This window comes from Ictidomys tridecemlineatus, chromosome 7, assembly GCF_052094955.1.
Source record: "Ictidomys tridecemlineatus isolate mIctTri1 chromosome 7, mIctTri1.hap1, whole genome shotgun sequence".
NCBI lineage: Eukaryota > Metazoa > Chordata > Mammalia > Rodentia > Sciuridae > Ictidomys > Ictidomys tridecemlineatus.
In genome coordinates, this window is record NC_135483.1 from 121,237,352 (window position 1) to 121,309,440 (window position 72,089).

General features: G+C 37.2%; 1 long non-coding RNA gene across 1 annotated transcript; it reads left to right on the plus strand.

Annotated features, from left to right (window-relative positions):
• The first annotated feature begins 10,525 nt into the window (after positions 1–10,525).
• LOC144365540 (uncharacterized) lies at positions 10,526–31,004 on the plus strand. Its single transcript, XR_013424082.1, has 3 exons — positions 10,526–20,038; positions 22,617–22,740; positions 30,536–31,004. It is a non-coding gene; the product is annotated as an uncharacterized LOC144365540 (long non-coding RNA).
• The last annotated feature ends 41,085 nt before the right edge of the window (positions 31,005–72,089 follow it).

Genomic DNA, 72,089 nt, shown 5'->3' on the forward strand with positions numbered 1-72,089 from the left:
AAACCCACTAAATCTCAATAACTCTTTCATTGTTGTTTTTCTAAGATTACATTTCAAAATATCCCCACCTATGCACAAAACTACGTATGAAAAGCAACAGTCTGTACATGGGATTTAAAGTATATGAAATTAATTAAAATGCAGAGAAACACTGTTTTGCCCAATCATTGCAAAAACCATTAAATTTCCCAACTCCAGCAACTGAGAACCCACATTCCATACAGGTAGTTTTATGCAAATTAATGATATTGTGCACATTCCTTTTAATTGAAAATGGTAAAGTCTTTGTTGTAAGGTTAAACTTTAAAATGGATCATGTGTTAAATGTTCAAGAAAAATTCTTTTCAAAGTGAATAATCGTGCTTTTCCCAGATGGTGGATTTCTAACCCCAGCAGACTCTTGGCATGATCTATTGTTTTTCTCCACTCAGTTTCCCATCTTCTCGAAATGGCTCTTCTTGGAAATTGTCATGACCCCATCTTGAGGCCCTTAAAAGTTTGAGTATTCATGGCCATCTTTTCTGAATGGAGAACCTTCTCAGAAACATATCTCTTTCCATATTTACATCTATAGCTCAATCTCAGTGCAGTGCACATCTGACCCTCAACATTACCTCAAGCTTCCAGAGCTTCGTGACATCTAGAGGTGGTTGACTGTGTTCTGTCATGTAACAAATCTGAGCAATTTTGCCTTGACATCCCCCTTTGCAGCAGCTAGAAGGAACTTCCACATTTTAAGATAAAATTTTAAAGGTGGCAGCCTGGGTGTGCTAGCAAGTTTCTCTTGCTTACAGAAATCTGGGCTTGCCTGAGCCAGAACCACTAACAGTAATGCAAATGCCACAGATTCCAAGGCCTTTCCTGTTCCCGGGCTTTGGATTGTGCAATTGCTGCCTAAGTTTGGTCTCAGCCCATCTGCTTCAGCGTGGGAGTGCTGCTCATTGTCCTTTGAGCAGCCACATGCTTTATTACCTCCATCTCCACTTTTGGTCACATTGTCACTTGAACTGAAATGGCTCTCCCAAACTGCTACATACTCACATTCCATTGCCCACCTCCCCCCAGCCAAGCCCCAATATCAACTCTGCTTTCTTTGTGAGTCCTTTCCTGAAAACACCACACATAGGTATCTCACCACCTTTTGGGGACCTCAGTGTGCAGTTCTCTAAGTTCTCAATATGCTTGATTTCTTTAAAAAAAAAAATTTGGTTTTTATGTAACTCTTCAGTGTTTGGAAAGTACCTTAAAATCTCATTTTACAGATCAGAGTACTCAGTATGAAATTAGCACCAAAGTTGCAGTGACTGAACATAATGTGAATGGCAGCCTCTGGATTTCACACCACTGGGTTAGAACAGTTCCAAATGCTCCTTCTGTGAAAGTTTTTCATTTCTCAGAATTAACTGTTGCTTCAATATCATGTGATAAAAATGGAACAATGTCTAACTTAGTAATTAATTTCTCCAGTAATGTGCCAAGTATGTTATTGCTGCCGTGCAGAGTATGAACTGTGGGTCCTATAGACTTGGTTTCCCAGTTTTTACGTCTTTTAATCACAGACAAATTGCTTAACTTTTTTGAACCACAGTGTTTTACAACTCTTTTCTTTCTTTGTGTTCATTAAGAAATTTAAATGATGCAATATAAATTATAGGATTTTAAAAATAGCATCTTATAAATGGCAAACCTCTCTTCAATCCATTTTTTAATGCCAGGCTTTATGAAGATATAAAATGAGAAATTGCAAAATTGGACAATTCAAGGAAATTCCTCTTGTGAGATAAGAATTTATTTTTCAGATTTGCTGTCTTATAGAATCTTATATATGCTTGTCAGTGTTTTCATTATAATCCATGCATATTAATGCTATCCCTTAATGCTATTCTTTCTTTACTTCCAGGAAAGTAATTTAATTCAGTGATAACAATTATCATTAACCTTTGTGTTTTAAAAATGCACGAAAGGCTGAAGGTGTAGTCAGTGGTAGAGTGTCTGCTTAGCTTACGTGATACCCTGGGTTCAACAACAGCACCAATAAAAAAAGAAGAAAGAGAAAATGGGACTGGAGGGACTATGAATTTGTACAAATACTCCATGAAAATATTTGTCAGTATCTACTAATAAACCTATTGCCTAACAATTCCATTTTTAGGTATGTAATAAGCAGAAATGCAAACATATGTTCACCAAAAGAGATATACTGGAGCAAAAGAAATATACTAGACACCCAATTTATTTGTAATACTTTAATTTGGAAATTACCCAAATGCTTATCATCAGTATTAGAAATAAATGAATTGTGGCATGTTCCCCACACCAGAAATCTAAACAGCACTAAAAATACAGAAACAACACTTCCACAAACAGCATGCATGAATCTCACAAATATAGTGTGGAACAAAAAGAGGCAGATACGAAAGAGGATGTGCTTCCATTTACATTAAATAGAAATAAAGGTCACTCTCCCCCATGCCGTGAGGAGAACCGGGCAGTGATTGAAGGAGGAAAAAGAAGGTACCCGGTGCTGGTGACATTCTGTTTCTCAGTTTGGTTGCTGTTTTCTCAAAGGTATTCAGTCATGGAAACTCACTGCGTACTTTTCTGTTTTATATATTAAATCTGAAGATCGTCTTGTTTTCAGTCCTCAGACCTGTCCTGGCTGCTCTTGGCTTTGGAAGCCCTTCCTTGAGGGTCCTTAGCACCCCTGGGTAGCCAGCTCTCCCTCTCCAGTTGCAGAGTCAACTTTGCCCAGTTCCCATTTCCTTTCCTTAGGACTCCTCTGGGAAATGGCCAGCTTCTTGCTCTGTTTCCCTAGATCCTTATTATGAAGTCATTCCTGGTCTTCTATTACCATCAGCTCCAGGATAGTTTACATTTCTTTAGTTTTTTCTCCATTTTCTAATCTTTTAAAAGTGTGCTCTCTTTTCCAGTGGCGTCCCTTTCTTTCTTATTCTTGACTCTTGTGAGATGCCTCTTATCTTTTGCTTCACTTGTGAGTTTATTTCATTTTTTTAGATCGTCACTTTTCCATTCGGGTTTCTGTGGCAAATGAGAATGTTCTGGGGACCCACCTCGTGAATGGCACCTTGAGGTACAGGGTGTGGTCCACCCAGCAGCTGGAGATTCTTGGGTTTAGGAGGGTGTCACTTCCTCATCTATCAGGGAACACAAAGTGATATTTCTGCATTTCTGTGTTTCTCTTTACCACACTTGGGGCTATTAGGTGTGATGTAACTCACACTGAAATACTGCTTAGAGTTGTCTTCATGGTTGGCATAAGGTGGCCCAATGTGCAGTGTCTCTTTCCCCCAGGAAAGGATTCCAGACAGATGGTCACTTCTAGTCCTCTGCTCAGTCTTGTCCAGCATTGTTGTCTTCTGATCACAGTCCGGATCTGTCTGGTTTTACTCAGTTTATTTAACACATGGCAATGTCTCCACAATTTATTTTGCTCTTTCATATTTAAAAACATGATATTTCTACATAATATATATGTAAAATCATCTCCCCATAATGACATTAAGGGATTATGACCTACTCACTAAAATATAAATATATGGACCTGATGTACATAGAGGGCATAAATGAAGGAGAAGAGAAATTTCTTTGCTACAGTAGAACACTAATTAATAAAGACTGAAATGTTTGTGTTTTATACACATTATAGTAATAACTGGTACATCCTAGACTTATCAATGGTGCTAAAACCAGTGGGTGAAAGTCTGATAGGGAACAGAGTACTTGCTTAGTTTTGGAGTATGTCTTTACAGTATATCTCTTTATAAGAGAAAAAAGTAACTTTGTTGTAGCTAAACTGGTTGACACCATTTTCACCAACTGAGTAAACTGGTGATCCCTCCCCAATTACAGGACAAAATCAATCTGTGTGCTAAGGACAAAATGCTGCATATATCACATTCTTACTAAAAATGAACAAGTTGAGACTAATCATGAAAATTATTAGATAAATCCAAATTGAGAGAAGCTGTTCTCAAAAAGTCAATATCATAAAGAGAAATTAATATTGAGGAACGTTTCCAGGGACAAAAAGACGAAAGAGACCAAACAATTGAGTATGATGGGCTATCCTTAATTGGATCTTGAATATGGAATACGAACAAGATCTATAAAGGGCACTATTGAGATAATTGGTAAAATCTGAATGTGAATAGTATATTAAATAATGGTGCTCTATAGATGTCAGATTTCCTGTATTTAGTAACTGCATTGTGATTATGTTAGAGTGTGTACTTGTCTTAGGAAATATTTGTTGAAATACTCTTAGCAAGTCTTCTTGATACATGCAACTTACACTGAATGTACCAGGAGAAGGCTGGTTGGATACATAGATACGCACAGTTGAGATAGTAAGATTGTGGTAAAACTGTAACAGTTCTGGTGAAGGTATTCCAGAGTTCTTTGTACTACTCTGTCAACACTGTTTAAGATTGGTGTTATTTTAAAATACTAAATTAAAATTAGTGTCCCACTGATTTAGGTATAAATTAAAAGAAAAAGCAATATTTTTTCTATTATACTAGAAATTATTCGATTCCCCAAAATTCATGTTCCTGGTGTTATGGTTTGGATTTTAGATGTCCCTCAAAACTCATGTATGAAACAATGCAAGAAAGTTTAGATGACAAATGATTGGATTATTAAAACCTTAATCTAATTGGTGAATTAATCCCTTGATGGGGATTAACAGGATGTTAACTGAAGGCAAGTAGAGTGTGGCTGGAGGAGGTGGGTTCCTGGGGGTATGGCCTTAGGGTATAGTATAAATCTGGCAAACGGAATCTGATCATCATGGGAGCTGCTTCCCTCTGCCACATTCTTCCGCCATAGTGTCCTGCCTTACCTTGAGTCCCAAGGAACAGAGCTCCGCTGTCTGGTTGTCTATGGACTGAGACCTCTGAAACTCTGAGCCTCTAAATAAACTTTTCCTCCTCTAAAAATGTTTTGGTTGGTAACATTTTTAGTCACAGCAGCAAGAAAGCTGGCGAAAACACCTGGCATCAGAACACCACATTGCTATGTCACTTCTACTGAGGACCACCCACAGGAAGTTCCCAAAGTGGCTGCTTTCTGATGGCTTTCCATTGTCCTGAATCTCATTACAAGACGTTTCCCCAAAATTCAACGATGCAGTCCTTGTTCTTTACCTACTTTTCTCCCTCCTGAATTAAACTTAGGTGCCCTTTGCCCCGTTTCACCCAGCTCCAGATATCCCCTCTCATCCTCAGCTGAGGAGGTCCTAGGGCCAGGCCTGCTGTCATCCTCTTGTCCCTGCCAGCCTCCTTCAGTTTTGGACATTCATGTCTCCCAAGGAACCAGTCATAGGAGCCAAACCTCGTGTGGAGCTGCCTCACTTTTTTTTTTGTCACAGTGCCTGCAACTTCACCTCCACTTTTGTTCCATACCTAGCACTCCTTGCAACTTCTGCTTTCCTACTATATATTAGGAGTCCCTAACCTAGATCCATGGCAGATTGGACCAAACTATTATTTTTGCCAGTGAAGTAGAAAAGATAAAGCACTATTAATACCGTCCTACCAACAGTATAACAACTAATTTGAACTTATATTATAAAGTTATATAAATTTATATGTATCATAAAATATACATGTATATTGTTTTTCTTAATCTGGTCTCCTAAGTATAATTGTTCTTTGCCACAAAGCTAACACTCACTTCTTCCTTTCATAATTTTATTCCTAAAACAATCTTATGAAAAAGAGGTAGTGGTTTATGGGGTGAGGATTTCTGGCACCTGAATTTCCCTTTCACAAATCTGTCCCAAGTGACCCCTATTGGAAGGCTGGGCTGAACCTCCCTCTGAGGTAGCTGTGAAGACTGAGAGTCCTTCTCCCAGAACTCTGGAAAGTGGCTTGAAGCAAATGGTCCATTTGTGACTAATCAGATGATTCTTCAAGGAATCTGATTTTAATACTAAGTACTCCCAGAGAAGCAGGGATGGGGCATTGTGTTGTGGGGAGGGTGGTCACTGTGATAGCAACATTTAGTGTCCAGTGTGCAGGGGCAGTGGCAATCCAGCAGTTTCCTGGGTTCTCATATCCCAGTCTTACTTGCTCTCTTTTTTGTTTCCAAACATGAGTCTCTGGATTCTTAGTTGATTCTAAAGCTCCCTTATTTCAGCAAATCAATTTTGGCTTAAGATGCTGAATTTGGTAATGTCATTTGTGTGATAGGTCCAGTTGATACTAAAATTTCAATAAGAATGGGCTATTCATAGATATAAATCAGCCAGCATTTCACATCAGGTGCATGTCTCAGCCACAATTTTTAATTATAATTCACAGACTTTAAAAGTATTCCCTTATTTTATATTATGAAGTCATTCTTAAATGTTCTTTTTATTTTACTAATAAAATAATAAAGTCTATAGGCCACTCATCCATTATTAAATAACAAAGATACTGAGTAGAAGATCATATTAATGCTCTACAGCTAAATTCAACTCCCACATTCTTTGACATCTTTCTGTAAACTGCTCTTTGGACACATGCCATTGTGATTTCTTGACACTGGTTAAAATAATAATCATAATAATTCATTTGCTTGGCATTCCCTCCAGGTGACCTTGGAGCTATTCTGTAGCTGCAAATCCTGAAAGAAGATAAAGATGTTTCCTGGAGGAGGTTTTCTACTTGGCAGACCTACCTCAATATTTTGACACTGACCTTTGTGAGGCAGGACTCTTTTTCTAATGAAGAAAATGAGTCATTAGTATCTGTAAAAGAAAAACAAAAAGATTTAGAATATGTTTGATCAAGGAAGTAGGCTGTGTGTGTTCTTCCTTCCATGTGAGAGCTTGAGTAGGTGTTTCTGGCCCAAACATTTTCTTGACATTCCGATAACCTGCAGAATGGTAAATGCTGCTTCTGAAAGCAGTGCATTGTGGGACTGTGAAGAATGCTCTATTCAGGTCTGAGTGGCAACATCTGTGTGTCTCTTGAAATGTGGGCGCCCTGAAAAGCTTTGTCCCCTAAGAGAAAACTTGGCTTCCCACTGGCTTCTCTCTGTGGTGATATTGTCTGAGGTGTGTTTCCTCTTGCCCTTTGGCATGGCCCTTTGAGAGGCTGACCTGTGGAGGAGGCCTTAGACATCTAGCTGCCGAAGCCCTGGGAATAATAACATGCTGCCTGATAATGAATGCAAATCCCAGCTGTCAAAGCAAAAGTTCCAAATTAAAGTGGACAGGCCCTTCTCCGTTTGCATGTAAATAGGTCAAAGTAAACACTGAGAGGCAGGAGGAGTGCCCATATGATCACTGATTGAGAATTTTTTCAGTTTTATCTTTCTTATCTTTTTTTATTTTTTTTTTTTTTTTTTTTTTTTTTTTTTTTATTGATTGTTCAAAACATTACAGAGCTCAAGACATATCATCTTTCATACATTTGACTCAATTGGGTTTTGTACTCCCCAAATACATAATACAGACTCACTTCTGTTACATACTCACATTTTTACATAATGGCTTATTAGTGACTGTTGTATTCTGCTACCTTTCCTATCCCCTACTATCCCCCCTCCCCTCCCCTCCCCTCCCATCTTCCCTCTCTACCTCCTCTGCTGTTGTTCAATTCTTTCCCCCTTTTTTTTTTTTCCCCCCACCCCCTTGCCCCTCATAACCTCTTATAATTTTGTGTATCACTGAAGGTTCCATTCAGATGTGATGACTGTCAGAAGAGAGGAAATGGAAAAGCTGAATGTTATTCTAGAAATTGACCTGTATCTTTCATGAATGCTTCTACTCCTACATGATTCAAGACTTTTTTTACTTATCGTGTAAGACTTTTTAGTAATATATATTTAAGCCAATCATATGAATATACCATAGTCAGATCTCCTAAAGAAATATACCCAAGTTTTGTTATTTTAAAACAACATGCCTAGATACTTAAAATTTTTAACTAAATATTCTCTTCTCTACTTTTGTCTTTAAAATACCAGTTTCTTATTCAAACACCATAGCATATCTCTAAAACATAAAGTGTATAGATAATATAGAATATTTATTGCATTAATTTGAATTCATTAATTTGAAAATTTGTGTTTCCAGCACATTAAATACTCTGAATGAAGAAAGCAGGTCACTGCCAACTTGTGACAATAAGATCCTTGATAAAATTCATTTAGAAAATTAAAAATCTTGGCTTTGATATTAAGACCTATAAAAACTTCTCCTTTGGTCTGATTTTGGATTGAGAACACTGAGAATGATTCTTCTGTGACCCCTGCTGAGGGCTCCAGGTCTCTCTGTGGCATCCTGGGTTGGAAAGCTCCAGCAAGGTCTGCTCACATGGCCTTGGACTGCCCTCCCAATTAGAGCACTGCGCGTCCCCAAGCCGGCGGAGCCGGCATTGTTCCTGTCTCCTGAAGCATGGCACAGTGTTTAGCGTGGTACTTAGTGCACAGCAGGCACGCCTGTTGCCAGTGACCAGCATTTACATACTTCCCGCACAGACTGACAAAATGGAAAGTCGTCATCCATAGTCTGTCTGTGCTTCTTGCTCAGTTGGGATATCTGTGGGTCCCAGTGAACCCTGAATTATTGCTGCTTAACTATGTATTAACAGACTTCCTGAAATAGCTTTACAAACTGTCATTTTGGACAAAACACTTAGACCTTAGTTCTCTTGTCTTTGAAAATGAAGCCGTCACAAAGAATGATTTCTAAGCATTTCTCTAGATTGAAGTTCTGGTGTCCAGTAATATATTATGGCCTAATATCTATCTCCATCTGGATATCCCACAGATGTATTGAATTTAACAAATTTGAAACTAAATTCCTTTTCCCTTGAGTACCTCATCCTTGTCCGATTTCCTTCCATGGAACTATAAGTTTGTTCCTCTTTAAGTCCCCTTGCTCCTGTGTTTAAATCCAATCCATTGCATGGTTTGCCTTTGCTTCTGACTTCACAGTCTTTTCAGCTGTACACTTGTGTTAACCCTGGGAGTGGTTAGGACATCATGGCTTCCTTCCATGGTCTATTAGTTTGACTGTCTATAGTTTACAAACCTACCAGATATACATTGCTTTGAATGATTACATAATTTCTGTCAATGTTTTTTATTATCATTCTAACTGAATTTTTCATATTTATGTCCACTATCCTTTGTAACAATATCCCAAACCACCTTCCCAGTTAATCAACTCCTCTTTTCAATGTGTTTTCTATGCTCCAGTCAAATAATACTCCACGCCATTCCAAATTACACTTCCAATTTCTTTCATCCAGTCACTTACTTCAATTAAAACTTTCTGTCATCTCTTCCTCTCAAATTTCATTCATCTTGGAACTTTATCTCAATCGCCATGACAACTTTTCATCAAAGTTTCTCGGTCCTTCAACAAGATTTGATCACACCATCCTTTGAATTCCCACAGTTATGTACCTCTAGCATTATTTTCTTGTGGAGATTTGTGTACTTACTTCTCTGTGCAATTCAACTTTTCGTCACTGTATCCAAAATATCTGATGTAAACTACTTACAGGAGGAAGGTTTTATTTTGGCTCAGGAGTTTGGAGGTTTCGGTCCATAGTTGGTTGGCTCCATTGGGCCTGGGGTAAAGCAGAAAATCATGGCACAAGGGTATGGCAGAGCAAAGCTGCTCACCTCATGGTAGCCAGGAAGCAGAAGCAGGGAAGGGGGAGACAAAGGGGCCACAGACTAGTTGCACCATTCCAAGACATGCCCACAGTGACCTACTTCCTCCAGCTTCCTATAGTTTCCACTACCTCCTAATAATGCCATCAAATTATTAATCCATCAATGGATTAATCCATTGATGAGGTTAAAATCCTCATGACCCAATCACTTCTCAAGATTTCCACCTGTAAACACTATAGTACTGAGGCCTTCAGTACATGATCCTTTGGAGGACAGTCCAGATCCAAATGGTAGCACTCTCTGATAAGCTTTCTAAAACACTGAGTCCTGTTAGAAGTGTCTTACGCATCTTTTTATTCTTTGGAAATTCTTTCTTAGTATCATGCACGTTGAAATTCAAGAAGAATTTGTTAAAAGAAACTGAAAAGTTTCAAAAGTGTTCTGAGTGATCATTTGATTGTAAGTTACAGAAACCCACATCAAATAGCTCAGGCAAAGAACTTTCTGAATAGAAATATGTCATAAAGCTTCAAGGCAGACAGATTTCCCTGCTTCCAACAGTGTGTATGTTTTATTATTCTTTTTTCTCTCCAGACTGTTGGCTTCTCTGTGCCCACCATAACATAACTTGAGTGATGTTCTCCTTGTTCAAACCTCCAGCAGAGACTAAATATAGTCTCAGAATCCCAAACCAAATTCTCAGAAAGAAATTGGTATTTATTCCACAGATCAGGTGTCTCTTTTTTTTAATTTTTAAAATTTTTTATTTATATATGACAGCAGAATTCATTACAATTCTTATTACATATATATAGCACAATTTTTCATATCTGGTTATATATGTAAAATATTCATACCAATTTGTGTCTTCATACCTGTACTCTGGTTAATATTTTTTTTTTAGTTTTATTGATTTTATTTTTTAAATACATGGCAGTGGAACGCATTACAATTCTTATTACACATATAGAGGACAATTTTTCATCTCTGTATATAGTGTATGTTCACACCAATTCATGCCTTTATACATGTACTTTTTTGCACTAAAATTCTTATTACACATATACACCACAATTTTTCAAATCTCTGTTTATATATAAAGTATGTTGACACCCAATTCGAGCCTTCATACGTGTACTTTGAATAATGATGTCCATCACATTCCACCACCCTTGCTAATCCCCTGCCCCCTCCCTTTCCCTCCCACACCTCTTCCCTATCTAGAATTCATCTAATCTCTAGTCCAGTAAATTCTGAACAAGGTGATTGTCTCATTTAGGCAGCTGTTCTGTTATTACAGGCATTTGAAGAAAATTCTCTGAGAGGTAGCAGATATAGGACAGTGGATAAATATTGCTTATTAGAGAAAGGGATGCAGGCAGGCACATACCCCAAGAAGAACCATGCCAGCACTGAGGATTCTAATTGACCACATATATAAAAAGGCTTTTTGAATTATTCTATACTTCATTCCTACCTGTAAAGAGACTGTAGTACTTAAATCATCCATACAACTTATGGGATGTTTCTGGCATGGTATGTTGCACAATCATCCACAGTTATTTGTTATATTAAAGTCTTCTGGGAGAGTTTTCAAAAAGAATTATAAGGAAGGCTATTTGTACACCTGGTACTTTCCAGATTCAAGTAGATGAATAGCCAACTATGTTTTCGAGAAAATTGAACTATCAAAAGAACCACCAACTTGGATTATTATTGTGACTATTTGAGGTTTAAAACAACTTTGTTCTCCCAACCTTTAATAATAGGAAACAGTCTCAGGGAGCTGCATTGCCCTCCAAAGGCAACTTTCCAAGGCTGACTTCATATTGGACATGGAGATGATCATGGGAAAGAAAAGTCCTCTCAGAACATGGAGTCAAGGGCCCATTAGGTGCATGCCCAGTGAATGACACCCAGGGAGCAAAACCAGAGCTTAGTCAAGGAACTTTCCTTATACCCAGAATGAAGGATCCTGAAAAGTTTGATCAAAGTTACTGAAAATTTTCAGAATTGCTATCGACCAGTGATTTCTGTGTGCCTCTTCCTTTCTTAATGGGGCCACTACCATGGTTATCTTGAGCCTTATTAAACTACTATATCTGTGTGATGAGGGACACAGGCAACTTTTGTTTTAACCTGATGGGCTCTAGATCAATAGTCTTCCACCTGATCCTGATATAAATAACATAAAATATTGAGCCACATAATATAATTGGATTGGATTGAATTTTGGAATCTCCTCCTGGAAGAGAGAGAGTGTATATTTTATTTAAAGAATAAAAAAAGTGAGAATGATAAGACTTATAAGGAAAATTAGTATCGTGATGATTATCACAAATCATTTGCTGTCACAGCATGTAGGAAGATAATTTCTCCCCACATTTGACTATTGGACTTGACCTTTCGACTTATCTTAGACAATGCAATGAGCATTGAATTGATGTAGGGTGGCTGTTTTTTTCCTGGCATAAGACTGTATGTCCTGGATAGGAGCTCCCTCATCAATGTGGGTCCCAAAATAAAGACAGCATGAGACGTAACCAAAATCTGTGTAGGACGATTAATGTGAACGAGAAGTAGATATTAGTCACTGCAAGTTGCTGTGGTTTAGAAATCCCAGTCTAAAAGTCGATGGGTGATGCAAACTAGCTAATGAAGCATTTTTATAAAACAGTTCATAAAGTACAACTTCTTCTTGATTTTCCCCTTTAGAGAGGGCTAAAGCTTTCCAAATCTTAAGAGATGAAGTAATAAAGTCACACAGTGGTTTTAAATTTCTTCTATTCCTTTCTCCTTCTTTATTCTTCCTTCCCTTCCTTTCATCTTTCCTTTTTCAAAACACTGCCAATATATTTCCCCAAAAAATTATTAAGAAGATTGATGTGAAATGTCTAAGACTTGAGTTGTTCTGGAGAAGAAGAGGGAGGCGAGGAGAAATGAGGACTTCTCTTTTCTTTCCTCCCATACTCTCTCCACACTTGAAATGCTTGGGGGTAAATCCTTGTTCTTTCAGGGTCAAGTGTAAAAGAGTATTAATGTTCAGAGAAGGAAAGTAATTTTTGTAGTGTCACAACTTTTTAGAGCCAGGCAGGAGGCCATGAGTGCAGTGAATGTTAGCATGAGGTAGACGTCAGTTTGAATCTCTGCTCTGCTACTTACTAAATGTGACCTTGGGCTGCCTCTTCAACATCTCCAAGTCTGTTTCTTCATATGAAAATGGGAACATTGGAACCTGCCTTGTAGAACTATGGAAAGGATTCAATGAGGCAGCATGTTTGCTTGTAAGGAATTATTACCATTTGTTTCTTATTCTTGATTCTGTTTTCTTTCCAATACACAAGTCTTCATCAGAATCCTAAAAATTTTACCAGAAAAAAAATATGCTTGAAATGATTTCTCTATTTTTTTTATTTAATAAGGGTGGATACTGGCTTGCCCATGATCACACTGCTAGATCTAGAACCTGAGTCTCATGTCGTCTGTATGTGGCAAACTAAAACTCAGTTTGTGACCACATTTAGGGGTGTGTGCATTAGAGTTGCATGAAATTCTCATGTATTTGCTGAAAGTTGCTTCTTATGCTGGAGTGAGCAACTGGTAGGTTTCATTTTTCTTCATTCCTTTGACATTCAGGACTGAAATGTTTCTACTTAGCTCAGCAAAACCCAGCAAAGCATATCAGAAACTCAGAAACTGTACTGTTAGGTTCAAACTGTAATTGATTCTGAAGCAGCGTAAAATGCTAGTGTGAGAGTAACAGCACCCCATTTCCCTGAAGCCTTTTCATGCCCAGTGACAGACACTTGGTACTATAAAATGAAGGAACTGAGAACAACTATTCAAAGAATAGCTACCACATCCCTTCTCTGGGATAAGAGAAACAGATGTGACTTTGACATCAGAGATTTCCCTGCCAGAAGCAAGAGGGCTAAGAAAGGAACTTATTGAGCAGTGCAGCCCAGCTTGTCAATTTTATTAAAAGGGTGCATAGCTTGCATGACTTGAAATCCATGCAACCTTGAACTGTAAGGCTACTTAGTCATGTAATAACAAGATTTTACTTACAGGCAGGAAGCAACAGTATTTTGGGTTTAACCAATCAGGCATGACTTTGGCATTTCCCAGCCTGCCACTTGAGTGAATTTGAGCCAATACCTGTGGGGCAGAGAAGGTTGTCCAGAAAAAAAACACTGATATTGCAAGTTTGAAAGAGGGTGCCGACTCTGCTTGCTAGACCTTGGGACTTTTCCTAAGACGGAGCACAATGCTTAGAAAACCAAGGAATCTCCTGGTTTAATGTTCTCTGGGAGAGTCCTACATCCAAGTCTCTTTCCTGATGGAGAGCCAGCATTTAGGTCTTCCTTTCCACTTCCATTTTAGCCCATTCTATAACTGAAACAGGAAGGAGAATTGGACATGAAAATGCATACTTACTTCATGCTGTTGACTTCATTTTGAAAGCTCACTGTGATTCTAACTGATGAGTAAACTCTTCCTAGATCCTGTGACATTTCCCTGTCACACTTGGGCTGGAGTGACTGATGTGTTTGCACCTTTGGATCTTGAAGTAGAGTAATCACATTGGGCCTCGGGGTGAGATGGCACAGGGAGGTAAGGATGGTGCAGGCATGGGGTGTGGGCTGAGAGACTGGCATGATGCCCCTCTCTCTAAGACTTCACTGACATACCCAGTGATGAATGACTGTCTTGGGGTTATCTGCCATCACTCACCTTTGACCTCTGAGGGTGAAGTGACTTGGTTCTGGAGTTCCAAGCTGTAGCTGAGAGATGTGAATAGACATCCCCAAAGGAAGCAAATGTTGCCAAGTTCAGCATTACAAGCTCATCTTAGTGCTCATGGAGAAAGCTTAATAATAGTTTGGAAGAGTTTCAACACTGTTTTATCCAACTCTATAAACTTACCTCAATAAGCCTTTGTCTTCTCTTTGGAAAAAAATAGGAAAACATTCAGGCCTCATTACTGGTTCTTTCTGATAGACAGTGGGCGTTTAATAACTACCAGTTCCCCTCACACTCCTTAACTGATTGAAAATGATCCTGGAAGGCTCAGCTTAACAGATTTTTGGAGATGCCCCATAACAATTTATTTTTAAATTGCTTTGCTCTTTTTCTTGCCTTGACTTTTTTTCATTTCACATCATTTTATAATAGACTTTTATATGCTTTTAAAATACTTGTTTATTCAGTATAATTTGCTTTCATAGTATACTACCAATGCCTGTGGCTCTCAACTGAGTGCATTCATACTCATAATCCAAAGGGTATGAATATTCTGGCTGCTTTACTTGGGAGGTCCACTTGTTTTGTATTAAATGTTGCAGGGACAGAGGTTCTATATAGTGTCAGGGTTAGTGTGTTAGACAGTGTATGAAAGGTAATAGTGATCATGAATCATGTGGTATTGTCCACAGTTTAGGGTTCCACTGGTACTGAGTATCTTAGTGTATAGACAAATCATTTATGCTCCTTTTTTAAAAAAATGTCAATTACATGAACATATTAAATTAAATAGTCTTCATTGATGAATCCTGAGGAGCTGAATTTTTAAAGAAAAACCCACACTTGTGAATTTTGAAGCTTGAGAAAGAGGACTTGCACCATATTCATTTAGTTTCCATGATACAAGGGTTCTCCTTTTGTCTAACAGAATAGTTAGTTTCCACACAAAGGATGCTTACTCTTGGAATTATGCCAGAGAAAGAACAAGAATCCACCCAATAAGCATTGGTGTTTATCTGGCATCTTAAAGGTTTTAAGAGGTTTAGAGAAAAATGTAGAACATATAATGGACACATTATGGAACAGAATATAAGATTCACATGACATAAGTAAAATTAACTCCAAAGAAATAACAAGTGGTGACAAGATTTTTTGGACTTGTTGCCAGAAATTTTGTGACTATCCACCCCCTTTCTATTAGGGACACTTAGTAGATAAAGAACAAGATCCATTTTCACAGGGGATTTGGCCAACAGGATCAGAAGCAATAATAGGAATTGATTCTTTTTAAGTGTGCAGTAAAACCTTTATGAATGCAAATGCTCAGATGAGTTTTTTTTTTTGCATTCCTCATTTATTGAAACAGCAAATATTAGCTTCCTAATCAATAATATATTTTATAAAAATTTTAACTTTTAGTGTATGTTTGGAGACAATGAAGTTCAATGCAGTATCATCTGTCTTGGACACCAGTGGCATTTTTTCCAATAACAATGGACACTCTCACAGCTAACTGAAGATGTGTGAAGTCCTCATCTAAACCAGTAAACTCCCTCTCTCAGACTTGGAAACCTTGCAACTGGGGGCAGTTTCTTTTCTTCATTACTTTAAGTTATTCCCCTCTGTTTTGAAGATATTATTTAAAAATACATATCTGATGCCTTTCTCTCTCTCTCTCTCTCTCTCTCTCTCTCTCTCTCTCTCTCTCTTTCTTTTGGTGGGGATACCAGGGATTGAACTCAAAGGTACTCAATCTCAGCGCCACATCCCCAGCCCTATTTTGTATTTTATTTAGAGACAGGGTCTCACTGAGTTGCTTAGCACCTTGCTGTTGCTGAGGCTGGCTTTGAACTTGAAATCTTCCTGCCTCAGCCTCCTGATTACAGGTGTGCATCACCATGCCCGGCACCTTTCCTTTATTGTCAGTGTTAATCACCCCCATGGTACAAGTTAGAACCTAGTATTGCATTTGTGCCATCCCTAACATTCCAGGTTCACAAGCCATCAGTGTCCCATAGGCCTCTTTGTTCTAAGGGTGCTGAACTACTTGCAGAGTCTCAGCTATACTACAGGCTTCCACGTCTCTTTCCCAATGCAGGTGCTGATCCCACCTGTCTTTCCACTGACAAGTTCTACTTAAATTGTGTTCTTGTCTAAGCTTGCTTTGATGGCATCCTTCCACTCCTGGCTATAAGTAGTGGCTCCTGCTCTCTAGTCCCCATGGTATCATGAAAACGACTATTCCACAGAAATAAACACTCTGCATTCTAAATGTTTATTACTAAGCAGTAGCTATTCTGTTGAAAGTTTCTTGAAGGCATTATTTATGTAGAATTCCCACCTTTTACAGTGAACCCAGAGATGAACATTTAATAAATGCTCCAAAATGTTGAGTAATAAAAATGCAACTATATTAGTCATTTTAAAGCTCTACATAGAAGGGAATGCAATTTTATGTTATAAAAATATTAAGCAGACATGATCTTTTAGAAACTGACTGACTTGAATTTCAATTTTACTTTTTCCTCACTCTAACTTTGTGGTTTTGATTAACCCCCTTTACCCTCTGAGTCTGTTTCTCCTCTATAAAATTGTAAAAAAAAAAAAAAAATGCAAACCCCATTGGGTTGTTTATTTAAAGATAAATAATACTTTTTAAAAATATAGTGCATTTACCACAATAGTCAATAAATGTTAGTTTCTGACCCTTCCCAAAGGTTTGAATAAACAAAGTGTTTGTTTTATTTTTGTTTGCTTAATCTTTAGTCAACCAGAAAATTAAATTAAATGGAAACTTATACTCCTAGTTCTCTAAGTATTGTGGTTAATTGCTATTGCTGTGTGTGTTCTGATAAATGGTGGAGTTCAAAGGTTTGTGTCTGTGTTGACAAGGAGCTGAAACTTTTGGGTCTTGAAGCTGAAAGTTCCTTAGGGTACACAGAAGCATTCTTATTCACTGGCCAGCAAACTTCCCGAAGTTCCCATAGTCTGACTAAATCCCAGAGCTCACAAGTTAGGTACAATAGTTAGGCCTGTTGGAAACCAGCAATATTTCAACTGTGTCAGTGTAAAAGTGACTTTGCACACAGCTGGCTTGGTAACCATGATCCACAGGGAAATTTCTTCATCTGACTTATTTCCAAGTTCTACTTCTACTTGTAGAAGGGGACAAAAGGAGCCAGTCAGAAAGAGCAGAAGACACTAATCTCAACCATGTGGGAAAACCCAGTATCTTAGAAGTTGGAAAGTCTCCATACATAGGCACTTAGATTACTTTGCTTATGGGTTAGCATAGGCTGTATTTTGGTCTGTTTCATTTTTAAACAGAAAGACTTTGCTTTTTAAAAGTGTACATGAATTTCCAAATGTTCTCTGACTGTGCAAGTTTTCTTGATGTGGTTGGAAACCCCTGTGAAAACTTCACATAATTAAACCCACTCAAAATGGAAGCTCTGGACTCTGATCTTAGTTGGAAAATTAATCCTAAGGTCATTACATATCTGGTGAAAAGTAACATGAGACTGTTTTGTGGTATTGGGCTTTTATCTTAAAGGAGGAACTGAAGATGTTTTTGCAAATGCAGATTCTGAACTAAGGCTTAGCTAAAGGAAGCAAACGCAACAGGGATAGGAAGATGATCAAGAAAAAGAGATGAAATTTCCATTTGAACCCTAGCATTTTGACTATGAATGTTTGGCCTCATGGCAATTCTGGACTGAGTGAGATTGTGCACAGGTTTCTCACACATTAGCTAATAAATGAATGCCTTAGGAATGTCAGCAACTGCAAGGTCCTAGGAAGCGAGAGGCATGGTCTAAATACCAAAAACTTCAGTGTGCACAGAAGCATGGTTCTTACAGTCCAGGAGAAGATGGGATTTCATTTCAAATAATAATTATTACCTTATTTTTAGTGAAGACTTGTAGAAAATACTAGAAAAATTTCCATTCAAACTGTGCATACTTAACTGTAAGTGACAAAAGTGCTTCCAACACAATCTGTCCCTTGAAGTTGAAGTGACTTCTTGACCATATAATTTTGTCAGGCAGAATATAATTACTTATATATTTACTTAATGACATTTTTTTCTACAAGGAACTGAGGAGTACTTTGCACTAATAAATTTTCATGTTTATTTTTTTCAATATTTCTTTCTGACTTCAAATCTGACTTCAATATTGAGAAGAGAAGAGGAAAGGATTAAACCAGCCTGAGAACTCTTTGTGACTTTGACAGCTAACTCCCTGGGAGGGGTTTTACTCTCAAATGATTGGGTAGCTACACAGCATTTGGCAACATCTATGCTGATGGGTCTGTTTCACCAGATAGTACCTTTGATCTGTATATTCAATTTATATTTCTAACTGCTCTATATTCCTAAAATCACTATAACTGAACATTGAGCTGGGCAAAAGGGTGTAGAGCCTATGAGAATCTCTCCCCCACCCCAGAAGGAATGCTAATTATTCCCTATTTTTATTCCAAAATTATAGTAGGTACACAGGATAAGAAAATCAAATGGCAAAAGAGAATTAATATAAAAGGGTAAAAGCAATCTCCTTTTGCCAAACTCAGTTCTTATTCATAACAGGTAAGAATTTTTAACTATTTTTTTTCTTTTTATTTTCTATAAATAGTTTATAGTCACAGCACTAAATTACATATTTGTAACTCAATTTATTCATTTATCAATTTTAGACTTATTTACTTTCAATATGAAAGATGAAATCACTTTTTTCATTCTCCTCCTGGTATTATTAGTTTAAGTTCTTATCAAGGTTAACTTTAAAGTTTTATATGACACACATAAATATCTGTTTCTTGACCCATCAACTTCAGACAGCGTTCACTGACTTCACACTATCTTGGATGAGGAAATAAAAACACAAGCATCTTTTCTTACTTCTCTCCTTCCCAACTTCAGTCAGTTATACTTTTGCTTTTCAATTGCCAAAATTGGTTTCATGCATTCTGCTCTGTAAATGCAATGAAACTCTTCATTTTAAATTTATTAAAAGTCAGTACTATTTACAACATATTTACATTTGCAAGAACTCTTAATTATTTTTATAGAAAAAGATATGGGATCCTGTGTTGTTAAGCTCTTCAGTTAAATAACAATGTTTTGTTTCAAAGTCAGAGGGAGAGTTTCTTGTTGTATACTCCATACTGAAATAAAGTCATGCCAAGTTTCATAGGTGGGCCATACCTTTCTTGAACAATGTTTTGTCTTCTTTAAGATGGGGAAGAACAATTGACCCAAGCTATTCCAAAGACTTAGCTTTAGTAATTGTTCTGATTATCGCTCATTTTTTCTGGCTCTGGCATCAATTGAACCTGCTGGGTACCTCTAAGAAAAGATCTTCCCCTCCAATATGACTAACTTTAGGGCCTCTTCAGGGTACATTCTTCTCTCCTACATTCTATATTCATCAGTATGATCCTATCTACATTCTTTGTCTTAGGAACTTACAAAAATTTCTAATTTGCTGATGGATCTTGTTTACTCTGGTTTCTTCAGAGAAATAGAACCAACAGGATACATATATGATCTGCATTCAGCAACTTGGATACCTAGAAAACCAGATGGTATAAGCAGATGGTCCAAGTCTGAAGTCCTAAAGCCGGAAAAGACCTATGTCTCAGCTCAACGATGGTGAGGCAGAGAGAACAAATTTTCCCTTGATCTGTTTAGATCTTCAACAAATCGGGGGAGGGCCATTCACATAAGGAAAAACAATCTGCTCACTTAGTCTTACTGATTCAAATGTTCATGTTATCCCAAATCATCCTTATAGATACACCCAGAATAATGTGTAAGCAAATATCTGGGCACTTTGTGACTCAGTCAAGTTGACACATAAAATTAACCATCATAGATACCTTTCTCATTTGCATATTCATTATGTATTTTGGGACAATATATGTGGGGTTTTGGAAAGGAGAGAAAAAACAGACTCCATCCTTTTGAAACAGAATTATTGCCTGCTTTCTATTGCTGAAGTGTTAATAAACATGATTATTTATTTTTCTGGGTAATGTTTGCTGGTGATCAATCCATTCCCTTCTCTCCTTTTGTACCCTCCTCTGCCTTGAGGAAGCTAGAATCCAGGAAAGCACATTCTTCAAACACTCCTGGTAACAATTTACTATAAGTTCTGCCAATAGGAAGTCAGTGGGATTGAAGGGACATAGAGGGAAGTATCTTTCGGCTTCTGGATTCTTCAGGGGAAGTGGCCAATATCTTAGGATACAGGAGTGACTATGACCTCATGTCTGTAGATCTGAGAATCGCAGGAATCAAGTGTGGGGAGGGACAGCTGAGCATGGGTTCCAGTGGCATTGATGGAAACTTTAATAGCAAATGCATTTTTCTCCACTTTGGATAGTGCTCTTTATTCTTCTACTCAATCAAAATTTCTTATATTAAATTTGCCATTATTTGAAATATTCAGAGGATTTCTGCTTCCTTACCTGGACCACGACTAATATGCTCACTAACATCATATTCCTTGCTATTTTTTAAATTATGTGATAAATCTTTAAAGTACAATGTCAGCTTAAAGGAAAAGATAAAGGTAAGTGAGTTGTTAACTTATATTTAATGCTTGCTGTTTTCTAGTCATAATAACCTTGAAGTAAACATTATCATATTCATTTTATGAATGATAATCTAGGATTAGAAGTATTTATTTGATTCAAATCTCACAGTATAAATTGACTTCCAAATCAAATTTTACTCTTCTCATTTGAGTAAATCATACCAATATTTGATATAAATCCTAAGAAGTGGTCGTTTATGAATAGCTGGAAATCTCATTCTGAAATTTTCTCTGACCAACGAAAAGCTGTCTAATCAATTTTTATTCTTAGACTTTAGAAAGATTATTGGTCTTGAATTAAAATAGCCCAGAAAAAGAGCTTCAGCAGACCTCTCTGAGACAGACAATTTGAGTGGCAGGTATGCTACTAGTTGTTATAATGCTTTCAAACCATTATCATATTTTAATAGCATGGTTTCTATTTTTGTGGTTAGGATACTAAGTGGAAAAAATAAAAATTTTTACAAGATTTTCCATTCAACCATTAACAGAAGGGTGGGAAGAGGATGGAGGAACCTTGTGTACCTCATCACACAGTAATACCACCACGTGAAACTGAAATTAGCAAACAAATTTTTATCTGGTCTTAGGGTTCAGGCAATAAAGACAAGACAGAGTGCTTGTTCAAGCAAAGTTAGAATGATGTTTCCTGACTGAATATCCTCTCACCAACAACAGAGAAAAGAAATCGGCTTAGAGAAGGTTATTCTTTGGGGAGGCTTTTTGAAAATTAAATTCCAAGAAATCACTAAGCATATCTTCTAGTTTCCAACTTTTAATGTGACAGACTTTACAGACTGCCATCTTACCTTTGGGCTGTGATGGACCAGTAAAATTGTTTCAAAGTAAAGAGATCTTATGGTATGAACATTAGCCCAAGAATTTTAAAATACAGCCACCATCTGATCCAGTAATAGCACTGTTTGGTATATATTAAAGGGAAATGAAATCAGTATGTTGAAGAGACATCTACACTCCCATGTTTATTGTAGCACTATTTATAATAGCTAAGAAATGGAAACAATTTAAGTGTCCATTAACTGATGAATGAATACAGAAAATGTGATACATGACACAGATGAATACTATTCAGTCATAAAAAGATTGAAATCCTGTCATTTGCAACAGCATGGATTGAATTAGAGATCATTATGTTACCAGAAATAAGGCAGGACCAGAAAGACAAGTACCACATGATCTCACTCATATGTGGTAGTTACCAAAGGCTGAGGAGAGTGAGTGGAGGAGAGGGATGAGGGAAGGATGCCTAACGGATACCAAGTTATACTCAGATGGGACTAAGAAATTCTGGTGTCCTATACTTCACAGTAGGGTAAGAAGAGAAAATAGCATGCTGCACATTTAATAAAGCTGGTAGAAAGGTGGTATATGGTTTCAACATAAAGAAATGATAAATATTTGAGGTGATAAATATGTTTATGCTAATTTGAACATTGTACACTCTATACATGTATTGAAACATAACATGTTACCCCATCAATATGTACTATTTTTGTTTTCAAAAGTTAAAAATAAACTTATTTTTAATAAATAGGTCCCTTACAAATATAAAAATAACAAATTTTAGACATTTGCATACCTGACCATGTGTTTGTTTTCCTCTGCACACAGCCTCATAACCCAGGTGTGAGAAAAATCAAGCTGTGCTCAGAGATGTGATTTTCTTACATATGCCTGATTGCTATTTTTTTTGCTCTTTGACAATCTTCTCCTAATAGAACTGGGAGATTCCAAGGTAAGTAATTAAAAATGTATAATGAACATATATTGCTGTGACATAGTCCTACCTTATCCATGGATTTAGTTGCCTGAGGTCAACTGAATAGTCTAAAACCATTAAATGGAAAATGCCAGAAATAAATAATTCATAAATTTCAAATTGTGCATCTGTTCTGAGTAGCATGATTAAATCTCATGCCATCCCACTCTATGTGAATTATCCCTATATTAGTGTATCCACTATGTACATGCTACCCTCTCATTAATTACCCAGAAGCTATCTGGGTTATCAGATCAGTTGTCACATATATCAGTGCATGTGTTCAAGTAACCTTTATTTTACTTAATAATGACCTCAAAGTGCAAGGGTGGTTATGCAAGAAAGACACTAGGGAAAAAGACAACACATTAACTTTGCTACTATGTGGCAAAGGGAATATAAGAAAAAATATAGCACACAGAGGGTTAAGTACTATCTGTTGTTTAGGGTGTCCAGTGGGGTCTTAGGACTAATCCTGCATGCCTAAACAGGGATTACTGTACTCTGAGAACAGGAACTTCCTAGAATCACTTCTTTGGAGCTGACTCAAGTATCTGGATCTTCTACCTCCAAATGGGTATTTCTAGGGATCATACTCCACTGGCTACCATTCTATTTGTTTAATATGACACCATATGTCTTTACTTAGAAGAAAAAGGAAAATGCTTTCTTCTGAGACACATAATAAAGCCCTGATGATGTGTTCACATTATGCATATGCAGCAATAACAACTCACCACTGGAGAAAAGCTGTTCCCCATTTACAAAAGCCTACATTTAAATAGTCACAGGTACTAATGCATCCTAGTGTACCCCCTGATGGTTTTAATTTTGACAAAATAATTTACCAAGAGATTAAGTCTCAAATTAAATAGTATAAAATTAAGAAACTTAAATTTTGAAGTTTCAATTACCCTTTGCAAAAGCATAGAAAGTTCTAGAAATAGGAGGAATTCTAAAAGTAAGTTTTATTACTTTAGTAGTATTAACAAACACAACTTTTTAGAAAGGAGGAAATGCAAAAGCTGTATTTAGTAATGGTTCAGTGTTTCTCTATCCTTAAATTGGAGCAGGGAAACTCAAGTTTAATAAGCATCTGGATCAAAACGCTTATCCAGTCTTTATTGAATTGTCTCTGACATCAGTGTACTAGTGTTTAAAATTGATGTCTTCACTAGTGGGGCAAAGATCTAATTTAACTATAGTGTACTTAGCAGCCCATATTTTAAAAGACTCTTCCTCTGCTATGCTTAGTCAAAGCTTAATCATAAAATTTGCTCCTTAAAAATATAAAATTCTTGCAAGAAGGTAGTGGGAACAACCATAAGTAACTGAAACACATGGGAGATCCCAGCAGAAAGGTATCTTTGGACATTTCCTGAGCATATGCTTATGACAATAGCTTCATTTACATGTGTCAAAACTGAGGTCAATTGGGATTACTTAGCAATTCAACATTGTCGCAACTTGCAGTAGTGGATCTGCATCTTAAAGCCATATTTTGAAATTAGTACATTATTCAGTGTTGCTTTTACAAGGTTCCTGACTTGGCTGGAGGAAGTCTCTGCAACTTCAGAAGGAGAGGCAAGGTATCTCCAGCAGAATGAATGTCAGAGGCAGAGGATACTGAGCATCTATCAGCACCTTTCTGCTTCTGACCACTTCAGGTTTCGAAAGTACACATGTGAAGATCTGAATTTGTAAATGGTATATCTTAATGTGCCATGCAGAACAGAAGCTCAGAAGATGGCAAGCGTTGCCTTAATTCAAACTCAGTGCACATTTTGTGAAACCTGTGAGTATATTGAAGGCTGTGATAAGAAATTATATCTGAAATGAGAAGTTTTCTCTACAATCATGGACAGAGAAATTGCTTAACTATAGAAACAATGTTTTCTTAGCATTAAATATGGTGTGAGGAATTCAGAAAAGGCTGGAAAGAATGGAAATCAGAGGGAACATTCCCAGCAACCAGCAATGCTTTACACAGGAGAAACTCTGGATACCATTGATCCTGAGAGTTGGAATGAACTCCACATTAACATGAAATAGTGAGATAATTACCGTGATAGCAGCATTGAAGGGGCAGCAAATCTCAGTAATCAACATAAACAACATTTTGATTCAATACTTTTTTAAATAAAAATTAATGCCAAAAAAAATTCATGTTGAACAAAATAAAGACAATGAAGACAAGATCTGATCTGAACTTGCACAAATTTTCTGTACACCTTAATTCTGCCCTTATCATATCCTGTTTTGGATTTTAAAATTTGATATTTTCTTCATCATTGAGTTTTTACATTATTTTTTAAAAAATGTTGCATTGTGATATTAATTATCTTGATGACTGGGTTTTGTGTTGTGTTTGTTGGTATCTTCTTAAATTTTGCAGTATGCTGAATGCCTGATATAGTTGCCCCTAGACCTAGTGCTGACTGGCAGGGTGTCAGACCTGCAATACATATTAAAATAGTAGCTAAATGAACAACTATATGGTGAATGAATTGACGAATCATATCGATCACTAAAGGGGTATTTTCTGTTTCTCTTTCTAATTCCCTCTCCACAAACTCCTCCTTGGAAGGGACAGAAACACACAATATGTTCCAGACACCTTATTTTGACAGAGTCATCTTTTTCAATGTTTTAAAATAATGTAATACATATTAGAAACTTTAATTTCTCTATTGCTTAAATTATCCCATTGTAATGAATTAATTATTGTCAGCATATTGAAGCACACATGGGAATTTCCATTCACAACACAATGACATCTTAGTGTATTTCTACTTTATTCTCAGGATAATCGTCTTTTTTAGCTACAGCACATGGAGCTGTCAGCCGGATAGTGCCAGCAAGCTTAGTTCATCAAGTGCATTTGGATAAGAGTCTGTGAAAGTAATGCAGAGACAGGAAGGAGGGCGTGTAAGAAAGTCAGAAACAGAGAGGGCATAGGGGAAATGGGACAGCCCTCATTCTGTGTGACTGCGCGCACGTGTGCACGCGAGCACACATCTGCTCACTTTAGGCACCATCCACAGGAAAGTGAAACCTTTAAAACTTAGTCTTAGAGCCAAAATATTTTTCCATTTAAGTCTTTGAATCACCCAAGGAAAATGCCTGGTTCTCAGATCTTCTTCCTTATGGAGTGTGGGATAGGGAGATAGTCATGGATGAGCTGGAAAGCAAAAACAAAAACAAAACACCATTTGTGCATCCCTGAAGGACATGAGAGTTACATTTGCTGTGAATTAAGTGCTTGTTAGGTGAGGGAAAGACTGTGAATTGAAACACAGAATGTCAGCTTTTTCCTTTGTTCTGAATTGAATTCGAGAGGGTAGGAGGAGTACTTTGCAAATTCAAAGGTGTATTCCTCCTCAATGCTTCATTCCCAGCCTCCCAAAGCCATCCAGGGTGTGATTTCCATAAAACAAGGGCAAGGCCCCTTGACAATACAAGGAATGAATGTCTATTTTCATTGATGTTGGCAGAATCTACTCTCTAGCTCTGGACAGCTTCTGTGATAATGTGGCATTGGAACAGCTTTCCTATGTCTTTCTCTTTTCCTATGTCTTTCCCTTTCTTTCCAAGTGAATTTCTCCCTTTAAGTAAGACAGAGAAGTTTGAGGGGTTTGGCTGGACCCTAATTGAAGAAATAGCCAAAAAGCTAGAAAATCGGAGAAGGAAAGAGTCTTTGGGGAGCCCTAAACAAAACACAATACACACACACACACACACACACACACACACACATCAAAAACAAACAAAAACCCTGCAGGAAATAGCACTTTTCGGTGTATTCTTTTTTCTTTCACCTCATCTGGCTTTTTTTGGTCTTAGATAAAACAGAGTATATATAATGCCATTTCTGCTTCCTTCTGTCACAGATAAGTGAAAGCAATGAGTTTAGATATAAATTGAAAAGCGCTTAGGATGTAGAGGTGTAGAGAATCAATCAATTTATCTTCAAAGCTAGCTAATCATCTCCAAGTTAGAAGTGAAAAAAGAGCTGAGTTTCCGAGAACCTAACATGCAAGCTAATTTTTCCAAAATCATTTTGTGGAGCAAGTATGATAACAGATTAATGTGATGAGATGCAATTTCCAGTTTTCCTCCAATTATGATTGTGTTATATGAATCAGAGCAAAGGTAGTTAAAGTTGTCACACACTGGCTATTGCAGGGCAATTCTTCATCCTCCCTGTGTGTCTGTCTGAAGGAATAAGGTCACTTATTACACTCAGAGGCATACCCAGGGTTCAGATTTAAGCACATCCATCTCCTAAGATGTTGATTTGGAATTTTGTACTGGTGAAGCTGGAACTGGTGGGGATTTGATGAAATTGCATTTAATTCTTGCTTGCTATTTGAAAATGATCTCTCTCTCTCTCTCCCTCTCCTCTTTTTATTATTACATAATGATATTTGGGAACTTTTACTATTCCTTTCTTTTAATCCTATAAGTATGTGATTTGGGTTTTTTTTTTTTTTTTGTCATACTGCCCATAATCTCCTGAAGCTGCTTTCATGTCAGCAAGATGCTACGGCTGTTTGGAAAATGTCATGCTGGAGATGAGGTTCTTGGCTTCTTGTTCCTTATTGCCTCTGGAATGTGTCAGGCTTCAGATTTATTTAATAGAGTTTATACAGCTGTACATAAGGACACTGTATGAGGCCTGGGAGTTCAATCACTCAGCAAAATAAACCAATCAACGAATATTCATTGGTCAAGGCATCTGGAATTGGTGCTGGAGTATTTAATCCACAGAGAAAGAATTTTAGCTTAAACATTTTCAATAATCATCAAGTATTCTAGCTAATTATTGAGGGGGTATTCAAAAGAGGTGACTATGCTATGAAAAAGTCTGTGTTAAATTGTTTTTGTATAACTTGTGGAGTGACAGACAAAAGATCTACAGAAACCTGCCATACAGTATCAGGAGTCCCCTCACATTCCCAAACAGAACCAAACAGAGCAAAGAAATAAACAAAAACATCAGAAGAGTTTATTTAGAAGTACAGAGACGATTCATTGAGTAAGTTTAATTTCTTGAAGCATACAATTTGAAGATATACTTTTACTAAATATTAGAAGAGATAAAAACAAAAAAGCAGCTTTCTGTGCCTAGACAGAGGCACATGCCTCTAATCCCAGTGACTCAGGCAGCTGAAGAGGAGGATCACAAGTTCAAAGCCAGCCTCAGCAATTTAGCAAGGCCCTAAGCAACTTAGCCAGACTCTGTCTCAAAATTAAAAATTTTAAAGAGGTCTGAGGATGTGGCTCAGTGGTAAGCATCTCTGGTTTTAATCCCTGGTATCCCCCGCCCCCTCCAAAAAGCAACAAAAACAACAAACTAGTGTCCTACTGGAAATTGACTTAGTAGTAGCACAGCACAAGGCCAAGCCACAAATTCCATGGAAGTCTGTGGGAAGAGCTTGTGCAGCCTGTGATTTGCCAAATATATTTTGGCAATTGCCATGCAACCTGTGCATTAATTCTACCTATTGTGACAACAGCAGTTATAAGGATGGCAGAGTTTCCCTGTCTGATCCAGGTAGCTGGAAATTTCAATAAATTTAGTAAATTTCCCCGTGTCCAACATCTAGTAAATGGCAGAGTCAGAATTCCAATCTTCGTCTTATTTGAAATCTACCCTCATACCCACAACACACACTTTCATCAACATCGAAGACTTTATCCTATTTGACATCAAGTGTGGTTTTATGGCCAGTCTATTTAGATTTATAGATTTGTATATGGATAAAGTATAGTAGAAATATTTAGAAATAAGATGCACCTTTTTATCATTTACTGTCATTTCTCGCCTTTTCTGAGTTCCTCTATAATATATTCATTATGTATAGCTATTCCATTGTCCACCTTCACTCTATTTTCCTGTAGGATATATCCTGATAAATACATGTTTATTGAGCAAAAGGATGAATATTTGCTAAAACCTGTAACTCTCACAGCTAGGTCCTTAGGCATATTCATCAATATCAAATTTTTTTTCATTAAATGTTTGATTAATAGACAAGATTAAAAATGGTTAGGTTCATCCCAACTTCTAATCTAACATGTAGCTCATCCATAAGTTTCTGAAAGGGTCAGAATTACATCTTGAATTCTTGAATGTTTTCGGAATTTCTTAGTGTTTGACAAATGGTATGCTTAGCATTTACTGCCTGAATGATGTAACCATTATCATTACCTAAAAATAATGAACATATATTCAATAACAACTATCATATGATGCTAAATTAGGTGATGAATGGAATTCAGGAAATCATAATGGAAATAGTGACCAATGTCTACCATGTGTTGGGCGTTGCGCTGAGTACTTTCTTTCAATGCAATACTGTACCGAATCCTCCCAATAACCTCATAGGCACCATCAAGACCCTATTTTTGGAAATAAGGAATTCAACTCCTGGAGAAGTTAAATAAATCATTTTTCAAGATTTTATAGCTAGTAAGAGACAGAACTTGGGTTTAAATCTAAGCCAGGTATTCCAAATTTCAGAAGCCTCCCTTTACTGTCACTTATGGAAAATTTTATTAATGCAAATAGCCATTTATAATGCTCCTTAATAATTAAATTATTTTCTTTTAGCTGAAATATTAATTTCATATGAACTTGCTCAAATGTTGCTGTAGAGTTACGCCTTGCTATTCCGTATGGGTCATTCCCTTGGAATGCTGTGTCAAATCATTTTTACACGAATCACGCCCACAATGCACAATGCATTTTCTACAATTTCCAGGATCAGTGTGTATTAAGTGAAGCCAGAACTTACGATATATGAAAAGCAATTTTCAGCATAAAATCTTTCCAGATATCTATGATTTTTCCTCAATCTGTTCACTTGCTTCATAAACACTAATCCAAGACTTCTCTTTATCAAGTTTCTCCAAAACCTTTGCCCTAGTTCTCATACAATACTCTTTTGAATGCATATTTAATAGACTTACTAAAATGACTTATATATACAAAAACTAAACAAAAGTAACTGTCAAAAATACACAGGGAAGAAACATACCAAGTCTTGCTTGATAAGCAGACCATTCTCCTGGTAGGAGCAAGAGTGAACTAGCAGTGACCTCACAACCATGAACATTTCAAGTCCTAAGACCTCAGATGATGGTTTTCAAAGGCAATAGCATATTGAGTCTATGAGAATTGAATGCAGTTTACTTAAGCAAACTTCTGCTGTATTACCTATATGTACTTTTCTTTAACAAACAGATTTAACCCTTCTATGTGCCAGCCAGTTTTTAGTGCTTTACAAATATTAATTCATTTAAACTTCAAAACTACTGGGGTGGGGGGACGTACTATTATTATCCCATTTTGCAGAAGAGGAAACTAATGGCCCAAGAGCTTTTCTACCTGCTAACTAGTGGAGCCAGGATTTGATCCTAAGTGTATACTTTTGACTCCCCAAAGTCATCTTATCTCCTCTCCAAAGCCTATAATCGAGATAGAAAGGGCTCATATGTTCCCCATACAAATTTGCATATGATATGTATCTAATATAGGTCAGTGTTCACAAACATCTTGTCATGACCACTAAATCATGCAAATTAATTTGCAGTCTGCTTATGGAAAACCTACTGTGGATAGAAACCAGTTTCCATTTGTCTAGTCCTTGTTTCTTTCCCAAATGATAATAACAAACAGGGGCATTTGATTTTCTTTTGTTGAGCCACTTTGCTTATCTTTTTTAAAGCACTTCCTGTATGCATTACTATTCTTTATGGCTTCCAGGCCCTGGAGTGATAATGCAGACCACGTGTGGGAGACCAGCAAGCCAGAGGCCAGCCACAGGAGAAGCACACTGGAGATTCTCCGGAACTTGTCCTGGGAGCCCCTATCCTTTTATCCCTCTTTCATGGATTATGTACAATAATCCCAACAACTTCCTGAGATTCTGAGCTCAGGTCAGGGATTCATTTTCATCTCCCAGTCAAACTGCACATCTCAATCAGAGGCAAACAACTTTACTTTTAATGCTACAAAAACAATTTCTATAGTCTTTATTTCTAGGGTTTGAAGAGAAGGGAAATGGATCTAAATTCTCAACGGTTTTCCACTGGCAATGGTTTGAGTCAAATGTATGAAAGATGATATATCATGAGCTTTGTAATGTTTTGAACAACCAATAAAAAAATATGAAAAAAAAGAAAGTGATTTTAAGCATTAGAACATGTGGGTCTTTTTTATCAAGAAAAAAATGTGCATTTATAAAACAACTTCATAACTCTAATAAAAATGTTTTTAAGTTGAAAAAAATAAAATGAGGCAGCTGATTTTTTCCACTAAATTTCATATCTCTTTTAAGTATGTAATACCCACATGGTTCAAATATCAGAAGTACAAAATTTCTATAGGAACTCTTCTTCCTAACTTTGTCTCCCAGCTACTTAGCCCATCTTGGAAGGCACACAAAATTCCCTTGTAAGGAAAATGGAGTCCATCAGGCTCCCTCACCAGGATGTCCAGGAAGCAATGACTAAGATGCCCTATGTAACTCAGGAACAATACATGTCCTTTCTTATATCACCATATGATTTCATATTGGCACACTACCAGCTTTGTGGTAATTCTGTTTATAAGCTGAGCAGGACTTTCTGCTGAGCTGATTGTCCATCCATTGAATAAAGGCATGTTATATCTCCCTATAGCTCTGTATATCTTCTTCAGTCTGTCCAAGTCTCAAGTCAACCTGCCTGAGATACAGCGGTTGCATTATAGTTGGTGAAGTTGGCATGATTCACAGCAGACCTGTGTGGTACCCTCTGCACCTACAGAGTGGGTATTGGAGGGTGGACAGTCACAAGCCTGAGCTATCCAGAGTCAAACCTCCTGGATACCTGGTCCCCACCCCAGGAATAGCAGCAGTTGATGATATTCCTATGGGGTTGGAGAAGGTGTTAAACCAAGTAGGAGAGAGCCTGGAAAGCACAGTGCACACATGGCCTTTGGATGTGTGTTTCTTATAGCTTCAGGAGTGGAACCTGTGCACCTCTGTGGGAGGCTGGCAAGATGTAAGAGGATAAAGAAAAGGCCCTGGAAGCTAGGGCATGATCACTAGAAGAGGACTTCAGCTAACCCACTTAGAAAAATGTGCAAGGATCTGGATTGCTGTCAAGGTCTTGGAAGTTGTATGGTTGGCTAAGAGAAAGGTTACCCCAGATGCAACTATTAATAAGATCCAGGTCTACTCCATTCCCATGACCATAAAGCATTTATGAAACTTTCTGTGATTGTCAGGCATTGGAAAATATTTATACGCCATCTGGCCCAAATGATGAGATTCCTTTTTGGTCTAGTGAAGAAATGGCAAAATGGGACTGGACTACAAAAATGGATCAAGCATCTGGGGGCCAATCTCATTGTGCAGAGCACCTGTGTGCTACATGTCATTGATCCTGGATGACCTTGAGAATTAGATATATATCACCCAAGAAGGATTTGGGTGGGGAATATGCCAAAAATCTGAAAAGTTAAAACAAACTACTAGATTTTGGTCCCAACTGTAGAAAGGGGTAGAAGGATAGAAGCATTCTCTCTAATGGAGAATCAGTTAGTGGCTGTATGTGCTGCCGTACTAACCACTGATGCTATTACCACAACCTTCCCTATTATCATAACTACTCCATATCCCATTATGTGTTGAGTGTATGATTGGGCTACATGGTCCTGGAGTAGGACTATAGACATCAATCCTACAAAATGGGGACCCTGCCTACAATAACAAAGCACACTGTCAACCAGCCATCTGCAGGCTGAACTTTAGGAGGTGCTTGGGCTCATTACCTAAAACACAGAAGCAGAACCAGAAGCAAGCCCATACCTAGAAGATCAGCTACCTATACCATCCAATGCTTGGTACACTGACAGCTCCAGTTATGGACAACTGCCAGTGTGGACGGGCACCATCTTATTTGATACTGGTACAGGACAGAATAACCTATGGGCTGAGCTACACGCTGTCTGGATAGTGGTTTCATGAGGTATCCCCTATATGTACTGATAGCTGGGCAGTGTATCAGGGCCTTGCACTGGGGATTTCCACAAGGCAGTTAAATAACTAGCAAGTCATGCATCATCCATGCCAACGCTGTGGCAGGAGCTCCAGGAGCTAGACCACCAGAAACAGGTGTCATGTTACAAGACATGCACCAGTGGCCTCCCCTGCAATGATGAAGTTGCATGACACTGGCAAAAGTCAGGTAGCTAGAAACAGCCCTGATACTTTGTACACTGAACATGAAGTCCTCTGAAGGTTGCATACATGGTTTCTGCACGTCAGCCAAAAAAACTATGTAAGCCACAATGAAGATCTTAGGTGTACCAGTAACAGTGACTGACATACAAGATGTATTTATGTATGTATGTGTGTATATATATATATATATATATATATGTATATATATATATATATATGTCATATAGCTTACTCCAAGGAACATCCCCAACACCTGGGAGCTAACATGGGCCAGGTGACATATGGGTCAATGCCTCTCACCTGGTGGCAAAAGAACATTATAGGACCCATGCCTAGTTTTGAATGGTATAAGTATACAATTACTTGTGTAGATAGATACTGCAACTGGGCTCTTGGCCACTTTCCCAGCATGACATCCTAACCAAAGAACAATGACATAGGCTCTGGAATGCTTATGTACAGCATATGACTGGCTCTTGGTGATAGAGAGTAACCAAGGGACTCATTTCACTGGTGTATACACACAAGAATAGGCCAAGCATCTAGGCATCACCTAGTCATTCCATGTGCCATATAACCTGTAGAACAGTGTGATGGCCTTTTAAGACAGGGACTGTGTTGTGCTGCTGAGACTCCCACACTAATTGGTTGGACCAAAATACTTTGCATTTTGAATGAACAAAGTTAGAGAAGTGACCCTGCCCCAACAGAAGCCTTGCTGCATCAAACTGTTGTACCCATCCAATTGCAACTTCTGTATTTTACCGGAGGGTGGGATTTGCCTTTGTTAGTACCTACAACTGCCTTGTCCTTTTTTGCCCATAGGCACGTATGGCCCAATATGCTGGTTAACTGGGCAACACATATGCTACTGTTGCCAATCAGTCTGCATGTTGGATGTGCATAGAAATGCTGCCTAGCACTGCAAATGACCTGCCATGATGAAATAATCCACCAACAACCTTTAACTTAACTTTGTGAATGTGGTACATGACTGATTCTCAATGAAATTATAGAAGAGTCATATGTTTAAAGGTGTACAATAGCCAGTGGATCTCTCACAATCCATTATTGGTTATTCAGTATGGGATGGCTGAGGATGGCTCCCTGCTGAAGCTGTTGAGCATGACCAAAATGTACCCTAGTGTGTAGAAAATAGGGTGTGTGGATATCTATGGAGTGGACCTTGTAAGTTTTATGAACTATAATAGTTAATAGTTCTAACACCTGGGAGTCACAAAATGCACAAAATGGTAGTCATTTTTACCCACCCCTTAGGGTTTTTATGTATATATGGACAAAATGAATGGTCATATTTACCTACCAAATAGACTGATGCATTTAGGGAAGGCCTTACAGCCTCAGCAAAGTTTCAAAAAACCTTAACTGAGCAGCCATCCAATTGGGATGCTTTCAAGTAACAGTATCACATGTAATGTACTTTGTGGTAGCATTACTCCTTAGCGTTATTCTTGTCACATGGATCTACCATTGATAATAAGATGGAGATTACTACTGGCACTGTCCAGAACCCTTTACGTCCTTGCCCTCTTAAATGAAGAACAGGCACCAAATGGAATGTAGTGTTGCAAATTCAGATGACCCTTGACATACTGCCTACCTCCTGTGATGCACTCTGTGCCCTCATAGGCACTCACTGTTGCATATATTAGGTGAACATCATAATGTAAGCCAGATGCTGCAAACCCTAGCCCTTGAAACTCAGCAAATTGAACATTGTCCCTACAAGAATGGTTTGGACACCCTGGCTGCCCCGTGGAGATAGATCTTGTTCTGTTGGTGGAGAACAGTTTGTGTATTAGTAACTTGCTGTTGTGCCTTATATTGCTGTCATGAATTGTAGATACAGGGCTCTGCCCTCCTCACCAAGGAACCTTCACAGATGATGCCTGTCACATAGATTATATGGTAAGGAACCCAGAAGGGTGGAAATGTAAGAAAAATGGAGTCCATGAGTTTCCCTCACCTGGATGATTAAGATGATTAAGATGATTGAGATGTCTTAGGTCAGTCAGGAACAACAACACATGTGCATTCTTATATAACCACATGATGTCATGTTTGGCATACTCCTGGCTTTGTTGTAATTCTGTATATAAACGGAATAGGACTTTCTGTTGTACAGATTATCCACCCATTGAATAAAGACATGTCAGAACTCCCTATGGTTCTGTGAATCTTCTTCAGGCTGCCTGAATCTCAATTCAACCTGCCTGAAATAGAGAGGTTGCACTACATCCTGTTAGGAGAAACCTTTTAAAAACACGTAGTGATTTAATCAATAAGAAGGATATCTATGAATAACCAAGATGAATATTTGAAGCTCCATTTGAACTGAATATTGCTTCAAAATATCAGATTTTTTGGAATCCTAACAGCATCTTATTAGCTCAATGTCACTTAAAAATATAAGGATTTTATTTTTTTCCTCTTATTATTTATTTGTTTATTTATTTATTGCATTAAAATTCTTAATACACCTTTATACCACAATTTATCATATCTCTGATTGTATATAAGGTATGTTGACACCAAATTCACATCTTCATACATGTATTTTGTATAATGATGAAGGTGAAAGGGAGGGAGAAGGGGAATAGCGTGGATGGTGGAAAAATATAAGGATTTTAATGTAACAAACAAAGGCACAATTGAGCACTTGGACTATGACTTTTCTACTTGGAACATGTATTGAGATGTATTTTTAATTGTCATTATAAATTGAAATTAGATGATAATAGTTCTATAGGATAACACAAACTATTATTTAATGCTACCTCTAAAATATCAAGTTTTGGTTTTGTATCTTCATTCAATTATAAATGTCTTTTCAAAGATCATGGAGACCCTCAGAATAATATATGAGATGTTTAGGATAAAAAGGAACAAGTTAACAAGTTATTCCAAAAAGAAAAGCAATGATAATACCTATATATGGGCACTCCCCTTCCCAACTCATAACATTCAGAGGTGTGTGATTAACTAGAAGGTCATTTATTGCACTTAAAAACAGTCACACAGACAAGAGCCCACAATCACTGCATTAACTGTAGCTTACAGAAATCAGCATATGAGAACAATTGGGAAGAACCTTAGATGTGTTCCAAGTGAGAATCAAGATTAAAAGTCTTTTTGAATATGTTATACCCTTATATATACATTCCATTGGTGCTTTAAAATAAAAAGGAAGTAATTATTTTGGAAGTAATCTCTGGAGATTCAGGATGCAAATCTTCATCTACATCTACATTATTAAAAATGAAAAATTTAGAGACAAGTTCTAAGCAGTTTTAGAACTTGCTTGTTTTTAATTTTTGACTTATATTCTTGTAGAGTTAAGGATGCTCTCTGGTGCAGGGAGCATAAACAGCAAATGGCTTCTCTAAGAGGTCATTGTGAATATTTTAACTCTAATTTCCAAGGGCAAAAATATACCTGCAAGCATTTTTTAGCTAATACTGCAATGGTTTGCATAGAGTATGAGTTTTGTTGAAGCATTCATGCGTTATCATTAGGTAACAGAAGGCAAGACTTGGTTCCAATTTCAAGTTGATGGGTCTCAGGTGAACGTCATCAAAAATACTACCCACACACATGAAGTTAAATGAGTTTTGTTTTTAATGAGAAAATCTGTTACTATTATATATTTTGACTATTTCCATTGCAGGCATCCTTAAGAAATTTAATTATATTCAGTTCTGGGATAGTCTTTGCTGTAATTTGGATCTAAAATACTCCCAAAGATGTGTTACAGGCTTAGTTCCCAGCGTGGTGATATTGGAAGGTGTTGGAATCTCTATAATGTAGGACCTAGTGGGGTATTTTAAGTCATTGGAGGTGTGCCTTTGAAAGCAGTTGTAGGACCCTGCTCTCTTCTCCATTCTTTGGTTCCCAGGCACCATGAGGTAAGCCTCTTGCTCCACTGTGCACACCTGCCATGGTGTGCTACCTCACCATGGAGCCAAAAGGCCATAGGGCCAACCAATCATGGACTGAAACCTCTACAAGTTTGAGCCAGCAACTCTGTTCTCCTTATTGCTGTTTATCTGAGGTATTATCCCAGTATGGGAAGCTGATATCAGAGTTGCTTGGTTTTCACTATGTATTTCTTTCATATTCAATGTTCATAAAGAAACAATTCTTAGGCAGTACATGTCATATTTACAAATTTCCATCATATAAAAGAAGTGAAGAGCAATAATTTACCTTTTGTTTTTCAGAGAGGACATTGAATTTCATACGAAAAACCCTCAAATGATGTAGACACATTTGGAGGTACTAGTATAGATAGTTAGCTTATACCTTAACTTTATGGTTGGTTATTCTGATAAAGGATAGAAAGAGCATAACTGAATTCCACAAAGAGTCTCCAAAACTCATTTATTGAATATCTTATCCCTTCCCACCCCACCTTGATCTTTTAAAAACTAGATTCACCCTAAGAAAAATTATGAGGTATAAATTTCATTTCCTTTCATTTCTCATATTCTTTTTAGCTCACAGCCACTTAAAGAAGCAGCAGAGAGAGAAACCAGGAGTTGAATATGCTTAAGGAAGCCACAAAATAGATTTTAAAATGCCTCTGAATTTTAATGATTTGATTAGGATAATGATTCTTGTGTTATGTTTGCTATATTCTGGAAATTATATATTATAAGTGTTGCTGATTGCCAGGTTTAAATTAGTAACCTGTGTTAGGGCTTTAGCACTCTGAGGACATATATTTTACTATGACCATCATTGTCATTAACATCATCATCAATATCAATACATAAAATCACAGTTTGTTCATATTACATATGATCAGCATTTTTGCCTTGCCTGCTCTGAATGGTCCCTATTATCAGACAACAGTTAGGTCTATATCTGTATGTTCCCAGCAATCAAAAGGTTGTTTTCATCATTCCAATAAACTGATCCAAAAAGTTAAAAAACAATAACTCCTGATGAACACAAGCTTCTGCTGTATTATATTTTTAAAAACCTGGTTTATTTATAATAAAACAAAAATGAAACAAAGTAAATTAGATAAAAACAACACAAAACAAAAGCATAGCTATTGGGCACTTACTATGGCCAGGCATCCTGCTGGGTGAGGGATAGCAGGTAAGCAAAATATGCACTGTCCCTACCCTCATAGAGATACCTTCCTCAGGCTTGGCCATTGGGGCCAGGAGGGCTGTATCAAGAAGAGCTGCTGACTTGAGTCATGAAGCCTCTGTGTGAGTTGCCAGACTTGACAGGGTAGGAAATGAAATGGAAGCTCTAGAAGAGAAATTATTCTGTTTAAGGATGCGGGCCAAAAGATGCAGGAAAGGGAAAAAGTGAGAGGTAGTGGGTATGATGAGCAGAAAAGTGAGTGGTAAATGAGGCTCAAAAACAAGGCAGGGCCCAGGCAAGGACTTATTCAAGTTGTTAATGAATTTGGACATTATTTTAGGAATAATGGGAAGGGAATTATGTTTGTATTCTAGAAATTGCAATGACTGGAATGCTGTGAACCCATGTCTCAGTCTTGGCCATTAATTAGGAAAAGACTGGCAAGGGCTGATGGGGGATTGAGAAAGGACAAACAGATACATATAGAGAGAAAAAGCTCAGGCCAGGTAGGACATTACCCTCTGATGGAGGATAATGACCCAGAGCTAGTACAGCACCTTTGTTATATAGGTTTCATCAAAAGATATTTGTGGGAAAGTTTTAGCCAAGCAGGCAATCTAAAGGGCGCAGGACTGGCAAGACATTAGGGTTATCTTATTATGCTTAGAATTCTCTATCCCCAGGATTTGATGCCTGAGCTCCAAGTCCCAAATGATACATCTTTGCACCTTCCCATAGAGCCTCCTCTGGCCAGGTGTCACCATAGCAACTGGGCCATCTTGACCTGCACCTTTGCACAGAAAATTCCCAAGTACAATGCAGCCATGAGGCAGTCAGAGGGACCATGATTCAAATCATCACTCTCCACACTGGAATAGAGAGAACAGTACAATAGCAGGCGGGCCAACCAGTTATGTTGGCCAACCAGTTGTGTTCCCAGCATTCAAAAGATTGTTTTCATCATTCCAATAAACTGATCCACAAAGTTAAAAACAATAAATCCTGATGAACACAAGCTTCTGCTGTGTTTAAAAATATAATAATATTTTTAAAAATCTGGTTTATTTAAAATAAAACAAAAATGAAACAAATTAAATTAGATAAAAATAACACAATTATTAAAATTAAAAAATAATTAGAACAACCTCAGTGAGAGACAATGGAGGCAGTGATGGCAAGGGTGACCAAAGGAGTAAATGCTTTTTAAGATATACCTAACAAATATTCAGTTATCATTTCCTTGGTAAGTATTCAGCTCTGCTGGGCAGGATACCCAGGCTCCTGGTTGGCTCATGGGAAGATGGCCCAGATTGGGTGAAAAGTTGATGAGTTCTATGTGGCAATGCTGCACTTGCATTGGTAGCAAATACAAGTGGCAATATCTAGCAAACTGTTGGATGTAAAGATCTCGAGTTCAGAGGCAAATCTGTGAAAAGCAGAAAAGGGAACAGTCCATATTGGAAGTAAATGGGGTTTTTCCAGACAAAGCATGTGATAAAGAGACAATTCTGAATGACTTTTAAGTGATAGAAAAAAAGAAGAGAAGCCCACAAAAGCAGCTTAAAAGGGCAGGTCAGAAAAGTAGCAGAACAATCTGAAAATGTAAAGAGAGTGGTACCTGGAGAACCAAGATGGGAGAACTTCAAGGAGGCATTATTAGTGTCGCAGAGAAGTCCAAGCAATCTGCAAATGAGATGTTTATCTCATTTGGCAACAAAGAGGTCACTGGTGAATTTGGTGACAACAGCCTCAGTGAATTGGTGTTAGCAAAACCTCCAGGGCAGTGGGTTGAAGTACAAAGTACGGGAGGAGGGGATACAGGTGAAGAGTAAAGGCCACACTTGGAAGAAGTTTGATCAAGGAAAGGAAAAGAGAAGTAAAACAAGTTCCTTTTACAAAAATAAAAACCCTTATAGTATCAGTTAAACAAATATTATTCAATATGGTACAATATCAGAGTTAAAATACAAATGATTCTAGAGAACATTTCAAAGGAAATGCCTTCCTCTGCAGTTCTTAAATATTTTGAATTTGTGCCAATGCTTAATATTCAAAATTCTTATTTGGCAGATTTCTCTTCAATTTACTCAATTTCCATTAACCAATAAAAAAAGTCAAACTTCTTTCTCCAAAAGGCATATTTGGCTCCACAACCAGGAGCTTTCAGCCATTTTTGTCATCAAAATCTTTGGAGATCTCTGGTTTATACAGCCAACAAAGAGGGAATAGTCTAACTGCTCAAAGTTAATTAGAGGAACGATTTAGCTATGCCTTTTACTTTCCCTAATATCTTTCCTTTTTGCCTGAAAACAAACTGTGACCTTAAAGTCTGATTTAATAATCTTGGTTTACAGATGAGGAAATAGATACTTAGAAAGTTATTTTATGTTCAAAACAGAACATGTAAGTAATAAGATGGGACCACACCACTGATCTCAATGATTTGGCTGTATATTCCATCTTTCCCCATTAAATATGTGTCTCTTAATGTAGATGGAGTTCCTTTCTCAACTGAAGGGATAAGTTTTAAATTATGAGATAGATTTTGTCTCCTGTATATTAATAAATATTAGTGGCTATTGAAAGTTTACACAAAATGCTGAATGCTATAGCACCTGTCATGATTAGGACCTCTGCATGGATCTTTAACAAGAATGATTTCTTAATTTCACAAAAGTGATCTTTAATTTCAACCTGTTTATTTTCTTACTAAACTAAAACATGTTCACACTTCTATTTGATAAGTTAACCAAGAACTTAAATAGAGATCTACAAGAGTTCTATCACAAGTACTGGACAAATTTTTCTAAAAGCATTGGACAAAAATTGGCAAACACTCAAGATATTGAAATAGTTCAGTACCATAATAAGAAACCCCTTGAGGCATTAAGCAGGAAATTTGATTTCTCAAAATCCATGTGTTGTTTTGTGTGTGTGTGTGTGTTTTAAAAGGGGTAAGTGTATGTGATCAGGTGGAAAACTGGTAGAAAAATGGTTAAAAAAAAAACCCAGAATCTAAATAGCAGTCTTGGTTACAGCAATAAGTAGATTTAAGAGAAACACACATACACACATAAACACACACACCTTTAGTTGTAAGAAAATGATAACCTGCTACTACTCTGAAGATCTTGTTTTCTAAACTTGATTAAAAGAAAGGAAATGATCTCTGTATACTCCTTTAGATAACTGACAGGAAATTTCCTATATAACATTTATTCATTGCTGAGGGCCATTACCAAGTAGGAATGACGCATCGAAATTTCCTTGCCAAGCGTACCCCATGCTGCTTAGAGGACATTTGATGGGACATTGCATGCATGCTTTAATGAGGTGACCTTGCTCAAGGACCAAGGCAGATCCGGGTTTAGAGCTGATCAGGTTTGAGGAAGTAACCGGCTCCTTGAGTTTAAGGCGTTGCCAGTTTAAGATAATGGGTTTTAAGGAAGTTGGAAGTTGAAGATTATTGCTGGGATTAGGGTGTTCCTGCTGCTTGTTCCCATTGAGTTCTCGTGAGATAAAAATGGGATTTGGAGAGAGCCTCGTGGAGTAGGTGGTTTGTGCGGGAGACAGGAGAATGCGTTTGCCCCTGGACCTGCGTGGAGGTGGTGTGAGAGCTGGAATAAAGAATTGCTGTTTGAACCTACAAAGCTGTGAGTGCCTCGTGATTCTGGTGCCAAGCCGAGACATTGGCCTTGGCATTTTGGTGGCCCGTACGCGGAACGTCTGAAATTTGGAGGTGAGTAAAATCGCTCCCCCCTGAGGGAAGGCGAGAGAATGGGTGACCATTTCAAAAAACAATGTGTTCTTGTTTTGATTTATTTCGTTTTTGTTTCAAGCTGCCTATCCCTAGAAATTTCTCAGGCAAACTGGGAAAAATGGTTGGCTCAAGGTTTGAAGTTTGTTAGCCCCGAGAAAGAGAAAATTGATACAGTGAATTTTTATTCAGTTTTTGTTTCATTCAGTTGTGGTTTTGTTTTGTGTTATCTTATTGGGTTGCGTTATCTTTATAGAAGATTAGAAATTATTAAAAAAGAAGCCGAAAAAGTGTTAAGTAAATTGTTAGAGATTCAGACCATGGAGGAAGACATTTTAGGTCAAGCAAAAGAGAAGGTCTCTCGAGCTAGTCAGAGAAAGGGAGAAAATTTAAAGGAAAAGGGGTTATTAGAAAAAAGGCCACAACAAGAGGCTGTCACTAACTCCGTTTTACCAGAGGGTGTAATTCAACCAACAGCCCCACCGATGGAGACAGCTGAGTGGCCCTCAAACCCCGTAGTTGATAGATGGGATCCTGAGACAGGACCTCAAAGATTAGCATGCCCTGTATTTGAACAGGTAGGAGGGCAGCGAATTCACCGTGCTTTAGAATTTAAAACAGTGAAGCAGTTAAAGGAGGCTGTAACAACCTATGGTCCTCAAGCCCCCTTCACGATAAGCATGGTGGAGTCCATTACTAACTTGGACATGACGCCAGCAGATTGGGCTAGCATGTGTAAATCTGTGCTAAATGGAGGACAATATTTGTTATGGAAGGTTGCCAATGAGGAATTTTGCATGGAGACAGCTAGGCGAAATGCAGCAGCCGGTTACCCTCAAAGAAGTCTTGAAATGTTATTAGGAAAGGGACCTTATGAGGGTCAGCGGCAACAAATGGAATATGATCCTGCTGTATATGTACAGATTGCTGCAGACGCAGTTAGGGCATGGAAGACTTTACAAGGACATGGAGATTTACAAGGTCAGCTATCTAAGGTAATACAGAGACCTAATGAACCTTACGCTGACTTTGTAGATAGGCTTATTCAAACGGCTGCCAAAATTTTTGGTGACACAGAACAAGCAATGCCATTAATAAAACAACTGGCTTATGACCAAGCAAATCGTTGCTGCAGAGAGGTTATTAGACCATGGAGACATGAAGATTTAAACACATATATTAAATTATGTAGAGATGTTAATGAACAAGGGCAAGTCTTGGCAGCTGCAGTACAACAGGCTTTAGATGCCAGGCTAGAAACATGCTATAATTGTGAACAAACAGGACATTTTAAAAGGAGTTGCCCCATAAGAGGAGGGTTTAACAAAACTAGAAATCAAAGGAATAGAATACCGGGTATTTGCCCACGATGCCGTAGAGGGAGACATTGGGCTAATGAATGCCGTTCTCAAACCACCATAGAAGGTACTCCCTTATCAAAAAACGGACAAGGATCAGGTATTTACCCACGATATCGTGGAGAAAGGCACCAGGCTTCATTGCCAAAAAACGGACCGGGGGGCCCAATGCTCCGGGGCCCACAACCACAAATATACGGGGCAGTGGAGGAACCCAGAAACCCCATCAGGGTGGTGCCCAGGACACATTGTCCATTAAATCCCTCATCAGACAAACCCGAGGGAGCGCAGGGTTGGACATCTGCGCCTCTGCCAGAGCAGTATTAACTCCAGAGATGGGAGTTCAAATCATTCCCACAGGAGTAAAAGGACCTCTTCCCCAAGGAACAGTAGGCTTATTGTTGGGACGTAGTTCATCTACATTAAAAGGACTTATGATAAGTCCTGGGGTAATTGATCCCGATTATGTAGGTGAAATAAAAATTATAGCTAGTTCTCCAGGAGGTATATCAGTAATTTCACCTGGAGATAGAATAGCACAGTTGTTAATACTACCCAGCCTACATAATAAGTTCTCTAGTCTTAATGTAGAAAGAGGTTCCAAGGGATTAGGCTCCACAGGTGTAGATTGGGCTATGTTGTCTTTAAATTTAGATTCTCGCCCAATGTTAAAACTAAATATTCAGGGTCGTGACTTTAATGGACTGCTGGACACAGGTGCTGACCTTAGCATCATATCTCTTCAAGAATGGCCAAAACATTGGCCATTACAACAAGCCACTCAAACGCTTCGAGGCCTAGGAGTGGCGACTAATCCCCATAGAAGTGCTATGGTATTAGATTGGAAGGATCCTGAAGGATGTGAAGGAACTATACAGCCATATGTTTTGGATCACCTTCCTATTAATTTATGGGGACGAGATGTCCTAGATCAACTAGGTTTGATGTTAACAAATAACATCAATCCTAATGTGCCCACTACTAGGGCTAGACAAGGTATCAGGAAAGAAAAAAGATTAGGAAAACAAGAACAAGGTATAGCAGCGCCAATTCAAATAGATCAAGGAACAGACAGACATGGGTTGGATTTTCAGAAAGGGCCACTGAGACAATCAAAATTACTTGGAAATCAGAAAGACCAGTGTGGGTTCCTCAGTGGCCCCTGACTAAAGAAAAGATACAAGTAGCCCATGATCTGGTCAAACAACAATTAGCGGAAGGACATTTACAACCTTCCGTATCTCCCCATAATACTCCCATTTTTGTTATCAAAAAGAAATCGGGTAAATGGAGATTATTACAAGATTTAAGAGCAATTAATAATGAAATGGTCATTATGGGACCTGCTCAATCAGGGATTCCTCAATTGTCTGCTTTACCAAAAACGTGGCATGTTTTAGCTATAGACATTAAAGATTGCTTTTTTTCGATTCCAATTCATGCCGAGGATAGTCCACGTTTTGCATTTACTATCCCTGCATTAAATCATGAAGGTCCTGATGAGAGATATGAATGGAAAGTACTCCCTCAAGGAATGGCTAACAGTCCAACTATGTGTCAAATATATGTTAATAAAGCAATCCAGCCACTTAGAAATCAAAATCCTGAACTAAAAATATTTTTTAAGGGTTGTTTCAGAATGTGAATTTATAAAAAGGGTTAATGGTTAAAAAAGAGATATAAAAAGGTTCAAGATATGGAAATATATTTTAATATAAAAGGTTAAAGGTTAAATAAATGTCTCTAGATGAGATAATCTCTGTATGGTAAAGTAAAAAGTTGTAAATGCCATTTAAAAAGATTTTGAGGAAACTAGACTTACTTTAAAAGCTTGAGAAAGGAAGAAAGAAGAAAAAGGTATTTGTACATGGCAGATTGAGACAAAGCTTCTCAATGGAGTAAAAAAGAGCCTTTGGTTGAAGGGCAGCCATGTAAACTAACATTAAAGCAATTTATACAGAATCTAAGCCTCGCTTAAAAGAGTAAAGCGGTAGGTGGTGAAAAAGTACATTTAAAAGTACAGTATAGATGATAATTAATAGGCTTTAAAAGGTTAAATTGAAGGGGGTTGAGATACCTTCATGGCGCAAAAAAGATTGCTTTACTCATCAAACTATTTTAAACCAAAAAGAGGGAGATGAGATAATCTTTGTGTGGTAAAGTAAAAAGTTGTAAAATGTCTAAATAAGTTGCAAAAGGGTTTAAAAGGTCAAATTGAAGGTGGTTAAGATGCCTTCATGACGGAGAAAAAAAAAATATAACCCATGAAAATGGGAAGATAATAAGATAAAAGATTTAGATAAAGAAGATTAAAAATTTGAAGTGGAAAACTTCAAAAACAGAAGTACAGGAAGGTAAAAAAAGAGAGAAGATGTAGAAAGATAAAAAAGATATAGGAAGATAAAAAAGATGTAGAAAGACAAGAATTTTAAACCCACAAAATAGGAAACAAAAAGAAAACTAGGAGAGAAAAAAGCAACTAAGGGTAAATATAAAAACCTTAGAAGAAAAGTAGAAGATAGAAATAAGGAAAAAATGGTTGAAAATGTCAAGTAAAGGTATTTCAGATAGAAAATGCAAAAGGCTAAGACAACTATGGTTTAAAACCACATCTAAAAATTATAAGGACTAAAATAATTCTAAAAAGTAAGGCAGAATGCTTTTGAAAGACTTAAATTTAAAAGGATCTTTAAGGGGTATATATCCCCCAAAGATAAACTTAAAATAACCCTTGTTTACTCTAAACTTTCTAAATTTGGATTCATCAGGACTTAGTGCTGCGGAAAGACATATGTATCCGAAAAATGTACATAAGCCTAAGGTACTTTGGAAAGATATTCTAACAGGACAATGGAAAGGTCCCGACCCAGTTATTGTCTGGAGTCGGGGTTCCGTTTGTGTGTTCCCACAGGGAGAACAGCAGCCAATTTGGATTCCAGAGAGGTTAACCAAAACAATTTCTACAGAAAAAGAAGATGATTTGACTGAAATCCATAACAGCTGAAATCCAGAGCTCCAGCTTGGCTATTCTTACATCTGCGACAGTGATTTACCACGGTGCTTTTTTCAATATCTATTTTATTATTGCATTTTTCCCACATCATAAAGTTCTATTTTATTTTTGAGCTCATACAAACCTAGGTTAATGTTTTTCTGATCAGTTTTGTTTTTTGACTGTTTTTTATTTTTTGACTGTGGAGTTTTTACCTAGGTTAATGTTTTTCTGATCAGTTTTGTTTTTTGACTGTTTTTTATTTTTTGACTGTGGAGTTTTTAAACATTGCAATGGAGATTTTTACCTAGGTAAAGCTACAAGGCCGTTATTATTGTCTTATATGTTGTATGTTATGTGTGCCCTGTTTTGTGCTGCATGTCAGTATGTGTGTATGTCCATATTTTTATATGAGGAGCGCTCATGAAAAAATGGATCCGAATTTTTTTTATTCACGTGATTTAAGTGGTTTAATCTAATTAGGTAAACAGCTGTTAATGATTGTTTTCAAGGGTGGTTAATAGATCTGTTTGCTTACTATTGTTTTTAAAGGTGATTAACAGATCTGTTTGTTTACTTTCACTTTTCCTTTTCATTATATTTAATAATTCTGTTCAGGATAATGTCTCTTTAACATCATTGCCAGAATTCCCATCTCCATCCCAGTGCCGGTGAAGACAAAGAAAACCAAACTACAGCTTCTATGATAGCTACCACAGTAAACTGTATAAACTGATGCATCAATGAATATAACTCAACAAGTAATGCTCAATCAAGGACTTGATTTACTTTGGGAGGAAATGGAGTTCCGATTTGAACTGCCTGCAGAACTTGCCTGGACTATATATCAGTTGCATGCATTGTGAACTATCGTCTGGTGCAGCGAATTGTGGTACTGCTGGCATATTTTTGCTGATGGTGTCACCAGTGATGCAATTTCCTTGCCAGCGCACCCCATGTTAATTGTGGTAATGCTGACATCTTTGCTGATGGTGTCACCAGTGATGCAATTTTTCCAAAGGAGCCGTCAATTGGCTTGGTGTTGTGGCATTTCTGTATCTTCCTCCCTTCTACTAGTGATGGTCTAAAATTTGGGGGCCAACAGAGGTGAGGCAAGAACCTCACCCCCCCACTGGCACCAAGGTTAAATTTGGGGGCCAACAGAGGTGAGGCAAGAACCTCACCCCCCCACTGGTGCTTAGGCCTATCCACAAGCATGGCTGAATGCTGGACCGGTAGTCAGCGACGGGTTGATCTGATTGCAGTGGATTCAACCTAAGACAGGGGACTGACGCCTAGAGGTCAGTTCATCCGATGACGGGTAAGAACCATATGTTGAATTGGACAACCTACCAGGCACGGTCCTAAGCCACATTGCTTGTTGTTTAATTAATCAGAAGGGGGGAGATGCTGAGGGCCATTACCAAGTAGGAATGACGCATCGAAATTTCCTTGCCAAGCGTACCCCATGCTGCTTAGAGGACATTTGATGGGACATTGCATGCATGCTTTAATGAGGTGACCTTGCTCAAGGACCAAGGCAGATCCGGGTTTAGAGCTGATCAGGTTTGAGGAAGTAACCGGCTCCTTGAGTTTAAGGCGTTGCCAGTTTAAGATAATGGGTTTTAAGGAAGTTGGAAGTTGAAGATTATTGCTGGGATTAGGGTGTTCCTGCTGCTTGTTCCCATTGAGTTCTCGTGAGATAAAAATGGGATTTGGAGAGAGCCTCGTGGAGTAGGTGGTTTGTGCGGGAGACAGGAGAACGCGTTTGCCCCTGGACCTGCGTGGAGGTGGTGTGAGAGCTGGAATAAAGAATTGCTGTTTGAACCTACAAAGCTGTGAGTGCCTCGTGATTCTGGTGCCAAGCCGAGACATTGGCCTTGGCAATTCATTCTATAAATGATATGTATTATTAAAGCCAACAATTCCACAATTTTATTGGAGAATTCATACCTGCTACAAAACTTAAAAACTGATAAAGCTTTAAAAATCTTTGTTGTGTTTTATTTGCCTTTTCTCCATTTTTTCTTTGATTTGTAATTTAATCTGAGTAAATCTATTTTATTATCAAATCTTTCTATTATATCTTATTTTTCTCATCAAAAACAATGGACAATAAATATTATGCTAGTAAACATGCAAACAAAACTTTTAAATACAGTAGAACAAATGAAAGTTTCCTAGGTATAAATTTTAATATTAAATAATAGATGACAAAAATTTAAAATTCAATTACATGAGCATGTCGAAGAAATAGGACTAGTTTTTGGAGGCACAACAATGATTGAGTCTAGATCATTCAAGGTCTATTAGAAAAACTAGAAATGGTGGGGGAACTGAGAGGGTCCTTTGTATATTTATTTTGTTCATTTAGCATATACCAGGATAATAAACAGATGATAGGTGATAACTGATTATTTTCTAGAGGGATGAATATAGATGCTTGTATAATTTTTTTTTTTAGAATAAGAATGAGGTAACTTTAGGAAACAGATGATATGAAGGAAATTATATGAAATTAAACTGTTCCATATAAGCTTTTGGTAACAATTTAATATGAATGAAATGTCATGTTAAAAGAATCCTACTATGCCTTTGTTCACTATTATTATAAAATATAGGCTTATGGTGTTCACCGATTTTCAATATTCAGAAGCTTTCACTCCTTACATATCTTTTATTCTTGTAAATAGCTTGTGAAGTAGTCAAAAAGTCATAAATGTTGTTATTTTTAGATGAAGAAACTGAGGCTCAAATATCAAAGATCTAAAAGGTCATCTCAATCTTAATAAAGATCTCTTTGCATGTATCATTGGGATGTTATTCTGAAAAGACTCATTTCTTTTGACTTAACTAATTTGTCCTGGTTATATTAATTAGATCAGGATACTTATTCACTTAAATCTTGGAATATGTCCATATCGATTAATTGTTCTGTAATGCATTCTATTTTTTAAATACTAAAATTATACCATAGAATAGTAATGATGGTCTTCAGATTTCTTTAGTTTACCCTCTCGTGATCAGGTGTGCTTTACCCCAAGGAGAAGGAGTGATTCCTTCTGAGTGAGAGCATTAAGATAATGTATTATCAGGGGAAAGCTTAAGATTATAATAAGAAATTATACTCCAAGTCATACCTCCTTTTATTATTTGAAGACTACAGCAGTTCTATATAACGTCAGTTTAAAAATAATGTTCCCTGACAAACTTGATAAACCCCATCTTCCCAGCTCAGGAATTCTCCGCTGCCATATCCCATGCATTATGATTGACACCTGAACTTCCTTATCGGAGTCCATCTCAATATATATTTATATATAGCTTAAATAATTCATATAGTTTAAACTGCCAAGTATGGTTTTCTTTTGTCATGACAGTGAGTAACTGAACTTGTGAGAAACACATTTCTACATTCTTTCTCCTCAGTAATACTTTCTCAAGATATACCTTTACTAAGTATCCCTGAAGTTTAATTTCACAGAAGTTCATAATACTTCTATTTGACCACCAAGGTTTATAAATGTAGCAGAAAAAAATGAATCTAATGAATCATACAGATATCTAGTTAATAGTTGTAGTGTGAGTAGTATATTTCTGTTAGTAAAACCATAACTTGAAGGGAAAATGAACTTCAAACAAAAAAGTTAAATGATTCAATGATTAAAGTCTTGAAAATCTTGAAAGAGCATACATTCACACAAAACACACAATATATGTGCACACAACAAACATGGACACATGGAGTCATGAGTGGAACTTGTGTAAAAGTACCTTTTGTAAAGACAAGTGAATTCTCTTTTTGTTAAAATTAATTATTAACTTATTTTAGAGAAAATTATCAACAAGTCTCTTGATACCAGAAAGTAGTTGAAAATAATTGTAGCTCTACCTATAGACAAAGGGAAAATATGTGAATTTAGAGATTCCTGTTTGGTAATAGGAGAGTGGATAGATAATCCAACCAAGACTCCTGCTAAGGACTACCAGCAATGCTGGACAAAATATATTTAAAATTGATTTCATGGCATTTAGAAGATAACAAAATAGTAAAGAATTACTACAATTAAGATCTGGTAGAAAACCGGTGCCCATAGAGATAAAGCCAGTATTTTAGAGTTGTTTATCCCCAGGGTAAGTTTTGATTTCACAAGAAGTCTAAGAAAAAATGATGTTTTTGAATGTCTCTCTAATCTTGTGAGATACGGATTAGATTTCAAGGTTACATTGGGCAGCCTGGATGAATTTTACTTGCAAATATCTGAATCATGAAAGAATATTGGAACCCTAGAAATAATGAACCTCCAAATATTGTAGAAAATAGAAAAAAGACTTTAAAACAATTAATATGATGTTTAGAGATACAAAGATTGACTTAACAATTCCAACAGAGATCAGGTAAACTAAATTATAAAAGCAAATCTCATTGTAGTTGTAATATTGAAAAACATAATAACTAAAAATAAGAACTAAAGAAATGGGTTAATATTAGATTACACCCAGCTGGAGAATTAATGAAGCAATCCCAGAGATGTGGGGTGTTCAGTAATACAATGCACCTTGATCCCTTGCCTCTCAGCCTCTCATCCTGAAAAAAAAAAAATTAATTCTAAGTACTTTGGCCCCCCACATGAAAAAGTAAAAAAAGGTAAAGTTTCTAAAATGTCAAATAGGAGGTCATCTTAATGATCTGGATAAAGAAAGAATGTTTACCATGAGAGAAAAATTGATAAATTAGATTATATTGAAATTAAAAAAATTCTGTTCACCAAAAGATACCACATGGAGTACCAAAAAGGCAAACTAGACACAAAAGAAGTCACTGCTGGCTGGGCATGGTGGTGCACACCTATAATCCCAGCGGTTTGGGAGGCTGAGGCAGGAGGATGGCAAGTTCAAAGCCAGCTTCAGCAATGGTGAGACACTAAGCAACTCAGGGAGACCCTGTCTCTAAATAAAATACAAAAAAGGGCTTGGGATGTAGCTCAGTGATTGAATGCCCCTGAGTTCAATATCAAGTACCAATAAAAAAATTGCTGTATTATTTCATGTATATGAGCTTTAAAAAATACATAGAATTAACTGTCATACTGAGGGGTCAAAATTATAAAGTAAAGCAGTGACTTTATGAGGTAAGAGACAGAAGAGAGTAACAACTGAGTAATGTTGGGAGAAGGGTTCCTGTTTCCTGATGTGGGTAGGATTTAAGCAGTTTATTTTGTGATAATTTATTAAGCTGAACGCTTTTGCTTGGTGTACTTTTCAGCATGTGTTAGATACTTCACAATATAAAGTGTTAAAGGAAAAAAAAAAGCATATGGGCAGGCTGATTAGAGACAACCAAAGAGAACTTACTAGTGCATTGACACCCATCCACTTTGGGGTATCTGGTGTGTTCTCACTTCTCTGTTTTTAATCTGAAATGTTCTGTGCATTGATTCAGGATTTCTGACACTGAAGAAGCCATGACTATGAAATTTCAGTTTAAAACTCAGATAGATGACAGACTCAAGATCCAAAATGGTCTTGACAGATTTGTAATTTTAGCTCCAAACCAAAAAGAGGAAATAATGTATCCATGACATACAAAACATTGGCTGTCAGGGGATTAGGCAGGGAGACCTCAGGCTTCTGCTGCCAAAAAGTGTTTCATCTGTTTCCTGTGGAAATGTCAGAGCTCCATGAGTTGGCCTGGCTTTGGGACACAATGAATATGTGGACCTTGCATTCAATGAGAATTAAAGACACCCACCTAAGTACAGGAATATATTTGATTTGTATAAATCAAACCTCAGAAAGGATCAGTGATGGGCAGAGAGATGCAAAACAGTTTTCAAGTGGTGGTTATAGCCTGCAGTTCTTCCTCCTACCTGGCTAAAAGGCATTCAGGGTTTGGGAAGAAAGCAAAGTCTAATACTACAAAATGATTCTTCAAATAATTCCTTTAATAGCCACTCATTGAAAGCAGTGATACATATGGAATCACAGCCCAGGAACTTCATTACAGGGAACAAGGAAAAAGATGGCTACTTTGCCACTCTGGTAATCATGATTGGAGAAAATAAGACCATATAATTAAGTGTTTACAGAACTCTCTGTGTAACTGAAGTCTGGTCATTCTTATTAAATCCTCTTGTCATGTAAAGACCTTGTTAAGTGTAGACACCCAGGTGAAATACAGAAGATATCCAACTATGGAAGGCAAGAATCTGACCGTGCATATGAACAAGATCAATGAAGCAGCACACCTTCAAGAATTCTGTCCACAGTAAAATCCTTTCTGGCTAAGCTAGGGTCATTCATGAATCAGTTGTAACAGTGTAACACAGGTGAGAAATATCTTAAAAGGATATAATTTGTTTATCTGAATCTCAATTCTGGCAAAACAAGGACTACATCTTGTCTTTTTTTCCTATTGAATTTCCAGAACCAAATTCAAGCAATACTTAGTAATTACTGATTGAAGGAGTGAAGAGATGTTGGGAGATAGGTAGGAAGGACCAAACAGGTAAAACATCCTGTACTGGCCACACCTGCAGTATAAGACAGCAATCCATATGACTTTTTAAAAAGCAAATGTATCATTAGGTTACAGCAACAGAAACTTAGAGTCTAGACCATGGAAGGGAAAGAGTTCAATCTACCTCAAGTCAAACCACATCTGCAGCTTTGAGCTCACATGGATGCTAGTTTTACAAAACATATTAAGAAATTCAAGTTTAGCAGCGGTGGCCAGAGGGAGAAGCGATGTAGAAACCAAGTCCTTCGACAGCTGAAGAAAGGAGAGCTACATGACTTGGGAAGGAAAGAAAACAAGATGGGCATACACCAATATAAGAAGAAAAGGGTTGTCATATAGAAAAAAGTGTAGGTCTGGGGATGTGGCTCAAGCGGTAGCGCGCTCGCCTGGCATGCGTGCGGCCCTGGTTCGATCCTCAGCACCACATACCAACAAAGATGTTTTGTCTGCCGAGAACTAGAAAATAAATATTTAAAATTCTCTCTCTCTCTCTCTCTCTCTCTCTCTCTCTCTCTCTCTCCTCTCTCACTCTCTCTTTAAAAAAAAAGTGTAGACATATTCTTATTGCTGGCTATGGATATATATCACCTGTTAGAGCTGTACAAAAATATTGAGACCACTCCAGACATACCAAATCAGAGCTTCTCAGGGTGGGACCTGTACCTCTGTGCTGGCATAAAGCTCTCAGATGACCCTGATGCAAAGCTAAAGTTGAGAATCACCAGTGGAGACCTATTTTTTTTTTTCCTAAGTGAAAGTCTTAGGACTATTTGGTAGAAATGATAGTGAGGTAGATATAAGCTTTTAAAAAAGAAAGCATAAATAGTCTTGTTAACAAAAAATATTTGGGAATAGAATATTTGATTAGCAACAGTTATTTTAGAAAACCTTTGGAAGTATTCAAAAAGAGACTAAAATAACAACAAAATCTTCTATGGATCTTGTCAAAACAATTCCTGTACATGTGGAAGGTCACTATAGAAATCTGAGCTCCTCTCTGAAGTTACTGGTTTTTGAAGCTGGGGACAGAACCTTCTCATTTATCCAAAGGTCAGATTCCTGACAATTTTAAGCTTGCAAAATGCAGTTATATAGATCTTCACTGGGTTTTACTGCAAAATTTGACAGTAATGGATAATCAAGCTTATCAAGAATGTGATAAACTTGATTATCTGTTTCTTCTCTAGCCTGCAGCAGATTAGGAGAAAATGAAAAGTGAGGTTGGGAAGGTTATTGGAAAGCACACATAATGACAGTCCCAAGAGAGGGTATAAAGAATAAAAAAGAGAAAAATACAAAATGCAAATAGAAATCTGTTCCTGCACAGGACACTCATAAATGTTGAAAATAATGTTGCTGAGTCATCTAAAAGTGATTGACTTCTGGTGGGAATCATATTTTTAAGAAGGCAATTTTCACATGATAGAATTTTAGGGGAAAAAGTCACTGTTTGAAAAATTAATTTACACTTCCTTTCTTTTTTCTTTTTCTTTTTAAAATGAAATATAATAACCATACAGAAAACTATCATAGTCAAGTTCATTACATTAAAAGATAAACACACTGCATAACCAGCATCCAGATTAAATGCATTAAAAAATTATTCTCAGAAAGCAAAGTCCCCTCCCACTCTCTCCAAACACATCACTCCCAGCCCTTACTAAGGTAGCTGCTGTCCTACTTCTAATAGTATGGACTTTGTCCTTCACATAACTAGACTCATGCAGTATTTACTCTTTTACTATTTTGTGCCTCAATTCTTTTTTTCAATTTTAAGTTTTTACAGTAACGACTCCCATGATGTGACAGTAACTTGTCACACAAATGATGGCCAAGCAGGGAAAAAGAAGCCATAGCTCTTGACCCTCGTGGAGTTTTAGAAACATTTCCCTCCATAAGAAAGTCTTTAAAACATGTTTTTATCTCAAAAGATTTATTTTAATTGTATGAATAAACAAAGAAGTGAAGATATAAAATCAGCAAAATTAAACATCTAAGTTAATAATTCATTGCTGTATGTGAAGTAAGTAGCTTGAATGTCAAATTTTAACCGTTTACTTTCATATGCACTCCAGATGGAAATAAATTATTTTGAGAAATAATCACTTTAAACTATTTTGATTTTTTTCTATTCAATCAAGATATGGAAGGTTAAGTTAACTCTCTAAAGGTTTGACTCTAATAAATTCTTACTTTTGCACAGACCAGTGTGATGATCAATGTGGCAGTAAAAAGAGCTGAGAAAATAAACAAAAAAATTAGCAAATTGACTCCAGAGTGTTAAGGCCATGTCAGCCACATCCTGGCTGTCACTCACCAGTCAAGCAGCTTTTCATGGTCTTAGCCTGGAAGTTGTTTAGATTTACTTTTGTAACATCATTCCTTCAATATTCAAATACTAATAATATGTATATTTTTGGAGACAAAACTTAGTAACAGAAGTTATCTTTCTAAGGTATAAATTAAAACATATTCATTTACAAACAGAAAAATATTCCCACATAGCATACACTTTTAGGGATTCCTAAAGTTCTTAAAAAGAAAGGTTCGAACTAATAATATTTCAATTTCCTGGTGTTGCTTACTCCTCTTTGGGGAATATTGGTGAATGCAGTGTCCTGCAATGTTCTTTTGTCAGGTTTGTGATTGATCTTTCTTTTTATCTTTTTATCTTTTTATTCAATGCTGCACTTGGCACAAATTCCAAATTTTGTTACTTGTTGACTTAAATTAATTTCAGAGGCATTATATTGCCCAATGAAATACCCAATTAAAAATTATGTCTTAAACCTGATTACACATTTGGTTTCATCTATAAAAATATATAGTTTTTTCCCCCAAAAAAAGTTAGAGCCCAAGATGCAATAAAACCTTATACATGTATAAAGTGTAGAAAAGGGTAACTTTGGCAGATAATTAAATAATAGCAGGAAAACGGCCACTCTAGTCATATAAATAAGCAAGTAAAACAGGACACACATAGAAACAATTTAGTTTTCATTCTCAGCTCAAAGTTCTTGTGTGGAATTGATTAAAAGGAAAATTATTTGCTAGTTGAAGTTAACCCTACCCTGACACCATGTCTGTGTCATGTTTAAATTCACACTTAAAAGTGTGAGAGGCATATCTAAACATAAAATTGGCAGATGTATATTTTTTATGAATCACTTTAAATCACTCTTCTGCATGAAACAGTCATTTGAAAGACATTTAAGGTAAGATTTTTCAGGTCTATTTTAAGAAATGGCTGACTTTAGCCAAGGATTTAAAATTGATTTCATTCATTATTTGTCTTTAAAATCTCCATGGTAACCTCGGGATTCCCAAACTTTCTACTGCAACATACAGGGGATCTTAAATTATCACAGAGGTTTCACAAACTCCTTAAATCCAGATTGATTTCAATTTGGATAAATGTCAGTACTTTATATTCCAAATGAGGAAACTTTTAAGAAGTTGAACAACACTTGCTGAGTCACTTAAACAAGTTGATTGAAAGCATAAAGCAAGCCGGGAGCTTGTAATCCCAGCAACTTGGGAGGCAGAGACAGGAGGATCAAAAGTTAGAGATCAGTCTCAGCAATTTAGCAAGAATGCCTCAAAATGAAAAGGGATAGAGGGATGAAGCTCAGTAGCAAGGAGCCCCTGGGTTCAATCCCTGATATCAAGTAAAAGAGAGAGAAATAGAGAGAGAAGGTGTTAACCAAGGTCTTTTTTTAACCCCCAGACATTTCTCATTTTGGAAAATGGCATGTGACTGAGCCAACAGACCCCTGTCTTGCCACAGCAGGAAGAGTGGCACTAAGGAACAATGCTTAGAAGGTCTTCATCATCAGTCTTGGAAAAGATGCCATTTAACGTTCTGTGCATCTTTCCAGAAGGTTTATCTGAGTGTTGGAATGCCTCTGTGCACGTGTGGACACCACAGATCACACTTCATTAGAGCTCACTTTCCCCCATCTACACAATGGTGATAGAAACCGCATCAGCCTTCCTCATTTTTTAAAGCATAGGCTTTGGAAACCAGCTGTGGATTCCAATGGCCCATCTTAAAAATACAGAGAAAAGAAACTTTCTACTGCAACATACAGGGGATCTAAATTATCACAAAGGTTTCACAAACTCCTTAAATCCAGACTGATTTCAATCTGGATAAATGTTAATATTTTCTCTTCCAAACGAGGAAACTTTTTAGAAGATGAATGGCGCTGGTTGAGTTACTTAAACAAGTTGATTGAATTTGAAAAGACGGGAAGAGGAAAATGGTCAACTTCCCTTTTTCTTAACCAGGTCCCTTTTCACTATTACTTCTGATGTTGGATCATGACTGGAGAGAAGAGAAAGGGGCAGGAAAAACAAAAACTGGAAAGTCCTGGGGGTGGGGGAGAGTAAACCTCAATCTTCTAAAAGGAAAAAAAAAATGGAATTGGAATGTAATTTTCCTAGTTTTTTATCCCTCTGCTTCTGAATTACTGGTGAAAGCACCCAGAGAATTGCCAAGTACAATGTTCATCTCCTCACTTTTACTCAACATGCAGATGGAAAATTGGGGGTGGGATAAAGGAAGGAAAGAACAGAGAAAAGACATTAACAGAATTGAATTCCAGATGGGACAGAATGAAGAAGGCAAATGGCATTCTGGCTCTCCCTGTCTACTATTCATGCTTTTTCCTATGGGAGGAAAAGGAGGTGGCTCCTCCTGAATGCTCCAAGTCAGGGAAGACAATAAAACATCACCACAGTGACAGCGGGGTTATTACTTTCCGGCTTGTGACCAAAATGAGACCCCAGTGTGGCAGAACTAAAATTCACCATCTCATCCATGAAAGGATTTTCTGTACCAGACATTTTGTTAAAGGTTTTTTAAAAATGGCTTAATGTGTTAATATTGAAAATAGATGCATGTAATTGGAGAGTGAGAATAAAATACCATGTGTATTAAATTAATAATGTTTCATTACTCACCCATCACAGAGTCATTATTTTAAATAACCATATTTCATTTCAGTGGACAGAGTGTAAATGAGTATGTATTTTTATGTAAAGTGGACCTGCATCATTATTTATTCATGAGTTTTAAAAGGATCATTATTTTTGACAGACAGCTCCTGTCAAAAGATTTATGCATAAGAGCTCATGTTTCCCCACAATAATCATCAATCAATAAACTTTAGAACTTGGTACTTAAAATTCAGTGTTATAGAGATGCACATTTTGTTCTAATTAAACACATGTTTGAGTTTGGAAAATAAACTGCAACCTCAGTTCAATTATATATAATCTGAAATATCAATATTGCATGTGCAGGGTGAGTCATGGTTTTAGTTTGGGAATGTGTCTTGTTACATTTTAAATGATTGCTTTGTTTCCACACACCAGGCTCTTTTCTGTATCCCTGTGGGGCAGAAGGGGAAGCTTACAAGATTTGGCTTTTAACACTGTAATTGGTTATCAGTGATGGTGGTTTTCCGAGCAACAGTGCCATCATTCCCTGCTTTCAGCCTGATATGAAGGGAACTGAGAGGGCATAAAGCAGGCGTTTCGGTGGCATAGAAAACCACATAGCTTTCAGTATGACACATGGAAGTCAGTTCAGGAAATGGGAAGAAATGATGTACAGGGGATAATGTATAATTAAAAAACAGCTCAACTCTGAGATGGAGGACAAGGCTGATGGAAGACAGTTTCTGAATCCTCAAGAAGGAACAAAAAGACAATAAGTTACCGGTGTGATGCAAAGAGTCACTGTTCAGAGGAGAATGCATACTGGTGCTATAACCTTAACCCTAGAGGGAAAAACCGAAAGTATTCAGAATCTCTAGGGACCAGCTGTCCCTTCAGGATTTCTATAGACATTACATGAATTGCTTTTTTCAGATTCCTGGCTTCAGATGGACTGTTAATGCTCAAGACTCTCATCATCTGAAATATTCTTCTGAATAATCTGAATCTGAATGTCAGAATTAAATATATTTTTCTACTTGGGCAAAGTCTATCTTCATATCTAGATTTCTAGAACTTAGATTATTTATTATTTTGATGTATCCATTGGATCAAACACTGGATACCTCCTTTCCCTTCCATCAGGATTTGAAACTAGAAAGCTGTACATTTGCCTCTCTGCCACCCACCGGAAGCATAGTACATTGACAGGAGCACCACAGCACAGAACATGTTCAACCTTTGTCTGGGACATATGCAAATCCTATTTCCAGGACCATTTTTTTTTTTTTTATAAAGTGACTGAACAGCTAGGCTAATGAACAAAGTGTCATACCTTTCCTTGATGGGGAGAGCAGGAGAGAGGGACAGGTAAGAGGGAGGAGGGAGAGGGAGAGGAGGCAAGTCAGCCCAGGGTGCTGGGCTTACCAGCAGCTGGAGGAGTGAATGGCAGCAGAGGGAGGCCTCCTCACACAATCACAGGAATAATGGCGCCTCTGTACTTTCCATTAGATTAAAAGTGTAGCTTTCAGACCTGTCAACAGACATTCCCTCTAGGAAATAAATTGTCAGTTTAAGAACATGTTATAGGGCAAATTCATTTGCTTGGGAGTAAGGCTGTCTGGGCAGTTCTGGGATGAGCTGAAAGAAGGAGGAAGAGAAATGGAAAGTGGAACTTTTGTCTATGGAAAAAAAATATATGGGGCCATTTTGGAGCAACTTCAGAGGGAGCAAATTCCAAAAGGTGGAGGGGATACCCCAACATGTAAGAATCAGACTTCAGAAGAAAAGTCTGCCCAATGAAAAAAATACCCTAAGGGAGGACTACCTGAGAGGTCAAGATCTGGATATTTATTGTGATAAACTGACTTTTAAAAGTATGTTTTGGAGGGAATGAGAAAAGGGGCTCTGCCATAAGCCTGTTCTCCACAAAAGAAAAATAGCTTCAGAGGAGAGAGTAAGAGAATGGGGGAGGGAGGGAGGAGAGAAATATGACCATGGCAGCACAAGCTTGAGAAATTCATAGAAATTCTGAGAAAGCTTTCTGTGAGACATGGGACTGGAGCTATGGTTGGGGGTGGCAGAGAGAGAAAGCCAATTTTATTTATAGATTTTTTTTCAACTTTAAAAAAAAGTCATTCACACAAATGTACTGCAGGAAAAACAACTTATTTTGAGCATTTATCATGATACAAATTTAAACTTGTTTTTTTACTTTTGCACTTAATTATCTGGTATTTTTTTTCACTACAAAATTGGTTTTGGGGGGTTTATTTTATTTCATGTTTACTAATAAAGTCTTAGATGGTTACAGATTTCTTTCTGGATTAATTTCCAAAGAGTAGATTACCATTTTAAGAAACTTGAAAGATAGCAGATGTCAAATAGATGTAGAAGGAAAGAAAGATGCCAAGCTGAGATGCACCTAGTAATCTTCAGGTCAAAGGCAAAGAACTACTCCCCCTTCATTAGGAGAGAATAATTGCATTTGTGAAAGTGTTTAAAGTCCTGGAGTGATAGGATTTCTGAGGCTTCAGAGGTTATAGATTTCTGTTTGTTAACACAGGAAAAGCTTTTACATCTGCTTTTTAGGTCTGGTATTTGGTTGGTCAGTACATATGTATGTATATAAAACAAGAGATATAAATAGGTATAAGCATATATACTTTAAATAATTTAACTATTTTTTATTTATGTAAAATATCTTTTTATATATGCACTTGGTAATAGTCAAGGTATTTCTATAGGTTTTTCTCTGATTTTGGATTGTTTTCCTATTCTCTCTCTCTCTCTCTCTCTCTCTCTCTCTCTCTCTCTCTCTCTCTTTAACATAAATCTTCATCCTTACCAACTTCACTGGCTTTAAAGTGAAGTGAAAAGAAAACTTGCTCAACAGTGTTGCAACCATCTACCAGTGGTTCCCACTTATCTCCAGGTATAGGGTCCAGGATCCCTATGGATGCTTGAAACCATGGATAGTACCTAACCCTGTATAGACTATATTTTTCTATACATAAATAAATACCTTATCACATATTGGTTTTTTTATTGGTTGTTCAAAACATTACAAAGCTCATGACATATCTTTCATACATTTGACTCAAGTGGGTTATGAACTCCCATTTTTACCCCAAATACAAATTGCAGAATCATATCGGTTACACATTCACATTTTTCCATAATGGCATATTAGTGACTATTGTATTCTGCTATCTTTTCTATCCCCTACCTTATCACATATTGTAATGGTAACATTTTGCAGCTTGAAGTGCAACAAAATTAATTTATTTTTCCTTTTCCACATTTTCACAAGCAGATGCATTCTTACCAAATATCTTAGCAACCTCAATATATGTTTTTTTTCTCTCTCTCTGCCTTTTTTGAGGACTTTTCACTTAATCACTTCACAACTTTGTCTTTGGCACATCCAAATTGCCTGCATCACCATTACTGAGCTTTAGGGTCTTTATTAAGTAATATAAGGATCATTTGAACCTAAGCACTATGACACTGGGACAGTGGATCTGATGACCAAAAGGGCTACTAAGTAAATAATGGGTAAATAATGCATGCAGCAGGTATGTGCTGAACTAAGGGATGATTCATGTCTCCAGCAGGTGGAACAAAGAAAGATAGCATGAGACTTCATCATAATACTCAGAAGAGCTCACAGTTTAAAACTTAAAAATATTTACACTATTTCTGGAACTTTCCATTTACTTTTTTGCCTATGCAGTTCATTGCAGGTGACTGAAAATGCAGAAAACAAAACTTTGGATCAGGCAGTTTATGTTATGTTTAGGTTTTCTGCCCATTCTTATTATTTATTTTTCTCAAAACTTATTTGAAAGTAATTCTCTTTAAGTAAGCTTTTTAAATGAACATAAGGAAAAGATATACAAAACACAAGTGTGAATATAAATTTTTAGAACATTTTCCCTAACAGACACACTTTTTTATCTAGTATCTTGTTCCCAAAATGGAATGATGCCAATATCTCAAGAGCCTCTCCTGTACCTCCTTCCTGTTGTTATCCTTCCATCTTCTACAGAAGTGAGCAGTATTCTAACTTGTATCTCCAGAGATCACCTCTATCTGTCTTTGCCTTTTCTTTAAATGGAATCATGTGGAAGATACACTTCTGTGTATTGCTTCTTTGGCTCCAACTTGTATTTGTGAGATTCACATTGGCTTTTTGGTATAACCCTGTGGTACTCATTTTTATTCCTCTGAACCATTCTATTCTACAACTAAACCACTGTTCCATTCTATCAGCAATAGGTTTTGGGCTGTTTCCTACACACATCCATGTCTGTTGGTGAACACACAGCCCTTTGTCTTGGATATGTATTTCATGTGGAATTGTTAGATCACAAGGTATACAATTTTCATCATACTATTTACAAAGTGATTGTATTAATCTGTACACGCAGGGAGTAAAGGGCTAGCTACTCTGCATCCACCATCATTAGCACTAGGTCCTGTCAGTCATCCATATTTCAGCCCTTCAGGTATTCCTGCAGTGGCATGGCATTGTGGTTCAAATCATGTTTCCCTGATAATGAAGGAGCTTGCGTGACTTTTCAAGTTCATATTTTTTTCTTTTTTTGTTAAATGCCTGACAGAGTCATCAACTTATAGTTAGTTTTTCATTCTTTCTTATTGATTCATAGATTATGTATAGTGTCTGAGTGGCCAACCTGGATTGGAATTCTTTAAAGCAACTAATACAGGTTTTAATAGAATCAGAATCACCTGGATTTTGTATTCACATTTCAGTAGTTTTCTTTGTCCTTGATAGTTTTAACAATTTTGGTAACAACTAATAAATCCATAGGAGTATATATTCAGTTCACCTATAAGGAATAAAAGTTTAGGCATGTTCAGTGGCCACAGGAGATGAGCATGCTTCAGGTCCAAAAGAGAAGAGTTTCCTACACCAGAATGGAACCTGGACCTACCCACTTTTGTTCCCAATTTGTTTTATTATCTTGTTTATATTTATTGCAATCTTGACCTCCTTTTCTTTTTTTCTTTCTTTCTTTTTCCTTCTTTCTTTCTTTTTCTTTTTCTTTTTCTTTCTTTCTTTCTTTCTTCATTTTTTCTTGTTTGCTTTGGTTAAGCTTTTAATTGAGGCATAATTTACATGCAATAAAATGCACAGATTTTGGAGTACAAGACAGTTTTGAAAATTCATACACCCTTGTAACTACTAACTCAATAAGAAAGAGAACATTTCTAGCACCGAAGACAACTCCTCTATGTCTCTTCCAATTCAACACCCCCACAGATACTGTTTTGATTCCTACCAACACAATTTAGTTTTTCATATTCAACAACTTGGCTAAGCATAAGTATGTGTACATCATGCTCTGTTTTTATACTCACAATTACTCAGTCTTGGCAAAATCAACAGAATCAACAGAGACCTTCATTACTCCCCTACACTCCTTCACAAATTACCCCACTTGCTTTGGTTTCTGCTACTGTTCTGCTATCTTGAAAACTCCTAAAAGATTCTGTGCCATTGCGGAGTAAGAAGTGAAACACTTTATAACAGTCATTATAATATTCCACTTAAAGCTCCTTCCAGACTCCAGTGGTCAGAATCTTTGCATTCAACTCAGAAACATTTAGTTTTATGGATTGTTAATATTTTCCTTTCCCTCCTTCCCTCCCCCCTCCCTCTCCCCAAAACCTCCACTTGCCTTTTCTTTTCTTCTCTTTCATTCATTTTATATATATATATATATATATATATATATATATATATATTTTGCAAAATGGTAAACTACAGAATTTTGTATATAAGTTAAGTCATGGAGTCTTAATATCATTAGAAGAGAGTAAAAATGTGACTGTGCTAACAAACCATTTGGAAGACATAAAAAATATTAGTTACCAGTCATCAATCATTAACTAAAAAATCAATAATACAATATGAAATAGTGAAAGTTTAAGGTGACACCAATAGCACAAAAAGATTTAGGCATCAATGTTCCAAAATGTATAGAATACAAATACACAACCCAAGCATGTACAAAGTGATATATTTAGGTATAGTAATAAAATATCAGAGCTTCTTTATTTACTTATTTATATCTCATCCTTTCATAATTCATTTCTGTAAGTGTATGTTTTAAAATGTAAAAACATGATGTTATGAAAAGACCTCTTCTATGAATAAGTATAAATAAATGAGAATACTCAGGGATCCTGGGCCCCTATATTCAGAAGGGTTTGGAATGCACATCTGGTGGACCCAGATGTGTACTCAATGCCTTATCACAAAGCTCATTTGTCTGTACAGATGAGTAATGAGGTTCTTTTATGGATTCCATTTACTCCCTAACGGATTTCTCTCTCCCTGGTCAGTTTTGAAGTAAATATACCTTACGTGTTTGATACACTGTGTTTTTGCCTTATCTGAGGGCAGAGGGGACATGGATACAATTTGAAAAGGCTTTGAACCTTACATCTATCTCTATTCTACACTTTAAGATTTGAGGGCCTTCTTTTTGTAATTAAAAGTGCCTGTAAAATTGTCACTAATGTTTTTAAATTGCTTATAAAATTGTCACTATCTTTTTTTTTTTAAACACATGCTATATAGTTCTTCCATTAGCTCTTGGAAACCTCTCTGTGAACGGCATGTACTAGTTCCAGCTCAGTTCCCTGATAAAGAAAAGGAGGTGGTATCATGCTTTGTATCTTACAAGTTCCCAAAGGCTCATATTCTAAAGGCTTGGTCCTCAGCTTGTGATGATAATGGAAGGTGGTGGAACTTTTAGGTGGAGTCTGGTGGGAGGAAGTTAGGTCATGGCTGTGTGTCCTTCAAGAGGATGTTGGGAGCCAACCACTTGTTTCAGCTCTCTCTTTACTTCTTGGCCTCTCCATCGAATAAGCAGCTTTGCCCCATGCTCCCACCATGATGTTCTCTCTCACCACAAGCCCAAAAGCATAGAGTCAGGTGACCATGGACTGAAACCTTTGAGACTATAAGCCCAAGTAAATCCTTCCTCCTTGTAAATTGATTTATATAAGGAATTCATCACAACAATAGAAAGCTGACTAACATACCAGGGAAGTCTCTGAGAGCAACGGATGTTAGAGATGAAGAGAAATCAAAGCAAGGGCCTGAAATTCTACAGAAACAATCACTGACCTCAGATGTAAATGCATCTCTGGTGACCAGGAATGGGAGCAGTCCTTCAAGTCACCTGTTGGGCATTCAAAAGAAATGTGTAGACTTTGTTCATGTAAGAGATATCTTTCATATAATGTCAGCCAGATTAGTTTTGGGGGAGAATTGGCCATTCCTACTGAACAATCTTTCCATGGTTCCTACCTGTTCTTCTAAATGATAAGTATCCTATATCTATGCACTTTTTAATTACCTGGATGCTAATTTTTTGTTACTTTTTGAATTCACAAAGTATATACTTTGTCCTAAAAGAGATTTGTTAAAACATATTGTTATTCTAACATAAACAAGTGTGTTTAAAATGGTGTTTGATCATGACTGTTTACACAACTAAATATCTCAAACAAGTTTGAATCAAAATGACCAAAGGTGTGCTCTGTTTGTATAGAATATATGACAAAAGAAGATTAAACTAAAGATTATGTGTAAAAGATATATAATATTTTATATAGTGATGCTGGCAATAATACAATTTTGATATTAATAATAATAATAATAATAATAATAAAAACATTGACAATTGATTTTATTGCTACTGATGGATCTATCTATGGTTCTTTATTATATTAAAAGGCAAACAAAACAGATTCAAAATGGATCGTCAGTGGTCAACAGGAACGTTGTTATAATCCAGGACTCCTGCTTTTCATTAACATCATGAAGCTTGCAATAGTGAAATGATTTTAACCCATAAACTCCCAGCACAGAAAAGGAAGTGAGTCCTGTGAATTGTGTGAAACCTCTATAGACCCAACAGGAAGTTGCCCACTGCTAATAGGGCAGCCTATTTCACCAGGTCTGCATTTATGTGTTTCATGAAAAACCAACAAATCTGAAGACAAAATTTCTTGCTTAACCACATTCAAGATCAATAGAAAAAGCTAGATGGACTACTTTCATGCTTCATCTAAAATCATTGTGCTACTCTATGCTTAAAGAAGAAATCTTATTTGTAACCCCAAATTATGTTTGTCTCATTCAAACCAATAAAAAACATTTATTAAATGCACTTGCCCTGCAGAGCATGCCTAAAGAGCACTCCAGTATCTTTTAGGAGAGAGGATAGTTTTCAGAAACATATGTGTGATTACACAACTCCACAGCTACACTGAAAATCATCACCCTCTCTGCAACTCTTAAGAGCACTACTAAAGATACACCATGAACAGCACCTCAGTACCATGCACAATTTCAGAGGGCAATGAATTTGCCAAGACGTTTTCACTAATGGCCTTCAGGGAGAGAATTCTTGAACATGGCATGTTGAAAGCAAATTTGATCCAAACATGCTGTGGCTCTCAGAATGTCAAGCCCTTTGGAAATGCAAGGCACTCAAGACAGCCCCACCTGATCAAAAATGGCACCAGCATCAATTAACGCCAACAACTGCAATTAGGAAACCACAGATGAGTAGGGACATGAGAGGCTCTAATTTCTCTGTGCCCAGGATCTCTGTTCTTGGTGACACCTGTCATGTTTCATTGATGTGAATACTTTGGGAGGCTAGTCACCATCTTCTTGAAAATTGCATTTCTGACCAGAGCTCCCTAGGCGCAATGTCAATTTATCTTCATTTGCAATGGCTCCCTAGACAGACCCTGCATGCTCCCAGACAAGGAGCCTTTACATCTGAAGAAGGGTGCAAAGCAATAACTAGCTGCAGCCATGTAGTTGAATACAGACTTCCGGGAAAAATGAGATTAGTTTGTATGTAGGGAAATCAATGTCACAGGCACTGAGAGAAAATATGGCAGTAGTGCTCAGAAATGCCTTCTTATCACTGTTCAGGAAATTAGGATCAAGGGAAGAAGTTTTATACTTTGGAAATGTAAACCATGAGATTGAAAAATAGTTAATATAATTTCATACTCATGCTAAGAAGGTTATATGAGAAAATAGAACAAGGATGATCAAGGCAGAAAATCTTCTCCTATCTCTCAATTTTTAAAATGCAGTCTCTATGATTGCAAATATATCAATTTTTAGGGGGTCTGAGCATGGGCCTTAGGATAAAATGTGCATATTTACACATGCATAAGGACCCAGATACACACACACATGCTTGAAATTAAATAACATCCTGTAAGTAAAACATTAAGTGGGAAAAGAATCTGTAATTGTGCTACCTCTTAAAACCCAAAGACTAATTGCTTTCTTTTCATTTTCACGAGAAAGACACTGAGGACTCAGGGCTGAGATACACATTATTCATAACATATTTCTCTTGAAAAGATCTTGGAAATCCTAGAAGAATTCAATCCAAATACAAATGCAACTTTTTCCAGGTTCAAATAAATAAATTTGAGAACTGTGTGGTGGATTGATGAAATATTATTTTGCTTTCTTCCCTGTTATTATAGATCTTTTGAAAAAGCATTTTTCTAGACCTTTAGATTTAACCTAGAGTGATCAACAAATGTTGTGCCACTGGGATACACATTAGGAGCATGACTTTATACTGGCTTCTTCTTTTTTTCTCTTACCTAATAGAATCGAGTTTCACACATGATATCTTGATGGATGATCCTAAGTAGTTAATCAAATCTCATCTTTCTGCTAATCTAATTTTATTGTCATAGATGTGGTCTCAGCAGTTTATCTTTAGCAGTAATCAGATTTTATTTTTAATCCAAATAAGTTCAATTGGGTTTTAACTTCTACACATTTTCCTTGTTCAGCCAACATGGATCTAGAGGAGCTGCAGGTTCTACAAGTTGCTGCTCTTGTATTGACATTTGTCAGCATGCTTCTCCTTGTGAGACATATATATGTCCCATAACCAAGACGAATATGCAGCAGAGACAGGAGGCAACAAAAATGGAAGCTAATGAGAGGTGGAAAGAGTTTAGGACCTCAAGGTTAACCCAAGTTCTTCACGTGTAAGTGGGGAGTTTATTAACATTACCTCACAGGACTGGGTTTCATTAAAGGAGATGGATGTTTGACTCAGTAGACGTTGAGAAATGATTGTTCTGCATATCATGAAGTTCTATTGTATGAAACCTGATGTTACCCTGGTGCTGGCAAATAATATTTAATAATGTTTTGAAGGAGAAATGATAAATTCTTTGACAGGTAGTTCTGAAGTATCTTACCATTTGAAAAACTAATTGTGTGGATGAGCAGGATATTTAATTTTAAGTGTATATGGTATTTTGGTGCACAGGAGAGAAGAATGGGTGGTGGGTGGGGACTGTGCACATGTGTGCTAATGGGGAATGCAGCAGAATGAACCAAGTCTGCTTGTAGCCTTCGGGTGGCAATTGGGGGTGGTGAGCAATTCCTGGATGCTCACTCCCTCAAATTTGAAAATTCTCCTCATGAGAACAATGAGTGTACTTCATCAGAAAAGAGTAAGGTGGCATACTAAGATGCTCTCTGACTTCCAAATTCTTGTTTATTTACAGTTGTACTGAGGAATACATTAATGACTATGCACACGTAGCTGTTTATATTGAAATTAATTAAAATTAAGCAGAAGTTTCCTCAGTCACATTTCAAGCACTCCATAGCTACCTATGTCAAATGATTAACATTGATGGTGCAAGCTGAGAACATTTCTCTCATTACAGACAGCAGGCACAGCAATGACAAGCTGTGATAGGGGACAGAAGGGACAGTGGAATGTGGTTCAATAGGCACTGGCTATGAAAACACCTAGGTAACCTTGGCAATCCTTCCACAAGGTTAACTTCCTGTAAGGCCTTCTGCTGGTTATTTAACTTCTCTGAACTTCATTGTCCTTGACTCTTAAGTGGAATTTAATAATGGTGATCTTTCAAGCTATCATGAACATTACAGGTATGAAAAAAGTCTAGTTTGGTGTCCGACTCAATAAATGCCCTGTAAGTGGCATGTATTATTATGGTTATGATTATTAATAATGCATGCTAAACTTAAAGAAAAATAATTGAAGACCTTAAATTGTGAGAACTAAATTAAAGCATTTCTGGAAGACAAGGTCAATACTTAAGGAAATCTTGCCAGCAACATTTCAGCGTTATAATAGTGGTGTGAACTCTTCAAATATGCCACTAGTTGAAATGAGTCTGAACTTTGAATATCTAGTGTGTGTGTGTGTGTGTGTGTGTGTGTGTGTGTGTGTGTGTGTATGTTATACATAACTTTGAAATTAGATTTGGAATGTAAGTGAAAAGTATAAGGCATTGATAATTTTTCACAATGAAATAAGGCTAAATGTAAAGGTTAAATATCCATTTTAAATGCATGATAAACTCTAAGCATGGATGTCCCTTTCCAATCAAAAGCATATTCTTTGGTGCAGTTATTAAGATTAGGGTTATTTTTTTCCCTTACTTAATATGCAAAATACACTGTGACAAAAGGTGGCCCCTAGGCAGGGAGGAAAAAAAAAACACAAAACAAAACAGCCAGAATTGCTCATTACAATCACAATGAAATAATGCTTTTTAGAAAAGAATGTTTTCTTTTGTTTTTCTTCTCCTGATAGGAAACTGTGAAAATTGGAGTTCTATTCAATTCATCTTTTCCTTCCACTTCAAACACATTCCTCACGGCCATTTAAAAAGTCTTTTCCCAAAGTGAAATTAATATTTTCCAGACTAGTATTAAGAATAGCAGCTTCTTTGCTTGATTCTCCAGCAACCAACACAAGGAGCATCAGTGCATTGCAAAGCGGCTTCCCGGGGCACAGCAGGGCTGATGATAAATAATTCAGACTCCTGGGTTATTTCTGCCGGATCATCAGACAGGGGCACTGCATTTGTACTTCAGCACCTTCCAATCCTTCTTGTCTCCATGTAGCTTCTTTTTGTGAAGGATGTCAAATTCCTTTGCAAATTGTCTTTCCTTTTCTTTCCAATAAATCCGAGAGGTGTGGCACTGTGCAGCTCTGGTTCCTGGTTCAGGGTCCCAGTGGCCCTAATGGACACGGTTGGGGTTCTATCTGCTCTGAATGGAGGAGGGGCTGTTTGGTCAAGCTAAAGTCATGTTATGTGAGCATTACTGATTGGCATATTGTCAACATTATGCTTGAGAAACATATTTGTCCTGCTGATGACAGTGATGGTTTATGAATGAGTGGATTTTGATATTGGTTAATTAGAAGGAACTTGACTGCAGCATCTGTCACCCAGCAGCAAACAATGTCTTCTGTGTGTTGTTCAGATAAATTTCCTTATGGTATAAAAGCTGGCTAATATAATAGTAGGTCAACAATCAAGAGATGAAAAAATGCACTTTTAAAATTTTTTTTTTTGCTGAAAACATAAGGTGTGTCTATATGGTGCCATCTAATCACAACTGCCTGTAACTAACATGATAACAATAATGACAAGGAGGCTAACATTGAATAGCTTTTATGAGGTAATAACTATTATTTTATATGTGGTGTTAGAGTTTATTCAATACAGAGATAAACTCTCTAACTCTTCTAGGTGTCCCAAAATAAAATACACCAACTTGAGAAATAACTCCGCCAAACTTTGAAGACAATAATAAAGATCTTTTTCAATAGTGTGAAAATGGTAAGCTGGGTGATATTCAGAAATTACCTTGGGCTTTCTGAGCTCTAAGCTGATTTAAGAAAGCAGGCCAGATGTTCAGATAAAGTGCAGGTGATTAAAGGTCTCTAGTGTCAAGTACTTAGTTCTATTTTTTTTTTTTTTTATTCCACGCAGTGGGAAATGAAGTTATTTCTTTATTTTTTTTTATTGGTTGTTCAAAACATTACAAAGCTCTTGACATATCATATTTCATACATTAGATTCAAGTGGGTTATGAACTCCCATTTTTACCCCAAATACAGATTGCAGAATCACATCTGTTACACATCCACATTTTTACATAATACCATAATAGTAACTGTTGTATTCTGCTACCTTTCCTATCCTCTACTATCCCCCCTCCCCTCCCCTCCCATCTTCTCTCTCTACCCCATCTACTGTATTTCATTTCTTTCTGCTGAGGGCCATTACCAAGTAGGAATGACGCATCGAAATTTCCTTGCCAAGGGTACCCCATGCTGCTTAGAGGACATTCGATGGGACATTGCATGCATGCTTTAATAAGGTGACCTTGCTCAAGGACCAAGGCGGATCCGGGTTTAGAGCTGATCAGGTTTGAGGAAGTAACCAGCTCCTTGAGTTTAAGGCGTTGCCAGTTTAAGATAATGGGTTTTAGGGAAGTTAGAAGTTGAAGATTATTGCTGGGATTAGGGTGTTCCTGCTGCTTGTTCCCGTTGAGTTCTCATGAGATTAAAATGGGATTTGGAGAGAGCCTCGTGGAGTAGGTGAATTGTGCGGGAGACGGCAGAACGCGTTTGCTCCTGGACCTGTGTGGAGGCGGTGTGAGAGCGGGAATAAAGAATTGCTGTTTGAACCTACAAAGGTGTGTGGTGGCTCGTGATTCTGGTGCCAAGCCGAGACCTTGGCATCTTTCCTTGTTTATTTACCCGTTCCGCTCACAACCTCTTATGTGTGATTTTGTATAACAATGAGGGTCTCCCTCCATTACCATGCAATTTCCCTTTTCTCTCCCTGTCCCTCCCACCTAGTGTATCTGTTTAATGTTGATCTTTTCTTCCTGCTCTTCCTCCCTGCTCTGTTCTTGGTTGTTCTCATTATATCAAAGAAGACATTTGGTATTTGTTTTTTAGGGATTGGCTAGCTTCACTAAGCATAATCTGCTCTAGTACCATCCATTTCCCTGCAAAATCCAGGATTTTGTCATTTTTTAGTGCTGCGTAATATTCCATGGTGTATAAATGCCACATTTTTTTTATCCATTCATCTATTGAAGGGCATCTGGGTTGGTTCCACAGTCTAGCAATTGTGAATTGTGCCGCTATGAACATCGATGTGGCAGTATCCCTGTAGTAAGCTCTTTTAAGGTCTTCAGGGAATAGTCTGAGAAGGGCAATAGCTGGGTCAAATGGTGGTTCCATTCCCAGCTTTCCCAGGAAACTCCATACTGCTTTCCAAATTGGCCACACTAGTTTGCAGTCCCACCAGCAATGTATCTACATACTGTGGGGTCGGGTTCCAAATTCCTTAACAGGACACCCATAGCACAAGAGTTAATAACAAGAATCAACAAATGGGACTTACTTAAACTGAAAAGCTTTTTCTCAGCAAGAGAAACAATAAGAGAGGTAAATAGGGAGCCTACATCATGGGAACAAATTTTTACTCCTCACACTTCAGATAGAGCCCTAAT